The following is a 72,089-nucleotide window of genomic DNA, read 5'->3' as shown; positions in this document are numbered from 1 at the left end:
AGCGTGTTATTACATCCTCTCACGCCTTCTTGAGCTTCAATCGTTCACTGCAAACTCCAAGTAAGTATTCTCAAACTTCCGATTTCCCTTTTTTCGTATCTCCTCCTTCGCCATGCTTCGAAGCCCGTCGAACAGAGTTGATACCCTACATTTATGGCTTGATTCATCGATTGAGATCCGTTTAATCGTTATAAGAATTTTTAGGTTTTCAAATTTGTGATGTTGATTTAGGGTTCGTGGTGAGGTAATGTGAGGTTTAGAGAGATTATTCGTATCCAGGGCTCTGAGACGATGAGGTTAGAGGTTCCAATCGAAGGTTTTGGCTTTCGGCCGTCGCAGCCGCCGCCGTGGAGCGATTTCCGGCCACCGAGTATGTTAAACGAGATTGGGAATGAGAGGGAGAGAGATGAAGGGTCATAATACGTTAAAATCCTAATTTCCCTTATTTTCGTTTATATCCCTTTTGATTAATTGTTTTTATTTTTGAATAAAACTGAATTGAAAACCAAAATCTGAATAAAGTTTAGAATCATGAGGGATTAATTCACAACCTCCTGGGCCTGTACACGAAGCGCTATCCACACCCCATTCTGGCCCATGCGTTTTTTGGTTGGTTGAACAAAAACTCTAAAAAAATCATCCTCGGGCCGGAGCGCCATTGTTGCTGGCCGCACCCCACTTTGGCCCATACACCCCTTTTGTGAACAAAACAAAACACCTTTGGGCTTCTTTCTGCTAGGCCTGGGCAATTTCTGGACTTTACACCCCATTGCTAGATTTTTACCCCCTCTGGGCCCTTATTTTCCTTATTAGTTTTTAACATAGTTTTCTCTTATTTTTCTTAGTGATAAAAACAATAAAATCAATAAAACTTGTTAGACTTTTAGATCATTTTTAGGAATTAATCTTGGTCCCTTTAATTGATAATTTTTCACATAAAAAACCTATAAAAAAATAGATAGTTTTTTTTGTTAATTCAAAAGTAGTTTCTAACATGAATAAAATGCAATTGTTTTGTGAATAATCTTCTTCATTTTTTGTGAATATATTTTCATGAATGGCTTAGATTTTGTTCCTATTAGAATAATTCATAACATAGATTTAGAAATTAGGAATAGTTCCCCCACTTTCAGTCTTTTTCTTTTACAACCTAAAACACTTAATAAATACTCAAATAAAATCCCTTTAAAAAATACAAAGAAAATACTTAAAACATTAATAAAAAGTGAAAATCATTAAAAAGGGAATGGAAGCTTGGATCTCCCTTGCTTTAGGGAATCATTCGAGTGCTTGGATCTCCCTTGCTTTAGGGTTCCATTCGGGCGTAAGTTCCCAAATTCTAAAAAACACAAACCATAGAGTAACTCGAGTTTCCCTTGCTTTAGGGATTCCCTCGAAACACTCAAAATCTCTCTCTCATCTCTTTTCTTAAGGGCACCGTTATTTCCGCTCCATTGCATCCTAGGTCGATCCCTTATGCAAGAGCGCGAGCGTTAACTCCGCCCAACTAAAAAAACACAAAAACAAACAGAAACTTGTGAGCCGAACTACGGCGCTCTGATTCCTGAAAAGGATACGTAGGCATCAAGTCGCGGGGCTTGAACGAGCACATTTGTAAATATTCCTTCTTTTCCCCGTATTTCTTTTGCATTCATTCGCATGTAGACATAGACATAGTACACACCCTTTAGATAGAAACAAACATAGGTGGATACCATCGAGTACGATGGGCGCGAGGGGTGCTAATACCTTCCCCTTGCGTAACCGACTCCCGTACCTAGATTCTCTGGTCGCAAGACCCTGTTCCTTACTTTGTTTGGTTTTCTGATATTCCTTTCCCTTATGGGATAAATATATTGGTGGCGACTCTGTTCATTTTTCGCGAGCGTGCGACACCATTATTCAAGATGATTTCGAATCATCTGATGTTCTTGTGGTTTCAAGCAGTGACTCTAAGAAGGAGTGGATTATGGATTCAGGTTGCACTTGGCACATGACTCCAAACAAAGACTTGTTCGAGGAATTATGTGATCAAGATGGTGGATCAGTATTGCTGGGAAACAACAAGGCTTGCAAGATTGCAGGTGTTGGATCTGTGAGATTCAAGTTCCATGATGAGTCAATAAGGTTGTTGACTGAAGTCAGGTATGTTCCTGATTTGAAGAGAAATCTGCTTTCTCTTGGTGAATTCGACAAGAAAGGATATGTTTTCCAAGGAGAGAAAAGTATCCTAAGAGTCATGAAGGGTTCGAAGGAAGTCTTGAGAGGCGTGAAGAAACAAGGCTTGTATACCCTTGAGGCTGAAGTTGTAAGTGGTTCGACAAATGTTGCATCCACGAAACCTTTGTCGAAAACAGAAATCTGGCACATGAGATTGGGCCATGTCAGTGAAAGGGGTCTGGTCGAATTAGGGAAACAAAATCTGCTTGGTGGAGACAAAGTCGAAAAGCTGAAGTTTTGTGAACCCTGTATACTTGGAAAATCTTGCAGAGTGAAGTTCAACAAAGGCAAACAAAGAACACATGGATCCCTTGATTACATCTATGCTGATCTTTGGGGGCCTGCAAGGTGTCCATCACATTCAGGAGCAAGGTATTTTCTATCCATAGTAGATGATTATTCCAGAAAATTATGGGTATTCATCCAGAAGACTAAGGATGAAACTTTTGAGAATTTCAAAAGTTGGAAGACTCTGGTTGAAAATCAGACTGGCAGAAAGGTCAAGAGGTTGAGAACCGACAATGGCCTTGAATTTTGCAATGAGGCATTCGACAGTTTTTGTGCTGCCTCTGGTATTGCAAGGCATAGAACTACTGCAGGTACTCCACAGCAAAATGGTTTGGCTGAAAGGTTTTATCGAACTATTTTGGAGAGAGTCGGATGCATGTTGACTAGTGTGGGGTTAACGAAGGTGTTCTGGGCTGAGGCTGTTTCGATAGCAACATATCTGATAAACAGATGTCCTTCGACAGCGTTAGATATGAAGACACCTGAAGAAGTTTGGCCGGGACATCCACCAGATCTCGACAAACTGAGAGTATTTGGCTGTGTAGCCTATGCTCACATTAGGCAAGACAAGGTCGAACCTAGAGCTCTGAAATGCATGTTCATGGGATACCCAGAAGGAGCCAAAGCTTATAGGCTATGGTGCCTAGAGCCAGGTCACAGGAGGTGTATCACCAGTCGAGATGTAGTTTTCAATGAAACTGAAATGGCTTTTAAGAAAACTGATGATGTTGGTCGAAGTACAGAAACATCTGACGAAGAGCTGGAACAGGTAGAGATTCCTGTTGAGGTGGAGCATGTTGATGCTGAATTGCATATCCCTGATGAAGTCAAAGAAGAAGCAGAAGATGCTGAGAAAGTTGAGGAAACTGACGATGACTACCTATTGTCGAGAGATAGGTCGAGAAGAGTCATAAAGGCACCTCAGAGGCTTGGGTATGCAGATCTTATAGCTTATGCCTTAATCTCTCCAAGTGAGGTTCTAGACGAAGAACCTAGAGACTACAAGGAAGTTACGAGGAGTCGCAATAAGACTGAATGGCTGAAGGCCATGGATGATGAGATGAAATCTCTTCATGATAATCATACTTGGGAACTGATCAAGAAACCTGCTGGGGCAAGGTTAGTCATCTGTAAATGGATTTTCAAAGTTAAGGAAGGAATTGAAGGAGTGATGTCGAAAAGATACAAGGTAAGGTTAGTTGCAAGAGGTTTCACTCAGAAAGAAGGTGTCGACTTCAATGATGTGTTTTCTCCTGTTGTGAAGCATAGGTCCATTCGAATGTTGTTTGCCATGGTGGCACAGTTCGATCTTGAACTGTAACAGATGGATGTGAAGATTGCGTTCTTGTATGGTGATCTAGATGAAACGATCCTGATGAGGCAACCTGAAGGGTATGTCGAAAAGGGGAAGGAAGATTATGTGTGCAAGTTAAAGAGATCTTTGTATGGGCTGAAACAATCTCCTCGACAGTGGAATAGGAGATTCGACAAGTTCATGGCACGCATAAGTTTCATTAGAAGTCAGTTCGACCACTGCGTTTACTTCAAATTTCGACCTGGTAATTCATTTGTTATTTTGTTGCTTTATGTGGATGATATTCTCATAGCAAGCAACAATGTTGAAGATGTGATGAGGGTGAAGGCTGAACTAAATAAGGAGTTCGATATGAAGGATCTGGGAGCTGCTTCCAGGATTCTTGGAATTGACATTCGAAGAGATAGAAAGAAGTCGAAGTTATGCTTATCTCAAGAGGCATATCTACGGAAGATTCTCGAAAAATTTGGTATGTCGAATTCGAAGCCAGTTGTGACTCCAACAAACCCTCAATTCAAGTTGAGTATTGATCAGTGTCCCTGTACTGATGTCGAAAGAGCCTATATGAATAGCATCCCATATGCTAATATAGTTGGTTCTTTGATGTATGCTATGGTCTGTACTAGACCCAACATAGCATATGCAGTAAGTCTTGTAAGCAGGTACATGGCGAATCCTGGAAAGGCTCACTGGCAAGCATTGAAGTGGATTTTAAGGTACATAAATGGGTCTCTAAAAAGAGTCCTAATTTATGGTGGAGCCTTGGGTGAAGATGGTAAAGCAGCAATTGGAGGATATGTCGACTCTGATTATGCATGTTGTATGGATTCCAGAAAATCTATTTCTGGATATGTTTTCACTATGTTTGGCACTGCAATTAGTTGGAAAGCAACACTTCAGAAGGTTGTTGCTCTATCAACCACTGAAGCGGAGTATATTGCATTAACTGAAGCTGTGAAAGAAGCATTGTGGCTTGAAGGTTTTGCTAAGGAGCTGAAACTTCAAGGTCGAGGTATCAATGTTAAATGTGATAGTCAAAGTGCAATACACCTGTCGAAGAATTCAGCCTATCATGAGCGAACTAAGCGCATTGATGTGAGGCTGCATTTCGTCAGAGGAGTAATCGAGCATGGAGAAGTCCAAGTGCTGAAGGTTTCGACTGAAGACAATGATGCTGATATGATCACCAAGACATTGCCGAGTTGCAAGTTTTTCCACTGTATGCAGTTGATAAAGCTGAAGGATAGAAAAACACTTAGAAAGGGGGGGGGTTTGAATAAGTGTAGCTTTAAAAACTTGACAGATAAAAATAAATTGCACAGTTATTTTTATCCTGGTTCGTTGTTAACTAAACTACTCCAGTCCACCCCCGCAGAGATGATTTACCTCAACTGAGGATTTAATCCACTAATCGCACGGATTACAATGGTTTTCCACTTAGTCCGCAACTAAGTCTTCCAGAGTCTTCTGATCACACACTGATCACTCCAGGAACAACTGCTTAGATACCCTCTAAGACTTTTCTAGAGTCTACTGATCAACACGATCACTCTAGTTACAACTTGCTTAGTTCACTCCTAAGACTTCCTAGAGTATTCTGATCAACACGATCACTCTAGTTCCTTACAACTTAATGTAATCAATTCTAAGAGTTTACAAGTGCTTCTTAAAAGCGATAATCACAACTGTGATATTTCTCTTAATCGTTTAAGCTTAATCTCACTAATATATTACAAAAGCAATGTAGTGAGCTTTGATGAAGATGAAGATTCTGAGTTTAGATTTGAACAGAGTTTCAGCAAGTTAATTTGAATTATATTGTTCAGGATCGTTAACCTTGCTTCTCATCAGAACTTCATATTTATAGGCGTTGGAGAAGATGACCGTTGAATGCATTTAATGCTTTGCGTGTTCCGTACAGCATCGCATTTAATGTTATACGCTTTTGTCAACTACCTCGAGCCTTGTTCACGCTGTGTCTACTGACGTAGCCTTTAATAGCTTTTAACGTTCCTTTTGTCAGTCAGCGTAGCTTGCCACTTGTACTTTCTTCTGATCTGATGTTTGTGAATACAACATTTGAATATCATCAGAGTCAAACAGCTTGGTGCATAGCATCTTCTGATCTTCTGACCGTGAAGTGCTTCTGTTGCGTGATACCATCTTCTGAGCTTCAGTGCTTCTGATCTCTTGTTCTTCTGATGTTTTCATAGACCCATGTTCTGATTCTGCTTCGACCATCTTCTGATGTCTTGCCAGACCATGTTCTGATGTTGCATGCTGAACCCTTTGAGATAAAGCTTCTGAGCGCTGAATTATGCGTACTCTTTATATATTTCCTGAAAGGGAAATTGCATTGGATTAGAGTACCATATTATCTTAAGCAAAATTCATATTATTGTTATCATCAAAACTAAGATAATTGATCAGAACAAATCTTGTTCTAACAATCTCCCCCTTTTTGATGATGACAAAAACATATATAAATGATATGAATTTGCGATCAGAAAGAATAGAAGGCAAAAGACAAATTACACAGCTATAGCATAAGCATATGAATATGTCTCCCCCTGAGATTAACAATCTCCCCCTGAGATAAATAATCTCCCCCTGAAATAAATACTCGAAGAACTTTAATAAAAGACTTCCCTGATTATTTCGGTAGAGACGATCATATAAGCTTCTGTCTTTAGAAAATTCCTAGCTTCTGACTTCTGCTTCCATTGGACAGCTTCAGAACTAGAATTTCTTTAGATCCTTAGAACACTCACAGCTTCTGATTCCTGCTTCCATCTAGGACAGCTTCAGAACTTGAATTTCTTTGATCTTCTGAACATTCACAGCTTCTGATTTCTGCTTCCATTCAGGACAGCTTCAGAACTTGAGTTTTCTGGATCTTTAGAACATTCGCAGCTTCTGATTTCTGCTTCCCTCGGATAGCTTCAGAGCTTTGAATTTCTACCAACATCACTTCATGCTAGATTTGTATCAGAACATTGTTGAATGTACCAGAGCATCATCTGAGCATCTCTACATCCTGAAATGTTACAGAACAAAAACTAAACGACAAAAGTCAGCATGAACGAGTTAGAACATAAAATGTATGTTTGAACACATTATATGAATCAGAGCCATATAGGCTGAAATAATATATCAGAGCAAATAATGTATCAGAGCCATAACATTATATGTATCAGAGCAAATAGAATTTTGTCAGTATAAATAGACAAATATAGATCAAATTCTATTATCAGTGCTTCTGATTCATTCTTCTTTCTTGCTTCTGATTTCTGAAGCTTGACAGCACTCAGCTTGCTTCAGTTTCCATGGTTTTGCTTCTTGTGTTTGCTTTGAAGATTCTCTTCGGTATACCTGCAAAACACTTAAACCATATAGAACTTGCAGTTCTTGTTAGTGAATGTGTGGGAGCTTTACCCAGCAACAGATAGATTTAATCAAATCATTTATCATTTATCTTCTCCCCCTTTTTGTCATAACATCAAAAAGCAATATTTCAAAAGAATTAGATGCATAAGACAAATAGAATCACTGGAATGTAAAACAAAGAAAGTTTTTCATTGATAATAAAAACAAGGATTACAAGAAAGGAATGCAGGAAAACAGATGCAACAAGGAGAGGAAACCACAAAGACCAAAAGACTAAGATCCTAGCCTACGCAAAATCCGCGCCAGAACATCATGAATCCCGTCAGTGCTTGTAGCTTGCCTTGTCATGAAGGAACGAAACTCAGCATTGGCTGCTTCTTGCGCGTCTAAACGAGAAGCCAGCATAGCTTGATTCTGATGAAGAGTTTCCAAGGTCTCCATCAGGGCTGAGGTTTCACCAGAAGAAGAAGCACCAGTATTTCTGCCCAGAGGGACAGCAATCTCAGCAGGGTGATCTTCTGGAAGATCTTCAGCTTGTGCATCTTCCATTTCCTCATCTGAGTCTGACTCAGAAGTAGCCTTAGCATATTCTGGTTCAGGCAGCTCAGAAGTTCCATCTTCCAATGCTTGAAGAATAGCTGCTAGGTTTGTTGGAGGAGTAGGACCAGCAACTTCAGCACGATAAACCACTACTGGAAAGACCATGTGAGGTGCTTTTTCAGAAGGGTTCATTCTGAACCAGTTGAACAGCCACTGAAAATCTCCAGTCAGCACAGGAAACCATGGTCTCCACACCACGATGTCTCTGCAGAGATTTTCTTCTTCCAACTCATCTGCTGGTATCTTCCTTTCAAGAACATTTCTGTTCCTGATGAGATGGTGATGGCTGCTCTTACCAACTTCCAACCGGAGACCACGAACACCAGGAGCTTCAGACATAATCCTTCTCTGAGTGTCTGTAGCCTTATCCAGAAAATCCTGACGAAAGGTATTCCAAAGGTTGTTTGTAGCATACTCATCCAGATGATTAAGGTGAGCAGCACCTAGAATCTCCAACCAGCCATTTACATCAGCATGTAAAAGCTCCAGATATGTTTGAGTGGTAGGGGTTGGAGGGTTGACAGTGAACCTTGAGTCGGGAAGAACAACACTATAGGGATTAGGTGTTCTGGTGGGAAAAGGGTATGAGAGAGATGAAGAAATATCTGATGGAAGGGTTGAAGGAGAGGAGATATCAGATGGTGAAGAAGGTGGTTCCGAGAGGATGAATGAGGAGGAAGAGGTGGTGGAGGTCTTTGAAGAGGGGGGTGATTGAGGGGAACCGTCAAGGGGTTGATACACTTTGAGAGGGTCATAGGAGATCCTAACTCTTTTAGGTTTGGTTTCTGGTTCAGCAGATGCCTTTCTCTTTTGTTTCCTATCATTGTCTTGATTCCCAGAGCTTGACGATGGATTCATGATGAATTTTCAGATAATGGAAACTGCTAGGGTTTATGATATGAAAAGAGAGAGAGACGAAAAAGAAACCGAATGCAGAGAGAGAGAAATATGAGAGGGAAAAGAAACGTTTGAAGAGTATAAAAAGAAAACTGAAAGAGAGTAAATGATGAAAAGCATTTAATGTTACGTGACATGAGGAGAGATAATAATGACAAAAGACGTGATTTGCACAGTTACCTAAGTAGACGTCCCCTCAACTGCACGCACGCTTGTCCAGGAATAGTGAACACGTGTTTACCATCTGGATAGCCAGTTACAGCTGTTTTGCTTTTATAGAGATTCTGAATCAACTTAGACACTGAAACGTTAGTAATAACTGAATCACAATTTCTAATTGATTTCTATCAGAACTTCTTAAAAAAAAATTTCATATCAAAGGATACTCATACGTAAGAATTTCTCATCTTCTCATTCTGAGCTTGTTTCTGAAGACCCAATTTGTGCCGATTATATTGAATCCATCTGGTCTAGGAACAAGATCCCAAACATCATTCCTTGTAAACTGATTCAGTTCTTCTTGCATAGCAATTATCCAGTCTGGATCTTCTAGAGCATGATCAACAGAAGTTGGCTCGATCAAAGATACAAGACCTAATTGACAATCTGCATTGTTCTTAAGGAATGCTCTTGTTCTGATTGGATCATCCTTCTTTCCAAGAATGACATCTTCTGAGTGACCAGAGATGAGTCTGGATGATCTTCTGACAGATGGTTCTTCAGAAATACTTAGATCCTCCAGAGAAGCTGATACTTGATCTTCTGGTTCTTTGCTTCTGAGGAGCTCTGCTTCTGATGCGTTGCTTCTTGGCTCAACAACTTCTGATATATCAATATCACAATCTGCAAAATTATCAACCTGCTTTGGTTTTTCAGAACCAAGCTTATCATCAAACCTGATATTGATTGATTCTTCTACAATCAATGTTTCAGTATTGTATACTCTGTAGCCTTTTGAGCGTTCAGAATATCCAAGAAGGAAACATTTCTGTGCTTTGGAATCAAACTTACCAAGATAATCTTTAGTGTTCAGAATAAAGCATACACATCCAAAAGGATGAAAATATGAAATGTTGGGCTTTCTATTCTTCCACAATTCATAGGGAGTCTTATTTAGAATAGGTCTGATAGAGATTCTATTCTGAATATAGCATGCAGTGTTTATTGCTTCTGCCCAGAAATGCTTAGCCATATTGGTTTCATTGATCATGGTTCTGGCCATTTCTTGCAGAGTCCTATTCTTTCGTTCTACAACCCCATTTTGCTGTGGAGTTCTAGGACAAGAGAAATCATGGGCAATACCATTTTCTTTGAAGAATTCTTCAAAGGATCTGTTCTCAAATTCACCACCATGATCACTTCTAACCTTTATGATTTTACACTCTTTTTCAGATTGAATCTGAATGCAGAAATCAAAGAACACTGAATGAGTCTCATCCTTGTGTTTCAAGAATTTTACCCATGTCCAGCGGCTATAATCATCTACGATGACTAATCCATATTTCTTCCCTCTGACAGATGCTGTTTTGACTGGGCCAAACAGATCAATGTGCAAGAGTTCTAATGGCCTTGAGGTAGAAACAACATTCTTGGACTTGAATGCAGGTTTGGAGAACTTGCCCTTCTGACATGCTTCACAAAGAGCATCTGATTTGAATTTCAGATTAGGGAGTCCTCTGACCAGATTCAGTTTGTTAATCTGAGAAATCTTTCTCAAACTAGCATGACCTAATCTTCTGTGCCAGACCCACTGCTCTTCAGAAACAGACATAAGACAAGTCACCTTCTGACTCATAAGATCTTGCAGATCTGTCTTATAAATGTTGTTCTTCCTCTTGCCGGTAAATAGGACTGAGCCATCCTTCTGATTTACAGCCTTGCAAGACTCTTGATTAAAGATTATATCATAACCATTGTCACTCAATTGACTGATAGATAAGAGGTTATGTGTTAATCCTTCCACAAGAAGTACATTAGAAATGGAAGGAGAGTTACCAGACTTTATAGTTCCAGAGCCAATTATCTTGCCCTTCTGATCTCCTCCAAACTTGACTTCTCCTCCAGACTTAAGCACCAGGTCTTGGAACATAGACCTTCTTCCTGTCATGTGTCGCGAGCATCCAGAGTCCAGGTACCATGACATGTTGTGCTTTGTCCTTTTTGCAGTCAAGGATATCTGCAATAGGAATAATCTTATCCTTAGGTACCCACATTTTCTTGGGTCCTTTCTTGTTAGATTTTCTCAAGTTCTGATTGAACTTGGGTTTAACATTGTAAGCAATAGGAGGAACAGCATGATAATTTTTAATGTGAGTTTCATGATATTTCCTAGGTTGTGTCACATGCTTTTTGGTGTGTGTTATGTGAAAACTTTGAGCATGTGAAGTGTGCCTAATATCATGAGAGTGGCCATACTTGAACTGATCATACAATGGCTTGTATGTGATTTTCATTTCATCAACAGGTTCAAGTTTGTATGGGGTTTCACCCTAAAAACCAATGCCTACTCTTTTGTTTCCAGACACAGCATATATCATAGAAGCTAGCTGACTTCTGCCAATACTTCTAGACAAGAACTTCCTGAAACTTAAATCATATTCTTTCAGAATATGGTTTAGACTAGGAGTGGATTTTTCTGAATCAGAAGGGGATCCAACATTATTGGATAATTTTAAAAGTTTTTCTTTTAATTCAGAATTCTCCAACTCAAGCTTCTTTGTTTCAAATTCAAATAGCTTTTTCAGCTTTTTGTATTTGAGACTAATCTTAGACTTGAGTTCCAGAAGTTCAGTTAGACCGGAAACTAACTCATCTCTAGTAAGTTCAGAAAATACCTCTTCAGAATCTGATTCTGATGTAGATTCTGATCCGTCATCTTCTGTCGCCATCAGCACACAGTTGGCCTGCTCATCTTCAGAGTCTGAATCATCTTCTGACTCATCCCAGGTTGCCATCAGACTTTTCTTCTTATGAAACTTCTTCTTGGGGTTTTCCTTCTGAAGATTTGGACATTCATTCTTGTAGTGTCCAGGCTCATTGCATTCATAGCACATGACCTTCTTCTTGTTAAATCTTCTATCATCAGAAGATTCTCCACGTTCAAATTTCTTTGAACTTCTGAAGCCTCTGAACTTCCTTTGCTTGGTCTTCCAGAGTTGATTTAGCCTTCTGGAGATCAGGGACAGTTCATCTTCTTCTTCAGATTCTGATTCTTCAGGATCTTCTTCTCTGGCCTGAAAAGCGTTAGTGCATTTCTTGATATTAGATTTTAATGCAATAGACTTACCTTTCTTTTGAGGCTCATTTGCGTCCAGCTCTATTTCATGACTTCTCAAGGCACTGATGAGCTCTTCCAGAGAAACTTCATTCAGATTCTTTGCAATCTTGAATGCAGTCACCATAGGACCCCATCTTCTGGGTAAGCTTCTGATGATCTTCTTTACGTGATCAGCCTTGGTGTATCCCTTGTCAAGAACTCTCAATCCAGCAGTAAGAGTTTGAAATCTTGAAAACATCTTTTCAATGTCTTCATCATCCTCCATCTTGAAGGCTTCATACTTCTGGATTAAAGCTAGAGCTTTAGTCTCCTTGACTTGAGCATTTCCTTCATGAGTCATTTTCAAGGACTCATATATGTCATAGGCCGTTTCCCTGTTAGATATCTTCTCATACTCAGCATGAGAGATAGCATTCAGCAAAACAGTTCTGCATTTATGATGATTCCTGAAAAGCTTTTTCTGATCATCATCCATTTCTTGCCTTGTTAGCTTTACGCCTCTGGCATTTACAGGATGTTTGTAACCATCCATCAGAAGATCCCATAGATCACCATCTAGACCCAGAAAGTAACTTTCCAGTTTATCTTTCCAGTATTCAAAGTTTTCACCATCAAATACCGGCGGTCTAGTATAACCATTGTTACCGTTGTATTGCTCAGCAGAGCCAGATGTAGATGCAGGTGTAGGTGTAGACTTTTCACTTTCATCAACCATCTTTTACTGAAGCGTTTTTCTCTTCCTGAATCTTTTCTAAACACGGTTAAGTGCTTGCACCTTAGAACCGGCGCTCTGATGCCAATTGAAGGATAGAAAAACACTTAGAAAGGGGGGGGTTTGAATAAGTGTAGCTTTAAAAACTTGACAGATAAAAATAAATTGCACAGTTATTTTTATCCTGGTTCGTTTTTAACTAAACTACTCCAGTCCACCCCCGCAGAGATGATTTACCTCAACTGAGGATTTAATCCACTAATCGCACGGATTACAATGGTTTTCCACTTAGTCCGCAACTAAGTCTTCCAGAGTCTTCTGATCACACACTGATCACTCCAGGAACAACTGCTTAGATACCCTCTAAGACTTTTCTAGAGTCTACTGATCAACACGATCACTCTAGTTACAACTTGCTTAGTTCACTCCTAAGACTTCCTAGAGTATTCTGATCAACACGATCACTCTAGTTCCTTACAACTTAATGTAATCAATTCTAAGAGTTTACAAGTGCTTCTTAAAAGCGATAATCACAACTGTGATATTTCTCTTAATCGTTTAAGCTTAATCTCACTAATATATTACAAAAGCAATGTAGTGAGCTTTGATGAAGATGAAGATTCTGAGTTTAGATTTGAACAGAGTTTCAGCAAGTTAATTTGAATTATATTGTTCAGGATCGTTAACCTTGCTTCTCATCAGAACTTCATATTTATAGGCGTTGGAGAAGATGACCGTTGAATGCATTTAATGCTTTGCGTGTTCCGTACAGCATCGCATTTAATGTTATACGCTTTTGTCAACTACCTCGAGCCTTGTTCACGCTGTGTCTACTGACGTAGCCTTTAATAGCTTTTAACGTTCCTTTTGTCAGTCAGCTTAGCTTGCCACTTGTACTTTCTTCTGATCTGATGTTTGTGAATACAACATTTGAATATCATCAGAGTCAAACAGCTTGGTGCATAGCATCTTCTGATCTTCTGACCGTGAAGTGCTTCTGTTGCGTGATACCATCTTCTGAGCTTCAGTGCTTCTGATCTCTTGTTCTTCTGATGCTTTCATAGACCCATGTTCTGATTCTGCTTCGACCATCTTCTGATGTCTTGCCAGACCATGTTCTGATGTTGCATGCTGAACCCTTTGAGATAAAGCTTCTGAGCGCTGAATTATGCGTACTCTTTATATATTTCCTGAAAGGGAAATTGCATTGGATTAGAGTACCATATTATCTTAAGCAAAATTCATATTATTGTTATCATCAAAACTAAGATAATTGATCAGAACAAATCTTGTTCTAACAAAAGCTGCATGAAGAAAGCTAGTTTGTTCCTTGACGTTGTAGAGTTAGGTCCAAGGTGGAGATTTGTGAGATATTGGATCGAACTCTAGTATGGCCGAAGGGTAGCTTCTTGGTTCAACAGGGTTAAGCATGAAGTCGAAGGTTGTTCACATGCTTGTGTCAAAGATGCTAGGGTTGTTAGCATGTTAAATTAGGTTTTAGTGTTTAAACCCTAATTTGTTAAGTTAACTTGTTTATTAAGTTGGCTTGTGTAATGGGCCTTGTGGAAAAAGCCCATTAGTTAGTATGTTAGGTTTTATTATAAATAGCATACTAGTCTCTCATCATTGCTAAGCTGCAAATCCTAATTTAGGGTGAGAGAGGTTATTTGTTATTCTTGTAAACTTGTAATCTTGTTCTAAGAGAAAGTGAAAGAATAGCAGTTATAACCAATTATTGTGTTCCTCTTCTTCCTTGTCCTTTATTCTTCCATGTTTTATACTTTGTTCTTGACATTGAATTCACAACAACTTGTTTTATCAAGTATCATCACTAATATAATCAAAATTGTGAAAATATACCTGCACTCTAATCCATGTAATATTATTGGCTCTACTCTTTGGTACTTGAATATCTCTTTGCTATAATAAAATATAAATGTCTATTTAGAACAATCTCACATAGATAAATAAATATACACACAAATATTTAGAACAATCTTACTTACGCATCAATCATTGTCTTCAAATTTGGGTATGTTGTCCAATCATTGTCTAGAAAATCCAGATAATATACAATTTATCTTACAGGATTAATCGCAACCAATAACCAGTGTCCACTGTAAGATTAAACAAAGGTTAGATGGAAAGTTTGTACAAAACATCAAAAAACAAAAAATTATAATATATGAAGTTAGGATGAAATTCTAACCGGTTGCCGATATTATATGGTAAAAAGAACAACTTTTTTGTATCTTTGATGGCCACAAATAAATCGAGTACATACGCTATGACATCGTCTGGTTTTGTTTTGATTAACCCAACATTGACAATGTTGGGAGCTAAGAAAGCGAATCTTTCTTCCAATCCACGCGGGCGCATCACTTTGTCATACATAAACCTTAAATAAAAACATCATTAACATTAGACTATATTCATTTAAATGAGTAAATAAATTGTTCATTTAATTAAACAAAGTTGATAGGAATATACCTGATGTATACCGATAACACCGAGACCTAATTCCAAATGTTTAAAAACTTAATCCATATTCTGTCTACCAATTGCTTCTTGTATTCAAAACCAAACATGTTTGTATTCATAGGTATAAGAAGAGTACCACCATCAGGAATATCTATTATTCCTAGATATGTCCGAAAGCACATCCTATACTCAGAAGTAGGTTTTTTGCTAGCCGCGGCGTTCTTAGCAACAACCTTTTTTTGTGTGGAAATGTTGCTAATTTCAGGCTCCTTACTCCTACTGACTTGTTCAATCCCTTTAGCATGAATCTAAATATCATAAAATTAGTTAGGTGAAGTATAAGATCAATAATTAACAATTTCTATGCATAAATATCATATAGTTGTGTTATACCTCTTTTTTTTGATGCAATTGACTCGGTTTTTCGCGTAATCCCCTTATCTTTTGATTTGGGTTTTGTAGGAGTTTAACATTATCATTGAAAAAAAAGTGCGTAAAATTCTCGTAAAAACTTTGAATACCCAAAGTTTCATAATAGTTTTAAGCATACCTCATCATCTACGCAAATGAGGCTTGACGACCATGCAACATATGCACCTATTGCCTCTTCCACAAATGTTGCATCAGAAACATCGTCTGGTATTGGTAATAACACACCTCCCTCTAAAGCAATATCAATTGATACTTTCAAATATCCAGCAGGGAGCGGTTGGTGGTGAAGTAGTTCTCCCAAAGTATTATGCATTTTTCCCTTGGCAACCATTGATCAGTGCATTTTGATGCATATTCCACTATGCTTGTACTTATAAATTTCCATGGTTTGCTTGGCTTATTTTTATATTTTATAATGTTTTTCTAATTTAGATTATTTTTTGTTTAATTTCATTTTCGCACTTTATTTTCAGTATTAGCAGTCTGCACTAAAACGATCATAACTGGAGCTTCGATAATTTGATCGATGCATTCTAGTAATTTTCGGAAAGCAAAGAGAAAGAGCTACAACTTTCGTATTGAAGTCAAATGCAGTTCTAGAGCGTATCTATTCCAGAAATTCGTTTGAAGTTGCAGAATTAGTTTTATTTTAGTTTTGGGCCTGAGTTATGTATTTGACCCAGTTGGGTCGTAAACCGTTTTGGCTGTTCTCTCTATTGCCTAGCAGCCGCAGTACTGTTCACAGACACAATTTACACGAGAAAAATTATACGCTTTGTTAAACTCATGGAGAACTAACACCTTCTAGACGGATTTGCTGTATTTAGGTTCAAAACTTTAAGATTGTTATAACAGTAATTAGAATCCTATTCCTTTCAATAATATTATATGATCGTTGTTTTCTTAATTCAATTTCCATGTAATACTGTTGATTAAATTTGATTGATATATGTTCTTGACTTTTGATCGCAATTCAACTCTGCTTAACCGTTAAATTGTGATATCTTTAACCGTATGCTTATTCCATCAATAGGAATATATATCTTGCAATGTTGATCACACTTGTTGAATGATATTGTGTTCAATTAGGATAGAGACTGTCGTTGTAGCAATCGATGATAAGTAGAACCCGAGGTAGTGAATCCGTTTGCGATATAATCAATTGTTTCATAACAGCTTATTTTATAATCACTTTTGTTCATCACTTAATTGCAATTTCTTTATTAAATCGATCCTAAACCAAACCCCCCCCCCCCTTAAATCTATTTTCAAATTGGTTAAAATAATCAAGAATCCTGGCGATACGACTCGGGTCATTGTCGATATACTACCGTTTTCAAAATACTCGTTTTTGATCCGTATGCGACAGCGGATCAACCATCCGATAAGTCGATGACGATAAATAGAGTTAACAGGGTGAAATACCCTAAAATCAATAATAAATATGACATTTTTATTGTGTGTGTGTATATATATATATATATTATATATATATATATATATGTCGATTAAATAAATTACACTAATTTAATTTCATAATAATATATATAATTACCTCGGGAATAATATTCGGTTGAACATTACAATTGATACTAGCTTTGTCACTAGTATCTTTAAAACCTGAAGCTTCCCTTTGTGATTGATCTCTTTCTTTTTTCTTTCTCAATTCACGAACTTCAGCTTCTAATGCTTGCAACTTTGCCTGCAGTTCTTTATTGCTAGGAGATTTTGTCTTTGTATTTTTCTTTTTCAAGGATGTTGGAGTGACCCCATGTCCCATACCCCTCAACCGACCAGAATACTCACGAACTAATGCTTGACTAAGTATGCTCCTGCAATCATTGCATTCATCTAGAGATATAGATTGAGACTGAAATTCATATGAATATCAAAAAAGCATGAATATTATATGTTAATAAAATTTTGATTTAATTAATCAATTAATGTTATACTTACACATTTCTCAAAAATTTGTTGAACATTTTCTTTAACAACTCCATCCCTACCCACACAGGCAGCCTTTCATAAAACATGTGTCAGGAACAGATGTTTCAGAACAATTCTCCTCTTTTAACTACACATTAAGACAAAAAATAAGATCAATTATAACTCATGATGAACAAGTATATCATTGCAATTTATAGATACTTACTATTTTTTGTTGTAAGCGTGCATATTCCATATGCCCTTTGCCCTTTTTTGTATGGATACGCAGGACTTGATGCTCGTTGGCGATTTACGGAACTCACACTGTGAAATTTTGGGTTTCTTTGTTTGGCTTTAAAAGTTTCCCATTCTTCCGGTGAAATCAAGTTTGCATACATCACTAGACGATATGCGTTAACAAAATTGTTATTGGCATCCCTAAGAAACCCGTTTTTGAATACAATAATCTCTTCTGGTATCATCAATGTTGAAAGACCTCTACGAAAAACATATGCAGAGTGTGTTAGTATAAGTAACTTAAAGACATAATCATAATAGAAAACAAATAACATCACATATGGTACCTCTATCTCACTCCAGATTTTGTCTTTAGCGTCATCCAAATACTTGTTTCTCCAATTATCAAAAGTAATTGGAACTTCGCTTCTTACAACTGAACCAATGTAACTTGTCAATTGAGAACCGTTAGGCTCAACTAGTTAGTCATTTTAATTCCAATGCACATCATATTTTATTCCTCTATCTCTTTCCCGAATGATTCTCTTTATAATAGTTATTCCTCGTCTAATTTCCCTTTCCGCTGCATTAACAGATTCACCTCCATCATTAGTAGAATCATCATGTGGGTGATCCTCGTTACTAGCCATCTAACCTGTAATAAAGAAAAACATAAGTATCTAATGACAAATATATAATTCAAAATATCTAATTCCATAATCAATTGAGTATATAAAATGATAAATATATTCTCACTAGAATCCGTATATAACATTTTAATATATTACCTCTTTCACTAGAATCTCTTTCTTTTCTTGATTGGATTGTGAATTACTTGTCTCTTAAGAACGCGAATGGATGAATTGATCCAAATTCGCTCATTATGATCCTTTTTGATATATAATTCATCGGCTATAATATTCTCATCTCAATTGTTTCCAATATACGACTCATTCCCTCTAATACATGACTCATTCTCAACTTCAATATCACCTTGATCTACACTTTTATCATCAATCACTTTGTTAGATAAAAGCACTATAGATCATTTCGTACTCTTTGATTCAATGACGTAGAACACTTGTTTAACTTGAGAGGCTAGAATAAAAGGCTCATCTTTGTACCCCTCCCAATTAAGATCCACTTGCAAAAATCATGACTTATTCATTCGTATGCCTTTATTATGTACCCACTTGCAACCAAAGATAGGAATCTGAAACTTCTTGTAATCAAACACCCAAATGTGATCGATCACCCCAAAATATGACATATTTTCATATTTGGGTTTTAAGTCCTTCATACTTGAAATGTGCATTGCTTCAGCTACCACGGTGACATCACTATTTTGCCTAGTACTTTTATCATATTGTTCTTTGGTATAAAATGTGTATCCATTAATTGCATGTGCTATGACAAAAAATATGCAAACTTGGACCATACGCCAAACATCTCAACTTTTCTGTTATTGAAGCGGGATCTGAATGAAATTTTGAGTAAATATGATCTTTAAACCACTTTATAAAACTTTGATTATGCTCTCGTACTATCCAATTTTAATTTCTATTCTAATTCTCACCTCGGAGTACATCCTTGTGCATTTCAACATATGGCTCAACCTCATTGTCATTGTGCAGAACATACAAATGTACTTGATTCCATTCATCCATTGATACTGTCACAATTTTATTCCCAATTAATCTTTTACCTCCCTTTATTTCGAAAATATGAGTTTTGAGGAGTCCAATGGATTGAACATTGGACAAATATTTAGTACAAAACTCAACCGCTTCTTTAACAATGTATCGTTCAACAATACAACCCTCTGGGCGACTTCGGTTTTTCACGTACCTTTTTAATTTTTTTATATAACGTTCAGCAGGGTACGTCCATCTCATATAAGCTGGTCCACACAATTGTGTTTCTTTCACAAGATGGACAACTAGATGTACCATTATGTTAAAAAATGAGGGAGGAAAAAACATTTCAAGTTCACACAAAGTAATAACTATTTATTTTTGCAATGTTGGTAAGATCTCAGAATCCATCACCTTACTACAAATTGACCTAAAGAAAAATCACAATTTAGTTATGGAGCTTCTTACTTTTTCTCGTAAAATAGAACGTACACTTATTGGTAGAAAATGTTCCATTATAACATGGAAATCATGTGTCTTTAAACTCTTTAACTTGAGGTCTTTCATAGACACAAGTCTTCTAATATCTGAAGAGTATCCTTCTGGAACTTTAACTTCACTTAGAAACTTACACAATATTTTTTCTCCTTTCTAGATAGAGTAAAAGCAACAGGTGGTAGATATGTTCGTCTTCCTTTCTTCACGGGTCCTAATTTAGTTCTTATTCCCATATTTAACATGTACTTTCTTGCATTAAGGTCATCCTTAGACTTTCCTTTTTTATTGAGTAACTTACCAATAACACTTTCAAATACATTTTTTTCAATATGCATAACATCGAGAAAATGTCTCACATACAAATATTTCCAATATGGCAATTAAAAAATCTACCTCTTCTTCCCACCCACCTTTGACAATTGTATGTGCAAAAGGCTTACCAAACTGAGTACTCACATCTTTCACCTTTTCAAAAATTTGTTCACCTGACAATGCGGGTGGAGCTCTAGGTTGTTCAATGTCTCCATTGAATGATTTTCTCCACCCACGGCAGTGATGTTAAGAATTTAAGAATCTACGATGACTGAGAAAGACATTTTACTAACAAGATTCCAATCGCGTCGTATCAGTTCCATCTTCATAAATAGGACACACACATTGACCTTTAATGCTATATCTAGATAGATTCTCGTATGCTGGAAAATCATTAATTGTACCAAACAACATTGCCCTCAAATTGAAACTTTGTTTCCTATATCCATCATAAACCTCCACACCGTTCTCCCGTAAAATCTTTAAATCTTCGATCAAAGGTATCAAGTATACGTCTATGTCATTCCCTGGTTGTTTAGGACCGATAATTAACATATATAACATCACGTACTTACGCTTCATACATAGCCATGGAGGTAGGTTATAAATCATAAGAATCACAGGTTTTTTGCTTCTCCTCCAAAATCAAGATATTCATTATCAAATTTCGACCACTGTGGTGAATTTGTCGGATGTCGAAACTTTCCATCAATAATTCTTTCATTTTCATGCCAATTCAAGTGTCATGCATCGATTTCACTACGAAACATTCGTCTATATCTCGGAATTATAGGAAAATACCATAAGACTTTTGATGGACACAATTTTTTCATATATCGTGATAAACCGCATTTGGGGCACTCATTTAACGATGCATATTCATTTCAAAACAAAACACAATCGTTTGGACAAACATGTATCTTATCATAACTCATGCCAATAGAGCACAACACCTTTTTGGCCTCATAGGTTCGATTCGGAAGAACATTATCCTCCAGAAGCATATCTCTCATATGGGCTAATAACTATGTGAAACTTTTATCTGACCATCCATTGCCCTCCTTTAAGTTGTACAACTTTAATACCGCATACACTCTTGTGAATTTAGTACAACCTTTATACAACGATTTCTCTGCATCGCTTACCAACCTCTCAAACATTTCAGGACAATCTTGAAGATATTCTTCAATTACTTCTGCAATCTCTTCGACTCGATCACAATCGTATGTATTTATGTCATTGTCGTATGAAGCATATAGATTGTATTACTTTTCTCCCCCGGTTCAACATTATCGTTACTTTTCTCACCATGGAATATCCAACACGTAAAACTTCGATCAATTCCATGCCTCATTAAATGCGATTTCAACCCATATGCGTCAACCTGGCCCACAAAATAGCAACCCAAGCAAGGACATTTCATTCGGCTGGGGTCTTTGACGTGTTCAACAGTAAACTTAACGAATTCCAATACCCCATTCTCGTACTCTTTTGACAATAAATTGGAATACATCCATTTTTTATCCACGGTTTTACTACTAAGTAAGCTAAACAAAAACACTAATTAGTCACACAACTATAACAAAAGAACAACTAATTACCTGTAGAGAAATTCAGCAACTTCTGGAACCACACTATAAGATTCTTGGAAACGATCCGAACTTCACTCTTCAAAAGAGAAATCAGAGATGCAGCAACAACGATGAAATCGGGCAACAACTATACATAAACAATTAGGTTCATTAATTCCATTTCAAATATGTTTAATTTAGATATAAATAACATAAATATAATATCTCAATTTAGATATTCAAAGTCAAGTAAACATAACGACAAACATGATTATCAATTCACAAACAAAATCGGGAATCCAAAACTCATGCCATTTTTTTTTCAAATTTGAAACATGTTAAACCAAGTTCACAACAAGACATAATCACACAAACCAAAACCCGGGAAGCCACTACACTAACCTATTAACACTCGATAGAATTACTTTCAAACAATCAAACACAAACGCAGAAACAAAGAAACGTGCAATTTCAATCACATATATTCAAATAGCATGGTATACTTTAACAACATTATATATATATATATATATATATATATATATATATATATATATATATATATATATATATATATATATATATATATATATATATATATATATATATATATATATATATATATATATATATATATATATATATATATATATATATATATATATATATATATATTCGTTATCTTCAACCTTAACAATTAACAATTAAAATCACCAATTTTAAAGAGTAAATAAATGGAAATCGATTTCGATTTTAGAGATGAAAGTCGGAGCATTTTAGAATATATTATCCTATCATGAAGACAAACAAATACTACTTATTTGTATTTATCTTAAAACCAATTCCACCTTGCCACATAACATTATCGAATACAAAATGATATCTACTAGAAAATCTACCAACAATAAGCAAATAAACCATGGGGAATTTCAGAAAGCAGATAATCAAAATCAACTTCCAGCACGAGAGAAGAGAAACTGTTATGAGAATAGAAAGAGTGAATACAATCTATTTTTTAATTTTAATTTTAAATGACTTTAGGCAGCGTTTTTGTGAAGCATTGTTTAATGTGGACCTTTAGCAGCGCTTTCACTTTCTTTAGCAGCGCTTTCTAATATAGGCCTTTAGCAGCGCTTCATACGTGGGCCTATAGCAACGCTTTTGAGAAGCATTGTCTAAGGTGGCCTTGTAGCAGCGCATTGGTGAAGTGCTTTTTAAAGTGGGCCTTTTAGCAGCGCTTTTGATAAGCGTTGTCTAAGATGGGCCTTTTAGCAGCGCTTTTACCCAATTTCATACATACTTTCCGTGTTTTATTTTTTATTTAACTTATAGTAGTAATTTTGAAAATAAGCGCGGCCTAAAGTTATTTTTTCCGTAGTGCATGTAGTCATGTCAAAAATTAAAGTAAAATTAAGGTAATCATCATTAAATGTGAAGCATGTGTCTTCCATCCTTAATTCCATGTTAATTGAAGGTTTTGCTTGTGTACATTTCTATAGAAATTATATAAGAATTGAAGCTATTATTAGACATACTGTGTTGTCTGATCTATTTGGAAAATATAAAATGATGGGATTTTCAAGTTGTTTCATATCAACTTTGAAAGTAGCGGAAGATTTTTTTTACTTGAAAATAGTTTTTATTAGTTAGAATAAAGATGAACTCATGTACTATATTTTACTAGCTTCATAACTCTATCATATATCTTAATTAATAGTGAATTGATTGTTTATCTTGATTCTAAGATTGTTTTAGTTTGTGGTTTTTGATGCTTTATTAGTGGATCCTGATCTATTGATTGTGATTTTGATCTATTAATTGTTTTTGTTTGGGTATTTTGATTTTTCGTATTTCTTTGGTTATTAGTATTTTGTTTTTCTTTTTATGGGTAATTTTGACTTATTTAATATTTTATCTATTATACTTTAGTGAATTTTCACCTTTTTATTAATATATTACTTTTGGATTAAAAGTTTTTTCTTAACAACCTAAAAGTTAACTCAAGCATTAAAAATTTTGTATTATTATTGATAAAATGTGAAGCATGTATCCTCCATACTTAATTCCATATAGGTTGAAGTCCCGCTTAAAATTAAAGTCTTCGGGTGGAGATGTTTTAAGTATAGGATTCTGACGAAGGATTTGCTTCATCATCGAGGTATTATCTCTTACACTTCTAATTTTGGATGTGTTTTATGTGATGATCCCGTAGACTCTCCTCTCCATCTTTTCTTGAATTGTTGTAAGACGAATGAGGTTTGGAAGGAAATGGCGTGTTGGATCGGTTTGACTAATTTTAAAGATGTGGATTTTAAAGAGAGTTTTTGGAGATGGAGTTCTTTTTGTATGTTAAAGAATGTGAGAAAAAGTAAAGCGGAGTGTGTTTGGTTGACTATCATTTGGAGCTTGTGGCTAGTTAGGAATGGTATTATTTTTAGGAACACTGTTTGGAATATCCGAGACGTGGTGTGGAATTTTAAAGCGGTCTTATGACGGTGGTCTTTTATAGGGAATATTTCTCATACCAATTGTAACTTTTATGAGTTTGACAAAAACCATTTGTTCTACTTAAGTTAGGTCTCAATTGGAGGGTAATTTTCCTTTCGAGGTTTCTTTCGCCTCGACTTTTGTAATCTTGTTTGGTGAACTTTTTTTAAGGCTATGTACAACGGGGGTGTTGAAAAACAAATTCAATAGTTGAATCCTTGCAATGAGGGTGTTGAATAGAGTGTTTAAAGTGAGGTGTATTAATTGGTATTGAAAGTTTTCAACATGTTGAATGTGAAAAGAGTGGGGTCCACAAAATACTTTGTAAAATTTTATTGGTTGTTTTGAATGTTTAAATTTTTTAGTGTGTTGTGAATGGTGGTGGAATAGGATGTTGAATTTTATTAAACAAAATCATTGTAGTGAGTATAAATTGAATGCGTGTTGAATTATTAGGTGGAAAAAAGAGAAGACATAAAAAATGAAAAAGAAGAGTGTTGAATATAATGAAAACTTATTTAAAAAAAAAAACTTAATTCCATATTAATTGGAGGCTTTGCTTGTGTAAATTCCAATAAAAGTCTTATAGGAATTTGAGAGGGAAAATGTGGCAAGTAAAATGAAGGTAACCACCGTCCACAACACAAGCACATGGTATGAAATAGAAGAAGACACTGTGACAGCTAGAATAGACTGAGCCCTTTCTGAAAGTCTCAATGAAATACATATATATGGCCATACATAAATTCCCTATCTTATAGGGCACCTCATTTTTACTCAACCACGTAACAACAGTGACAAAAATCATAACTATAACTTTTGTCAACTTAGGCATATTTGGTTTAGCCGTGAAAAGCTGAGGGATTCACCCCTCAATAATTTCAAAAATATTCTAATTTCTCACTAATTTCTCACTAAATGCGATAACTATGCTAATAATTTAATAAATGTATATCTAATAGTTGAGACAAAAATACTAACCCATGAAATGGGTCCTGTGGTGATTTTTGTATCATGACTTTAATAAGATGGATCATCCTCTGTACTATTCTGTCATATAGCATCTCTTTCAGTGATTGTCGCTCACTATTGGTCCCAACCTATGCATGATAGCTATAGCTCCCTTTTCGTACGTTTGAATTTGATTGGTTGCTCAAAATGCAGCAAAGGATAAGTTTGTCGTTGGCCAATCATCACCGTCTAATGGCCACTTATTCCATATCACAGCCAATAACAGTGTAGTTTGTTGATCTTTATATGGAATGGATTTGGTCTGTATACGAAAAAAGTCTTGTATTAAGTCTTGTTAACAATTGTGACATTAGTCTTCTCATTTACGAGAAGAGTCTAGAGCCACACCCGTTGCAATTGCTTGACTTTTGGATTATGAGATTAATTAACATTTTAAAAATTAATTGGTAGGGTTAGTTAGTTCCTTGACTAATTATAAATATTTATTTAATTATTTTTTATTAATTATTTAGTAAAAATTAAGAAAATTTCTTTGGCCACCTCCCTATGGGGGTCACCCCCAGCGAAAATTCCAAAATACCCCTGCTTCGGAAGTTCATTTCCGAAAGCGTCTTTTTTTTGAAAAAATTTACATACTTCGGAAGTGCACTTCCGAAATACTGCGATTTCTGCAGATTTATCAAAACACTCCCCCTCCCCCAATCATTTACCCTAAATTAAAACAAAAAGTGGCAAAGGCGAAAATTTGTGCAAACAGAATTCCAAAGCTGCATCAAGGCTCCAATCACACTGCTAAACAACATTCAAAAGCCCTCAATCCTAACACTTTGTAAGTTTTGAAATTTTTAGATCTATTATTGAAATGCATGTTATTTTGGGTTTTAATTGCATAAATGATATATGGTTAGGTTGTTAGTAGTATTTAGGTTGTTTAGAAGCATTTTGATTTGGTTTGAAGTTTGGTTTAGGGGTCTGTCATGGAAACTCCATCGCAGGGGTGTTTCGGAAGTTCATTTCCGAAAACACCTCCATCCTAGTTTTCGGAAATGAATTTCCGAAATGTATCAGAAGTTCAAATTTTTTTGTTTTTTATTTTGTCTATGCATATTAATCGTTTTCAATTGTTTACAGGAACATGTCAGGCAACCAACCAGCACGCAGGACTGCGTCTTCTAAAGAGGGCGCTAAGGGAAGAAAGGGTTCTTCAAAGAAGGAGGTGAAAGAGGTGAAGGAGGTGAAGGAGGTGAAGGAGGTGAAGGAGAAGAAGAAGCTTTTGACTGGTTCTGCTTCTCGTCCCCTGGGGGTCCATGGCTCGGACGTGCAGGCTCAGCCTTCAGGCGTGATCAACGCTGATGGTTCTGATACTGAGTGGGATGAGGATTGGTATACTTATATTCATTCGGAGGAGTTCGCTCGTCGGGAAGAATAACGTGTTTTTATTTTGTTTGATGTGTATTTTGTAACGCTCGTCGGGCAGAATAACATGTTTTTGTTTTGTTTGACGTGTTTTGTTTTGTTTTGTTCTGATTTCGGATTGTATCGCACAGTGTTTTTGTATTGGATTTATCATGTTAGTTTTTGGAAGTGGTAACCGGGGTCGGAACATATGACGGAGGAGGTGGATGTTCGGAGGAAGAAGTGTTAGAACAAGATTTGTTCTTATCAATTATCTTAGTTTTGATGATAACAATAATATGAATTTTGCTTTAAGATAATATGGTACTCTAATCCAATGCAATTTTCCTTTCAGGAAATATATATAAAGAGTACGCATAATTCAGCGCTCAGAAGATGTGTCTCAAATGGTTCAGCATGCAACATCAGAACATGGTCTGGCAAGACATCAGAAGATGGTCGAAGCAGAATCAGAACATGGGTCTATGGAAGCATCAGAAGAACATGAGATCAGAAGCACTGAAAATCAGAAGATGGTATCACGCTCAGAAGCACTTCAAGGTCAGAAGATCAGAAGATGCTGTGCACCAAGCTGTTTGACTCTGATGATATTCAAACGTCGTATTCACAAACATCAGATCAGAAGGAAGTACACGTGGCAGACTACGCTGACTGACAAAAGGAACGTTAAAGCTACTAAAGGCTACGTCAGTAGACACAGCGTGAACAAGGCTCGAGGTAGTTGACAAAAGCGTATAACATTAAATGCAAAGCTGTACGGAACACGCAAAGCATTAAATGCATTCAACGGTCATCTTCTCAACGCCTATAAATATGAAGTTCTGATGAGAAGCAAGGTTAACGATTTCGCACCAATACAATTCAAATTAACTTGCTGAAACTCTGTTCAAATCTAAACTCAGAATCTTCATCTTCATCAAAGCTCACTACATTGCTGTTGTAATATCTTAGTGAGATTAAGCTTAAATTGTAAGAGAAATATCACAGTTGTGATTATCGCTTTTAAGAAGCATTTGTAAACTCTTGAATAGATTACATTAAGTTGTAAGGAACTAGAGTGATCAGTTGATCAGTATACTCTAGGAAGTCTTAGCAGTTGGCTGAGCAGGAAGTCTTAGCAGTTGGCTGAGCAGGAAGTCTTGGCAGTTGGCTGAGCAGGAAGTCTTGGCAGTTGGCTGAGCAGAAAGTCTTAGGAGTGAACTAAGCCTAGAGTGATCGTGTTGATCAGTAGACTCTAGAAAAGTCTTAGGAGTGAACTAAGCAGTTGTTCCTGGAGTGATCAGGTTGTGATCAGAAGACTCTGGAAGACTTAGTTGCGGCTAAGTGGAAAACCATTGTAATCCGTGCGATTAGTGGATTAAATCCTCAGTTGAGGTAAATCATCTCTGCGGGGGTGGACTGGAGTAGCTTCGTTAACAGCGAACCAGGATAAAAATATTTGTGCATTTATTTTTATCGTCCAAGATTTAAAGTCACACTTATTCAATCCCCCCCTTTCTAAGTGTTTTTCTATCCTTCAATTGGCATCAGAGCGCCGGTTCTAAGGTGCAAGCACTTAACCGTGTTTAGAAAAGATTCAGGAAGAGAAAAACGCTTCATTTAAAAGATGGTTGATGAAAGTGAAAGGACTATACCTACACCTGCATCTACATCTGGCTCTGCTGAGCAATACAACGGTAACAATGGTTATACTAGACCGCCGGTATTTGATGGTGAAAACTTTGAATACTGGAAAGATAAACTGGAAAGTTACTTTCTGGGTCTAGATGGTGATCTATGGGATCTTCTGATGGATGGTTACAAACATCCTGTAAATGCCAGAGGCGTAAAGCTGTCAAGGCAAGAAATGAATGATGATCAAAAGAAGCTTTTCAGGAATCATCATAAATGTAGAACTGTTTTGCTGAATGCTATCTCTCATGCTGAGTATGAGAAGATATCTAACAGGGAAACGGCCTATGACATATATGAGTCCTTGAAAATGACTCATGAAGGAAATGCTCAAGTCAAGGAGACAAAAGCTCTTGCCTTAATCCAGAAGTATGAAGCCTTCAAGATGGAGGATGATGAAGACATTGAAAAGATGTTTTCGAGATTTCAAACTCTTACTGCTGGATTGAGAGTTCTTGACAAAGGATACACCAAGGCTGATCATGTGAAGAAGATCATCAGAAGCTTACCCAGAAGATGGGGTCCTATGGTGACTGCATTCAAGATTGCAAAGAATCTGAATGAAGTTTCTCTGGAAGAGCTTATCAGCGCCTTGAGAAGTCATGAAATAGAGCTGGACGCAAATGAGCCTCAAAAGAAAGGTAAGTCTATTGCATTAAAATCAAATATCAAGAAATGCACTAACGCTTTTCAGGCCAGAGAAGAAGATCCTGAAGAATCAGAATCTGAAGAAGAAGATGAACTGTCCATGATTTCCAGAAGGCTAAATCAACTCTGGAAGACCAAGCAAAGGAAGTTCAGAGGCTTCAGAAGTTCAAGGAAATTTGAACGTGGAGAATCTTCTGATGAAAGAAGATTTGACAAGAAGAAGGTCATGTGCTATGAATGCAATGAGCCTGGACACTACAAGAATGAATGTCCAAATCTTCAGAAGGAAAGTCCCAAGAAAAAGTTTCATAAGAAGAAAGGTCTTATGGCAACCTGGGATGAGTCAGAAGATGATTCAGAAGATGAGCAGGCCAACTGTGCGCTGATGGCGACAGAAGATGACGGATCAGAATCTACATCAGAATCAGATTCTGAAGAGGTATTTTCTGAACTTACTAGAGATGAGTTAGTTTCCGGTCTAACTGAACTTCTGGAACTCAAGTCTCAGATTAGTCTCAAATACAAAAAGCTGAAAAAGCAATTTGAATTTGAAACAAAGAAGCTTGAGTTGGAGAATTCTGAATTAAAAGAAAAACTTTTAAAATTATCCAATAATGTTGGATCTCCTTCTGATTCAGAAAAATCCACTCCTAGTCTGAACCATATTCTGAAAGAATATGATTTAAGTTTCAGAAAGTTCTTATCTAGAAGTATTGGCAGAAGTCAGCTAGCTTCTATGATATATGCTGTGTCTGGAAACAAAAGAGTTGGCATTGGTTATGAGGGTGAAACCCCATACAAACTTGAACCTGTTGATGAAATGAAAATTACATACAAGCCATTGTATGATCAGTTCAAGTATGGCCACTCCCATGATATTAGGCACACCTCACATGCACAAAGTTTTCACATAACACACACTAAGAAGCATGTGACACAACCTAGGAAATATCATGAAACTCACATTAAGAATTATCATGCTGTTCCTCCTATTGCTTACAATGTTAAACCCAAGTTCAATCAGAACTTGAGAAAATCTAACAAGAAAGGACCCAAAAAGATGTGGGTACCTAAGGATAAGATTATTCCTATTGCAGATATCCTTGGCTGCAAGAAGGACAAAGCACAACATGTCATGGTACCTGGACTCTGGATGCTCGCGACACATGACAGGAAGAAGGTCTATGTTCCAAGACCTGGTGCTTAAGTCTGGAGGAGAAGTCAAGTTCGGAGGAGATCAGAAGGGCAAGATAATTGGCTTTGGAACTATAAAGTCTGGTAACTCTCCTTCCATTTCTAATGTACTTCTTGTAGAAGGATTAACACATAACCTTTTATCTATCAGTCAATTAAGTGACAATGGTTATGATATAATCTTTAATCAAGAGTCTTGCAAGGCTGTAAATCAGAAGGATGGCTCAATCCTATTTACAGGCAAGAGGAAGAACAACATTTATAAGACAGATCTGCAAGATCTTATGAGTCAGAAGGTGACTTGTCTTATGTCTGTTTCTGAAGAGCAGTGGGTCTGGCACAGGAGATTAGGTCATGCTAGTTTGAGAAAGATCTCTCAAATTAACAAACTGAATCTTGTCAGAGGACTCCCTAATTTGAAATTCCAATCAGATGCTCTTTGTGAAGCATGTCAGAAGGGCAAGTTCTCCAAACCTGCATTCAAGTCTAAGAATGTTGTCTCTACCTCAAGGCCATTAGAACTCTTGCACATTGATCTGTTTGGCCCAGTCAAAACAGCATCTGTCAGAGGAAAGAAATATGGATTAGTCATTGTAGATGATTATAGCCGCTGGACATGGGTAAAATTCTTGAAACACAAGGATGAGACTCATTCAGTGTTCTTTGATTTCTGCATTCAGATTCAATCTGAAAAAGAGTGTAAAATCATAAAGGTCAGAAGTGATCATGGTGGTGAATTTGAGAACAGATCCTTTGAAGAATTCTTCAAAGAAAATGGTATTGCCCATGATTTCTCTTGTCCTAGAACTCCACAGCAAAATGGGGTTGTAGAACGAAAGAATAGGACTCTTCAAGAAATGGCCAGAACCATGATCAATGAAACCAATATGGCTAAGCATTTCTGGGCAGAAGCAATAAACACTGCATGTTATATTCAGAATAGAATCTCTATCAGACCTATTCTTAATAAGACTCCCTATGAATTGTGGAAGAATAAAAAGCCCAACATTTCTTATTTCCATCCTTTTGGATGTGTGTGCTTTATTCTGAACACTAAAGATCATCTTGGTAAGTTTGATTCCAAAGCTCAAAAGTGTTTCCTTCTTGGATATTCTGAACGCTCAAAAGGCTACAGAGTATACAATACTGAAACATTGGTTGTAGAAGAATCAATCAATATCAGGTTTGATGATAAGCTTGGTTCTGAAAAACCAAAGCAAGTTGATAATTTTGCAGGTTGTGATATTGACATCTCAGAAGTTGTTGAGCCAAGAAGCAACGCATCAGAAGCAGAGCTTCTCAGAAGCAAGGAATCAGAAGATCAAGTATCAGCTTCTCTGGAGGATCTAAGTATTTCTGAAGAACCATCTGTCAGAAGATCATCCAGACTCATCTCTGGTCATTCAGAAGATGTCATTCTTGGAAAGAAGGATGATCCAATCAGAACAAGAGCATTCCTTAGAAACAATGCAGACTGTCAATTAGGTCTTGTATCTTTGATCGAGCCAACTTCTGTTGATCATGCTCTAGAAGATCCAGACTGGATAATTGCTATGCAAGAAGAACTAAATCAGTTTACAAGGAATGATGTTTGGGATCTTGTTCCTAGACCAGATGGATTCAATATAATTGGTACAAATTGGGTCTTCAGAAACAAGCTCAGTGAGAAAGGCGAAGTGGTAAGGAACAAAGCCAGACTTGTGGCTCAGGGTTATAGTCAGCAAGAAGGGATTGACTACACAGAAACCTTTGCGCCAGTGGCCAGGTTAGAATCTATTCGTCTATTAATTTCTTTTGCCACTCAACATAACATCACTCTCTATCAGATGGATGTTAAGAGTGCCTTCTTAAATGGTTATATAGATGAAGAAGTTTATGTCCATCAACCTCCTGGTTTTGAAGACTCTATGTCTCCTAATCATGTTTTTAAACTTAAGAAATCATTGTATGGATTGAAACAGGCTCCCAGAGCTTGGTACGAACGCTTAGGTTCTTTCCTTCTGGATAATGGTTTCACTAGAGGAAAAGTGGACACTACTCTCTTTTGTAAAACCTTTGAAAAGGATATTTTAATTTGTCAAATATATGTAGATGATATTATTTTTGGAACATCTAATGCTACACTTGGAAAGGAGTTTGCTAAGTCTATGCAGGCTGAGTTTGAAATGAGCATGATGGGAGAACTCAAGTATTTCCTTGGAATACAAATAAATCAAACATCAGAAGGAACGTATGTTCACCAAACCAAGTATGTGAAGGAACTTCTGAAGAAGTTTAATCTTCTAGACTGCAAAGAAGCCAAAACTCCTATGCATCCAACATGCATCCTAGGTAAGGATGAGGTAAGTAAGAAGGTAGATCAGAAGTTATACAGAGGTATGATTGGATCTCTTCTATATCTGACTGCTTCTAGACCTGACATTCTGTTTAGTGTTTGTTTGTGTGCTAGATTCCAATCAGATCCTAGAGAATCTCATTTAACTGCTGTTAAGAGGATTCTAAGGTATCTGAAAGGTACTACTAATGTTGGTTTAGTTTACAGAAAATCTAAAGAATACAACTTAGTAGGATTCTGCGATGCTGACTATGCTGGAGACAGAATTGAAAGAAAAAGTACTTCAGGAAGTTGCCAATTTCTTGGAAGTCACTTAATCTCCTGGTACAGCAAGAAGCAAGCAACCATTGCTCTATCAACCACAGAAGCAGAATATGTCGCAGCTGCTGGTTGTAGTACACAGATGCTCTGGATGAAGAGTCAGTTAGAAGATTATCAGATATTTGAGAGTAACATTCCTATATTCTGTGATAATACTTCTGCTATATGTTTATCTAAGAATCCTATTCTTCATTCAAAAGCTAAACATATTGAGATAAAACATCATTTCATAAGGGACTATGTTCAGAAGGGTGTTATTTCTTTAAACTTTGTTGATACAGACCATCAATGGGCTGATATCTTTACCAAACCCCTGGCTGAAGATAGGTTTAAGTTCATTCTGAAGAACATCAGTATGGATTTATGCCCAGAATGAGAAGATGAGAAGTTCTCATGTATGAGTATCTTCTGAAATGAATGTGGAACATTTTTTTATCAGAAGTTCTGATTGAATTCTTTTAGAAATTATGATTCGGTTATTACTAACGTTTCATTGTCTAAGTTGATTCAGAACCTCTTTTAAAGCAAAACAGCTGTTACGTTTTATCTCGGGATGGTAAACCTGTCGTTACTATTCATGGATAAGCGCGCGTGCAGTTGAAGGGACGCCGACCATAGGTAACTGTGCCAGTCACTTCATTTGTCTTTATTATCTCTCCTCACGTCACGTAACATTAAATGCTAGTCATCATTCGTTTCACTTTATTTTCTTTTAAATACTCTTCAAAATGGTTTTTGGTTTCCTATCTTTTTGTTTTCCTCTTAAAAGTTTTCTCTCTCTCTCTCTCTCGGTTTTCATTTCTTCTTTCAAAACCTAGCGTTCACCCTAAGCCTGTTGAAGCTCCATGACTCAAAGGCGACAGATCTCTGTGCATCTCGGGATGGCTCTTCTAATACCTCTTAAGTCAGATCCTTCTTTGATGTTGTTATCAACTTTCATCCAAAGACAGAAGACTTTCTTGAGTTGTGGGAAGATATACTCAACTTCTATGTTGAGTTTCTTGACCGAATGTTGTATTTTTTTAATTTTTTGTAGTCATTTCCTCTTTGGAAATTCTACTTTGTAGTTTTCTTTTCCTTGCTGCTTCTGCTTGTTTTGTATTTGCTAGGAATGTTTTTCATCTTGTTAAACATAGGAACTTCTTGTAATATCTTTTGATTATCAATGAAAAAGTTTCTTTGTGTTTTACATTCCAGTAAATGTTTTCTTTTGTCGTTTTATACATCTGAATCTTTTTATATATTCTTTTTGATGTTATGACAAAAAGGGGGAGAAATACTGTGATAAATGATTTGATTTAATCAGTTGCATTTACTAACAAGAACTGCAAGTTCTATATGGTTTAAGTGTTTTGCAGGTACAGAGAAGTGAAGTGAATCTTCAAAGCAAACACTAGAAGCAAAACCATGGAAACTGAAGCAAGCTGAGTGCTGTCAAGCTTCAGAGATCAGAAGCAAGAAAGAAGAATGAATCAGAAGCACTGATAATAGAATTTGAATATCATTGTCTATCCTGTTATGACAAAATTCTATTTGCCCTGATACATATAATGTTATGGCTCTGATACATTATTTGCTCTGATACACGTTTTTAGCCTAAAATGCTCTGATACATTTGGCTCTGATACATATCATGTATTTGAATATACATTTTATGTTCTAACTCGTTCATGCTGACTTTTGTCGTTTAGTTTTTGTTCTGTAACATTTCAGGATGTAGAGATGCTCAGATGATGCTCTGGTACATTCAACAATGTTCTGATACAAATCTAGCATGAAGTGATGTTGGTAGACATTCAAAGTTCTGAAGCTATCCGAGGGAAGCAGAAATCAGAAGATGTGAATGTTCTAAAAGATCCAGTAATTCAAGTTCTGAAGCTGTCCTGAATGGAAGCAGAAGTCAGAAGCTGTGAATGTTCTGAAGATCAAAGAAATTCAAGTTCTGAAGCTGTCCAATGGAAGCAGAAGTCAGAAGCTATGAATTCTCTGAAGGCAGAAGCTCATATGATCGTCTCTACCGAAATAATCAGGGAAGCCTTTTATTAAAGTTCTTCGAGTATTTATTTCAGGGGGAGATTATTTATCTCAGGGGGAGATTGTTAATCTCAGGGGGAGACATATTCATATGCTTATGCTATAGCTGTGTAATTTGTCTTTTGCCGTCTACTCTTTCTGATCGCAAATTCATATCATTTATATATGTTTTTGTCATCATCAAAAAGGGGGAGATTGTTAGAACAAGATTTGTTCTTATCAATTATCTTAGTTTTGATGATAACAATAATATGAATTTTGCTTTAAGATAATATGGTACTCTAATCCAATGCAATTTTCCTTTCAGGAAATATATATAAAGAGTACGCATAATTCAGCGCTCAGAAGATGTGTCTCAAATGGTTCAGCATGCAACATCAGAACATGGTCTGGCAAGACATCAGAAGATGGTCGAAGCAGAATCAGAACATGGGTCTATGGAAGCATCAGAAGAACATGAGATCAGAAGCACTGAAAATCAGAAGATGGTATCACGCTCAGAAGCACTTCAAGGTCAGAAGATCAGAAGATGCTGTGCACCAAGCTGTTTGACTCTGATGATATTCAAACGTCGTATTCACAAACATCAGATCAGAAGGAAGTACACGTGGCAGACTACGCTGACTGACAAAAGGAACGTTAAAGCTACTAAAGGCTACGTCAGTAGACACAGCGTGAACAAGGCTCGAGGTAGTTGACAAAAGCGTATAACATTAAATGCAAAGCTGTACGGAACACGCAAAGCATTAAATGCATTCAACGGTCATCTTCTCAACGCCTATAAATATGAAGTTCTGATGAGAAGCAAGGTTAACGATTTCGCACCAATACAATTCAAATTAACTTGCTGAAACTCTGTTCAAATCTAAACTCAGAATCTTCATCTTCATCAAAGCTCACTACATTGCTGTTGTAATATCTTAGTGAGATTAAGCTTAAATTGTAAGAGAAATATCACAGTTGTGATTATCGCTTTTAAGAAGCATTTGTAAACTCTTGAATAGATTACATTAAGTTGTAAGGAACTAGAGTGATCAGTTGATCAGTATACTCTAGGAAGTCTTAGCAGTTGGCTGAGCAGGAAGTCTTAGCAGTTGGCTGAGCAGGAAGTCTTGGCAGTTGGCTGAGCAGGAAGTCTTGGCAGTTGGCTGAGCAGAAAGTCTTAGGAGTGAACTAAGCCTAGAGTGATCGTGTTGATCAGTAGACTCTAGAAAAGTCTTAGGAGTGAACTAAGCAGTTGTTCCTGGAGTGATCAGGTTGTGATCAGAAGACTCTGGAAGACTTAGTTGCGGCTAAGTGGAAAACCATTGTAATCCGTGCGATTAGTGGATTAAATCCTCAGTTGAGGTAAATCATCTCTGCGGGGGTGGACTGGAGTAGCTTCGTTAACAGCGAACCAGGATAAAAATATTTGTGCATTTATTTTTATCGTCCAAGATTTAAAGTCACACTTATTCAATCCCCCCCTTTCTAAGTGTTTTTCTATCCTTCAAGAAGAACCGGAGGTACGTCCACCGCGAGACAAAGGAGCCAATCAATGTAAGCTATAGTTTATCATTATCATCTGGGGACGTCATTTCTAAAAAATCAAGATTAAAAATAATAAGATTTTTTTCCCAATTTTTTGTAATGACGTCCCCTGATGATAATGATAAATTTTAGCTTACATTGATTGGCTCCTTTGTCTCGCGGTGGACGTACCTCCGGTTCTTCTTCCTCCGGACATCCACCTCCTCCGTCATATGTTCCGGCCCCGGTTACACCTCCTCCGTCATTTGTTACTTACAGTAGTACGTATTTTTATTAAAATAATAAAAAAACCTTTTGAAATTTGGAAGCCTTTTTTTCTCCCCACCACTCTCTCATCCCCACCTACCCGTGTTCAACAATATGTAACTTTAATTTTATGTAATATTATCGTTGTAATCTTCACCCGATTAAATAAAGCGAATTGTTGTTGTTTTTCATTTTATTCTGTCCAGACATATTTTCGGAGGTTCATTTCCGAATTCTCCAAGGGGGGTGCGTTCGGAGATGAACTTCCGAAACACCACATTTTCTGAAAAGTAACTTTATTTCGGAGATGCATCTCGAAATCAATATTTTATATTAAAAAAAACACGTTTTCGGAGATACATTTTCGAAAACACCTTTTTTAAGAAAAAAAGTACAGTTTCGAAAATGAACTTCCGAAACAAGGGGTATTGTGGTAAATTCACCAGGGGTGGGCAAGAAGGTTAGGAGGTGGGTGAAGAAATTTTCAAAATTAATCTTTCAAGAATTAGTAAGGGTGTTTGTGGTGCATTTTGAGGCAAAAAAATTTTATCTTTAAATTTTTTTGCGGTTCGGTTCGGTTTTGGATGGTTGGTTAAAAAAATTCAATTCAATTCAACTTCATTCGATTTAATTTGGATCAATTTTTTGAATATCAAAATTATAAATTATATTTTTTTATTAATATACTTGCTATAAATTAAAATAGTTGAGAGTGAGTCTACCCACGTATGGATTATGAGAGAGAATTTGAGTATTTTCTCTCTGAAATTAGTGAATTTCCCTATTTCTCTAATTTTGAGATTGAGATATATAGAGGATCCCTGAGTCGGATCCTAAGAGAAACAATCTCTTCCACTTCCCTATCAAAAATGTGAAGGTAGGGTAGATGATCCCTTTATGGTTATTCCTTTCATGATATTTGAATTTGGTCCTAGTTTGTTTATTACTTTTGAAGTTCATATTGTCTTGGCCGCATTAGTTTACTTTTCAAAGCGAATCCCTCAAGCATTTCATGGGGAAGTCCCTCATGCATGTTGGAGGTGAATCCCTCAAGCGTTGAATATATTCCCCCTTGGCTAGGATCCTTTAGTGGCGGTCCTACAATGATATGCCTCATAGGGAAATAAAAATCCTTCCATGAAGGTATAGCGTATAATTCCTTTATAGACGACAATGATCCTTCCGTGAGGATCCATCGTATAATTGACTCATAGGCAACAAGGATCCTTTTGTGAACGTCCGACGTATAATTGTTTTATAGGAGGCAAAGATCTTTCCATGAAGGTCCAACGTATAATTGCCTTATAGGTGGGAACATATAATTGTCTTGTAGGTGGCAAGGATCCTTCCATTAGGGCATGTTTAGGAGTTTGGAGAGAAATGGAGGGGATGGATTGATCGCAACTTTATGAGTCGATCGGGTTTACTGACTGTAAGTGCATAGTCTAATCACGTAGTTTTAAAAGGTATCGAACTCGCATGGACTGATAATCAAACTAATGATATCTAATGCTACTTTGTAAATCTAAGGATAATGATTAATCTAGGGTTTTGCAAAAAACGGGAAATAAATTCAGTTTTAATAGAAATATTAAATGGCGGGACACCGGTATACAACACGTCAGACCTTGGGTGATTCAATAAACCATAGGCATAGTTTTCCTTTAATTGTTTAAAATACTTTTCAATAGATACTATTAATTTGAAATCATTTATCTCACACTCTCGTGTTTATTGACTTGGACTATATTCTTGAATCAAAATTCTCGCTCTCGCTGTCTCATTCGAATCTAAAAATACTTTTTGGAAACCAATAAAATCTAATTAATTCTAAAGTGCTCTCGCTGTATTTAAAATTAATGTTTAGTTACCACTATCTAGTTAAGATCTCAAACTTTCGTTTTGTTTATTTTAATTTTTGTTCGTCTTTTACTCTCGTAACAAAATTGTTTCAATATTGTAATTAGAAACCAAAAGCATAAAAGTAATTTGTAAACATTTATGCCAATTGGTTCCCGAATCCCTTCGGTTCGATGACTCTTACATACCGATATTAAAAGAATTATTCGGACATGCTTACAAACATAGACACACAGTAACAGTAGTATAATATATATCCAAGCATGATTATTAATAACAGAGACAATAAAATAAACTTAAACAAAAATATGGAGTTAAAACGGAAAACTGGAAATAGTATTCAGGCTTAAAAAGTATGTAATCATCCATACATGTCGGCAGGATTTACTTCTTCTCGAATGCAATCAAGTGCAAAATAATAAATCTAAAAACTAATTCAGTAAAGTTTTCTGCTTACAAACCTAAAGCAAAAGCTCCGAACGAAGAAAAATTGAGGAACCCCTTTCAAGTTTGCAGTCCTTCCTTTTTATAGCCTTGGTGTAACTTCCCTCCAGAGAAATCTGGAGTTGTGGCTTTATGGAGAATAAGTCGGGAAGAGTCATCTGACTGGAGAGAATTTAGGGGGACTGGGCTTGTGGACTTTAACGTGGATGAAGTGGCTGGTGTAAAAATAGGATCTTGAAACCAAAGTTTGGTGGTTGCCACAGCATGTTTGACGAGGGTCACACTTGTTATATCTGTGACGAGGGCCACAGAAGGTGTGGCGAGGGCCACAACCTTCTGTGTGCAAATTTTCCTTTTCTTTTCTGCCAGTATCATTTCTTCTCATTTCTTTGCCAGTTCCTCTTCTTTTCTCACGCAGGCTTTGTGGATTAGAAGTATCTGAAATACACTAGAAATACCAACATAATATGACATAAATAACTAAAAACGGTAACATAATTTATGCGAGTCGAGTCGAATATGCAATGTAATTTCGTGTTACCAGGGATTTGAAAAAGAGAAGGATTGAGTGGAAAGAATTGAAGAATTTTGGTTGATAGGATTTTGTAGGGTTTGTTTTTATTCATAACACCAAAAAACCCTAATTTGGGAGAATTTAAAATTTGTATTGGAAGAGGGTTTTTGGAAGGTTTCAGAGGGCTTACATAAATTTTCCAAATATCTTTTATGTCGCCAGCGGTGTATACCGTTGTAAACGGTGTTTTCTTGATGGTGGAATGAGGATAGTGTGATAAGACCATTAAATCTCATAAAGCTGCTCGGCTCGTAGGCCCTTGACATCATCAAACTTTTAAATATAAATATATATAAACTCTGGTTCCTTTAGTAAGACATCATCAAATTACATTAGGAACCAGAGTTTTGTTGATGACCAGTGTGTAGCGATCGTCGGGTTGTGGTGACACCAGATGTGAATCACGGCAGTATGTAAGATCCAGGAGCTGTGCTGGCATCAAGTATTGAGCGAGCGAGCGAAAGAATTTCATCAGTGAGGCCTAACGAGTGGGATAAGGTGGTTATTATACCTCCAAAACAGAAAGGATTTGTTGCGGTGGAGTTGACGCATCCTTGGATATGTTGAAGCAAGAAAGGGGTGGCATTGGTTCGTTGGTTATTAAGCGAACAAAATAAAAAGAATACTTCATTCTGGTTCACCTTATGGTTGTTGGTTCTCGCAAACATAGTGTTTCCCAAAATACGTTGAAAATAGCGTATGGCGGGATTTTGGATATGAGAAGCAAAAAGGGACCTCCAACCAGTAATATGTTCACCAGTTAATTCATGCCACAGGCGGAAACCTATAACTTCCTAGGGTATGTTGTCGAGCATATCAAAAATACTGTGATGAGCGTTTGGACCTCGAGGGAAATGCAAAATGTCAGCCACCTCGTCTTGATCTAAATTGAAATCAAGATTAAACATCCGGAATTGGACGTTGCCTGTCAAGAAAGGTGTATCCGTGGGGGTGTCGTAGTTAAACAAGCTCAGAAACTCCAAGACTAGTGGTTCAAAGGTTAGAGTAGATTGGGTACAGAGGTGGTGTAGGTTCGATTTCGTCAAGAGACGATTCACACTATCTATTAAACCCAAGGTTTCTAAGCAGTCAGTGTCCACATATTTTGTAGGGACAACTGAACATTCATAGAAAGCTAAATATTTCCTATTTTGATTGCCACCATCATTTTCTCTGAAGACAATTCTAGATAAGTCTGTGGATAGGTTATGGAAAAGGGAGTAGAATTTGTAGAAGGAGAAAAATAAAGTAGAAGAAAATGATAAGAGTGTAGAGAAGAGAGTGATGGTGGAATGAATTTATATGGGAGTGTGTAGAAGTTGAATGGTGGGAGACATAAATAATATTAATGGTAGTGGAGGAAGTTTGAAAGAATAGAAATGGTGAGAATGTAGTGTTTTTATGGTAGTATAATGTAGGAATTAAATGAGAGAGGGAAATTTTTAATTTGAATTTGAAGCATGGGGAACAATGGTTGATGCGTGAGACAGAGGAGAAAAATAGAGACTGTCTGCAAAGCTGAGACAGGTGTCTCATGCATGTAAGACAAAAGTCTGAGACGGGGGTCTCAAAGTGTGTGACATTTTGTCACGATACCAAGGAAAATGAGACGGGCGTCTCATGGTGTCTAGAGAAAGGGAGACAGGCGTCTCCAATGTTTAGGAAATGGGACATGGTCCCCAAAAAGGCGAGACGGGCGTCTCAGCCTTCAAGCATGTGTTTTTGTCATTTTTGCGTTGTGTATTCCACTGACAATAGGTGCTCAAGCAAAGAAACAGCATATATAAGTGTGTGTCATATGTGACCAGTATTTGACAGTTAGGAGTAGACAACACAGTATCAATAATAAAGCAGTCAACTAAAATATAAATTGGAAATAGCAGAACAGATACTAAAAATGAATTGCATTATATGAAAAATAGAGTACTGACTGCATAAAAAAATAGTAAGAAAATAGTGCAGAATAATAAAATTCTAAGAGTACTAAACTGAGATAAGAGGATGCTAATAAATCCTAAAAACTAAAAACTTAAAGAAAATAATATAATCTTCATCTTCAACCACGGTTCTGGTTTCTATTAAATGGTGCATTTGAGTAGAGGTGTTGGAACACATCATCAAATTGTGCTGTCACGATATCCATAAATCCAAGAAAATCCAATTGCAAAGTTTGAAGTTCTTCTCGTACATGCTGGAGTTCATGTTGCAATGCATCAATAGCTTGACCGTGGCTTATCGGGTGATACACATGGTCAATTGGGTGCGGAGCATTTCTCGTAGCAGCTGATTCAGCAGATGCAACAGGACGCGCTAGAGGAGCAGGTGGAGGATTTTCTGGCTCGGGCTCAACTTCGGTCATATCATCAGAGGCGGCTTCATGGTAACCAAGAGGTGTTTCAAGTTCATATTCAGGTACATGTTCATCCTCAGGTTCAGGTTCATATTCAGGTATAGGTTCATCCTCAGGTACGACCATATCATGATAACTGGGAGGAGTTTCAGCCTCAGATTCTGCTTCAGTCATGTCATCATCGAAGTGTTCATAAGCTTGTGGAGTCTCAGGAGACGAGTGTCTTTCAGGAATATGACCATAATAAAGCCAATTTTCAGTGTTATGCACACTTGTTCTCGAATTTGGCAAAGTGAACTGATTCATGACTTGCTGATCAATTAAAGTTCGAACTGATTAGGACCCAGGTTTCCAATAATACCTCTGTTAAAGCAGAAACTGATGCCCATGGATTGATAGGTACCAAGAGGTGTTAGTCCAAGGAGCGATTTTAGAAGACCTATAGCATTAGCTATCATAGTGACTAAACCTCCGATCAAAATAGGTGAAACTTCGTCTTGCATGATACACTCGAAGTTTGCTAGCATGAAAGTAATAGCATTGATGAAGAGTGCTTCTCTTGAAACAGTAGTAATGTTTTCAGCTTTTCCAAAGATGTAGTGAGCAAGGATCTTATGGAAGTACCTGAAGGCAGGATTATGAATGTTATCAGAATGTAATCCATGCTCTTCAGGCTCGTCATTACCGGTAATACGGCCCCAGAAGTGCTCCAGCTCACGGTATGCAAAAATTTCCTCTTGAACTACCGTGAATGCATCCATTCCATTGGGGAGTCCCAATAAAGCAGGAAAATCATGAATATTGAAATTATACTCAAGTCCAAAAAGCCAGAAATGAATTACTCCTCTGTTCATTCCCAATCCACAATTAGGCAGGTAAGTCAGGGAACCCAAGAACTCCAGAGTGAGCTTACGGTAAGTACTGAATCTTCTCATCAGGTGCGAACCATACCATCCTACTTGGTTCATCAGTTACATCACACTCTCCTCAATTCCTAAAGCGGTCATAGTGGGGCTATGAGGATACCGAGACAAATTCATCCTTCTTTCAGCCAACTTTGCATAGCGTCCTACTTGACCTCTACCTCTAAACACAACTTCCATATTATCAACTTCTTGCATCGTGAGTAAGTTAGTTAACTAAGTTAGCCTGTAAAGTAAGTTGATAAAAATGAAAATAAAGTCAGAATTTTGCCAGATGCCGAAAAGAAGAAAATAAAAATAAGAAAATATGAGGAGAAATAAAAATAAATAAAATAAATAATATAAAAAAAAGTATAAAATTTTTATAATAATAATTATTATTATTATTATAATGATAAAAATCAAAATCAAAAGATGAAATAATAAAATGAAAATAGAATAACAAAATAGAAATTTGAGAAAATAAAATGAAAAATAGATAAAAAGAAAAATGAGAAAAATAAAGAAAATAGAAAATATGTGGGTTGTCTCCCACAAAGCGCTTTGTTTAATGTCGTAAGCTCGACAATTAAAACAAACGTTAGTTGTTAAATTGAGCGGTTAGCTCGTCGAGTTTTAAAATTTGCGTCTGTTCATCATTTTCGAGACGATGATAATGTTTAATACATTGCCCATTTACGATAAAAGGTTCAATCAATTTTCCTCTAATTTCTATCGCTCCACTCGGAAAAATTCTAGTAACTTCGAGAGGACCGGACCATCTATAGCATAATTTTTCAGGAAACAATTTAAGCGTAGAGTTAAATTATAACACTTTATCGTCTTTACTAAAAATTTTCCTAGATAATCGCTTGTTATGCCATTTTTTCGTTCTTTCCTTATAATTTTTTGCGTTTTCGTAAGCATCTTGTCGAAGTTCTTCTAATTCATTTATGTCAAGAATTCATTTTTCACCGGCGGCTGTATAATCTAAATTTAGCGTTTTAATGGCCCAATAGGCTTTATGTTCTAATTCTACCGGGAGGTGAAAATATTTACCATAAACAAGCTTAAAGGGAGTGGTTCCTATGGGAGTTTTGAAAGCGGTTCGATATTGCCCATAGAGCTTCGTTCAGCTTGGAGGACCAGTCTTTCCTAGATATTGCGACGGTCTTTTCCAATATTTCTTTTATTTCTCTGTTAGACACTTCCACTTGTCCACTTGTTTGTGGATGGTACGGTGTTGCTACTCGATGTTTAACTCCATATTTAAGAAGTTTCTCAAGGATTCTCGAGATGAAATGGGATCCTCCATCACTAATTACTAGTCTTGGTACACCAAACCTTGGAAAAATCACATTCATAAAAAGTTTAATTACTACTCGTGTTTCATTTGTAGGAGAGGCTATAGCCTCAATCCATTTTGAAACATAATCGACAGCTACGAGGATACACTTATTTCCAAACGATGAAGGAAATGGACTCATAAAATCTACTCCCCACACGTCAAATAATTCGACTTCTAGAATACCCTTTTAAGGCATTTCGTCTCGTCTTGAAATGTTTCCAGTGCGTTGACATCGATCGCATTTTATAATGGCCGCATGTACATCTTTCCACAGGTTAGGCCAATAGAGTCCAGATTGTATAATTTTTGCACAAGTTTTGGATGTACTTGCATGTCCTCCATATGGGGATGAATGGCAATGTGTTATTATGCTTTCTAATTCTTCCTCGGGTATGCAACGAAAAAGATTTCGTCGGCGCCTCTCTTAAAGAGTAGAGGGTCGTCCCAATAATAGCATTTTAGATCATGGAAAAATTTCTTCTTCAGTTGGTAGCTTAAATCATGAGGGAATACACCAGCGGCTAAATAATTTACGAAATCTGCATACCAGGGTGTAATGGTAATGGCTAGAGCGGTTTCAACTGGTTCGTCAGAAGTGTTTCCTTCCAGTTGAGTGATAAGTGTATCGTAAGGAAAGTCATCATTAATCGGTACGGTTTCAGGTTCTAAATTTTCTAGACGAGAAAGGTGGTCTGCTACGACTTTTTCTGTTCCTTTTTTATCTTTAATTTCTAAGTCAAATTCTTGCAATAGCATAATCCATCTTAGGAGTCTAGGTTTAGCGTCTTTCTTAGTTAATAGATACCTAATTGCAGCGTGGTCGGTGTATATGATTATTTTGGCTCCTACTAAATAGGAGCGGAACTTGTCTAAAGCAACACTACAAAAAATCACGTCTGTAGCGACGTGGAAACCATGCCACAACATGTAAAATCACGTTAGAACCTAAAATTAGCGACATGAACCTATACGTCGCCTGGGAGTGCGTGGGAACTTTATTGTGTTGTGTTTATCACGTCACAACTTTGTGACATGGAAGGCATGTCGCTAATGCTGCATAATTACCAAGCCTCCATCTGCAACTGGGACAGATAATGTCTGCAAAAAGCAGGATGGCACAGTACACGAAGAAAAGTTGTGGCGTGTTTTCCATGTCACTGATTTGTGACATGTAAAACACGTCGCTAATTTTGAAATTATTTTTGAAAGTTGCGACGTGTTATACATGTCACAAATCAGTGACATGGAAAACACGCCACAAATATTAAAATGTTTTTAAAAAAAAATCTGATTTTTATTATTATAAAAAAAGTTTTATTATTAATATTATTTGTTGAAAATTAATAAATATTAATAAAAATATTTATTTAGTTAAATTAATAATAATAATAATAAACTAAATACAAAAATATATTAAACTACTAAAATAAATTATATTTATAATATAATATCCAAAATACTACCATATAATAAATAAAATGTTGTTATCTCACACAATTTTAATTTAAAATAAAAATAAAATTCATCCTAAAAAATCATCATCGGGATTGGGATAATTATCAAGGTTGAAATCATCATCATTCTCTTGCTCAGTGTCAGCTACTCCCTCGTTTCCTCTAGACGGTTGACCACCACTTTGTTGAGACTGCATAAATAACCGCATTTGTTGTTGCATCTCTGCTTGCATCTTCGCCATTGCCTCTATTTGTTGTTGTTGCATCTCTGCTTGCATCTTCGCCATTGCCTCTATTTGCCGTTGTTGCCCCTCCACTTGTGCTTTTAGCGCCGCCTCACGTTCATCCATTTGGGCCTTTAGCTCCGCCTCACGTTGCGCTAACTCGCGTCTCGCCTCAGTTAGAGCCAACTGTCTTATTGTTTCCATTACTTGCGGTGCTAATTGTGTTGGACGTGACGATCCTTCCCCATCTCTAACTCTTTGAAATAAATTTCGATCACCACTTCTCAAGCTTCCCGCCAAATTTCCCGCACCAAAAAAACATCCATTAGGCCCTTTTCTGTCAACGACTTCACTCCAAATATAAAAATCAACATCTGGATGAAGCGGCTCTCCTTCTCTAGGAGTATATTTGGGATTAGCGACCAAAAAATCCACAAGCTTTGTTTGATAATCCTCCTACACATAAAATAGAATAATAATTATGTATATATAACTTAAATTAAATTATATTAAATAATAAATTAAAAATTAGTTGCCACGTGATTTACATGACACAACATCAGAGTTGCCACATGAAAATCACGCCGGAACTTTTTAGTTGCCACGTGAAAATAACATCACAAAACTGCCATTAAATATAAAAAAAATACTTTATTCTCACATAATCTATCACCTATAACAAGAATATTCTCACATAATATATAAACTTTATTCTTTTAAAATATACAAAATCTATAACATATAACAAGAATATTCTCACATAATATATAAACTTTATTCTTTTAAAAAAAATAGAATTTGTATAAATAAAATGTAAAAAAATATATATAATATAAAATGTCTTTATACCCTAATATAATAAAACTTATATATATATATATATATATATATATATATATATATATATATATATATATATATATATATATATATATATATATATATATATATATATATATATATATATATATATATATATATATATATATATATATATATATATATATATATATTACCATTTTTTAACATAATAACATACTATATATACATATTAAATTTTCTTTTTACCTTTTTAACATATACACATTTATAATAAATTTTATTTTTACCATTTTAAAAAATATTCTATTTCCCAATATATATTAATATAATATTATATTCTTTTTACCAATAATATTTTTTTTTACGATTTTTTAACATAATAATAACATACTATATACATATTAAAATTTCTTTTTACCATTTTAAAATATATTATATTTTCCAATACATATTAAACCTCTATTTTTCATTAAATAATATATATTAAACTTAAAAAAAAAATTGTATACTATAAATGTTGTCTATATAATTTACATATGTAGATTATGTTTAATTAGATATCATAACTTACATTTATAAATCATGTTTAATAATATATAAAAATTACATATATAAATTATGTTTAATAATATTATACCTATTTACAAAAAATATAACATATCTAAATATTATAAATTTTAAAATATATAATTTCGATTTACTAAATTATATTCTTTTTTACTAAATTATATTTCGATTAAAAATATATATATTACCATGAACTAAACAAATTATCTCTATTAACCAAAATCTATTTTAATAAAAAACATAATATGTTTTATTAAAAAACATAAATATTTCTATTTACCATAAATTACTACATAACCTACAATTTATATCACAAATTTTTTATAAAAACACATACAATTTATCTATTATCACAAATATTACATACTACATTAATATATCACAAAAATTCCAGAAAAAACATATAATTAATCACAAATATTACATACTACATAACCTAACAATATTCAATAATCTAATTAATATATCCAAATATTACAGAAAAAATATAATATTTACCTATTAACACAAATATAACACAAAAATATACTTCAAAATATTAGATTTAAAATTATAAAAATACCTCAATCTTCTAATCTCCTCCAATCTTCAAGTTCATTTCTTATAATATATATCTCCTCCAATCTTCAAAATCTTGAATAAAAAAAATTAAAATAAGTTAGAATTTTAATCAATACAAATTATAAATAAACAAAATATAAAATATAAATAAACTAAATAAGTTACCTTCAACAATGGTGTGAGAATGGAATTAATGAAAAGAGGAAGAGAATGAGAGAATAGCAATGGAGAAAATACAGAGAAGAGAGGAAGAATATGAGAAATGAGGAAGAGAGGAAGAATGAGAAGAGAGGAGGAGAAGGGGAAGCGTGCAGATCTAGAATATATAAAAGACTTGCGACGTGAAAGCCCAGCCGGAACACACTGACGTACATGCCACGTCGCAAGCTGCCAACGGTCCAGTTGGCAACGTCATAAATTTCACGTCGCTATTTAGTGACTCAACTGCCACGTCGCAAATTTCAACGGTAACAAAATTTTGAAATTTGAATCTGTCTTCACCTGCCAAAGCCTGCGCAGGTCAGTTCAGTGTCAGCATTAAATTGTTCCGACGTGAATACCACGTCACAACTGAAAAGTTCAAAATTTTTATTTCCCCCAATTAGACTTTACAGATTTCAAAGTTTACAAATTTTGTTTTATTCTTTGCGACGTGTACTTCATTTCACATGTTTTTTAAAAAAATATTTTTTTCTGATCCCCCATGTGAATACGTAATTGTTAATATTATTGATTAAAATAATATTCCGACGTGTTACTCACGTCAGAACTGTCCTTTTCTTCCCACGTGAATAACACGTCACAAATATATGACGCTAGGGAACCAATTTCTTGTAGTGCAAATACTATTGCTAAAAGTTCTTTCTCGGTTGTAGCGTAATTCATCCGGGCTTCGTCCATAGTTCTACTTGCATAGTAAATGACGTGAAGTTTCTTTTCTTTTCGTTGTCCTAAGACAGCGCCTACAGCGTAATCAGTTGCGTCACACAATATTTCGAATGGTTCAGTCCAATCGGGAGGTCGCATAATGGGTGCAGAGATTAAAGCTTCCTTAAGGTTATTAAAGGATTATAAACACTTTTCGCCAAAGATGAAATCAGTATCTTTCATTAATAGCTCCGTTAAGGGTTTAGTTATCTTTGAGAAATCCTTAATGAAAGGTCGGTAAAAACCAGTGTGTCCAAAGAAACTTCATATTTCTTTGACGGTCTTTGGAGGTTGAAGGTTTTTAATGACTTCTATTTTAGCTCTATATACTTCAATTCCTTTATTTGATACGATATGTCCTAACACAATCCCTTCTTGTACCATAAAGTTACATGTCTCCCAATTTAGTACTAGGTTAACTTTCACGCAGCGTTCTAGAACTTTTTCTAAATTCGCAAGACATCCTCGAAACTTTATCCACATACATAAAAATCGTCCATAAATACTTCCATAATATTTTCAAGGAAATCGGCGAATATTGCCATGATACATCTTTGAAATGTCGCAGGAGCATTACACAATCCAAATGGCATTCTTCGGTAAGCGAAGGTCCCGAAAGGGTAGGTGAAGGTTGTTATCTCTTGGTCATCAGGATGGATTGGGATTTGAAAGAAACCGGAATAATCGTCCAAGTAACATAAATGAGAATGTCTAGCTAGGCGTTCTAACATTTGGTCAATGAATGGAAGGGGAAAATGGTCTTTTCGAGTTGCTTTGTTTAGTTTCCTATAGTCTATGCACATTCTCCAACCTGATTCAACTCGTTTGGTTATGGTTTCACCTTTCTCATATTTGATCACTGTGACACTTCCTTTCTTGGGTACTACATGAACTGGGCTAACCCATTTACTATCGGATATGGGGTATATTATTCCAGCTTCTAAAAGCTTTAATACTTCTTTCCTAACCACTTCGCTCATGATCGGGTTAAGTCTTCTCTGATGTTCTCTACAGGTTTTCGAATCTTCCTCGAGCATGATTCGGTGTATACAAATGGAGGGACTTATTCCTTTAAGATCAGCTATCTTATATCCCAAAGCTGTTGGATATTTTCTTAGGATACTTAGTAATTTTTCGGTTTCAATCGGTCCTAGGTCAACATTGACTATCACAGATCGTTCGAGTTCAGTGTCTAGGAATTCATATCTTAGATTTTTAGGAAGTGTTTTGAGTTCGACATCTAGTTTATTTGGAGAAGATGTAGGATAAGGTGTAAATGCTAAACATTCGTTCAAACTTAAGTTTTGGCTTTCATCGTGCGAGTTATCGTTAGATGTTTGAGTTATAGGGATTTCTAGGACCTCTGGATCTTCGGGTGGCTCAGTTTTTGCTTCTTTGATGCATTCGTCAGGGATGTCCATGAAACAACAGGTGTCATCTATTGCGGGTGCCACTACTACAAATTTATCATTTAATAGCACTAATTTAATAGCGCTTATTTGTAAAGTGCTATTAAAATTATTTAACAAAAACCTATAATAGCGCTTTTTTGTTGGGCGCTATTATAGAGCAACCCCCATATGTTATAATAATTTAACACGGAAGGTCAACAACGCTTCTAGTTGAAATGCTAACAAAAGAAGTGCTTCTATGATACCGCTTATCCAAAAGCGCTATCATAAAACTCTCTATCCACAAAAAACAAATATACATACTAATGGTCGCGTGCTCGATCCTTGATAGCCACAGTTATCATTTCTGTAAGCAAAAAGAATTCTCAATACTTATTTTTTACTTAAAAAATAAAATAAAAAGTGACTCACTATTATTTTTGTTTATTTTATTTTTTTAATTTTGATGTAGTTCAACTCTCTCACCTCTCACCCTCATCGAACTTCTCCCATCTTCACCCTTACCCAGTTGAAACTCAGATTCTTTCACGCTCACCCTCACCTTCACCTTCAATTTGTTTCTCAGACCTACCATCCACTCTAACTCTTAACCACCCTCAATTTTTTTCTCCAAATATAGGATTAGGGTTTCAACGACACCGTCCCCTCTTGAAATCTCTGCGGAACCCTTGAGCTTCTTCATGATAACATTATGAGACCTTTACGCCTCCACAAGTCTAACACCACAGGAGCCGATAGAAACAATCTTTGAAATACATTTTTCATCCTACTTACTTTAATCAGCGGTATGTTTTCTATCTCTCTCAAATCCCACTTGAAACTCCTAAATTATCTCTAATTAGGGATTTTCTTCCATATTTGTTTGTTGTTTTCATTTCTTGTGTATGACTCCTCTTTGATAAGTTTTTGAAGATGATTCAAATTCAAGACATTTTAAATTTTATGTTATATTTATTTCATATTATTGAATACTTTTAGGTTTTAGTAATCTAGATTCTAGCATCTAGGTTTTGTGCATTTTGCGTGATTTCGATGAGAGCGGAATCCTCGTGTTTGTTCTATACCTTCTATTGTTTTATGATTCTTGTAGTTTTGTTTTAAACTACTACTGCTATAGGTTTTAAGTGTGACAGCGTTACTCTACCGGGATGGCGAAGTTGTTTCCTTTTCTCCCCCTTTTTAGAATTTGAATCAAGTGTTATTTTTTATGTGACTCACAACATTGATGTGAGGTGATTCTCTTATGGTTTTGGGAATTCTATGCAGATTAATTAATTAAGCTGTGATCTAAGTTTTTGTGTAGTTTTGTGTTTTCTTGTTGAATGAGGTTTACCTTCTTATAAAGTTCCACATTTACCTAATGAATTATGTTTACTTGTATATGGAGAATAGATACACAAATTTGAGTGCTGTGAAGTTCTTTAGAGGAAAATAAATGAAATGTCATTGTTTAGAATTTCTAACTAGCTTTTGGTTCAGCTCATGGATTTCATATGTCAGAATTTTCTCCTTAAAAAATTGATTAAAGACGTTAATTGCTTTCTAGATTTAGCATGGTTCTTAATTAGTTTGATCAATTAAACAGATCTAAAATTACATTCATTCCTTCTCAATGTAAATACAAAAGGCGTTTTACCTTTTTCATTCAAACTACTTGAAGACTAAGTTCCAATTGTTTCTCCAGATCTTTTGGGTTTCTAATACTCAAACCACTAAGTTGTTCTTCTATCAATTGCATGTGACTGCAAAATGTTAGTGCTCTCACTCTTGGTGCTTAGTGAATGATTTATTAAAGTTTTGTTTAATGAATCTGGTACAATTGAATTTGTATTCTAATTGTATTGTTGTAATATAATGAATAAGAATGCCAACTTCATAATTTCATGTTTTTTTGGTGGGAAAGATAAAGATACGATCGAGTTTTCTTTTAATTATTTTCCATAGCTTTCTGAGCTATTGGTGTGGAGTGTGGCAATGATAATTTATTGTTTCATACTAGAATTATACTTATCATATGCCACTGTTTCTGACACATACTTTGAGACTGATTAAACATAAAAGAAAAATGTCTTACCACTAATGTCTTTAGCATACTTTCCTTTGTAAAGCATCTTTTGATGATGCCTCTTTATCTATAATAACATACAACTTTTGAATGTCTCTCTTTCTCACTATTCAGGTTTTATTCACACCAATAGAGAAAAAATTGGTAGATGAGCACTTGGGTCCGCTTTTCTTATTCTTCGTAAGTCTGAGAGAAAAGAAGGTGAGAATAAGATAACAATATTTTTTTCATTTTTCCTTCATTGTTTGAAACCTGTGATGTTTGTTGGTTGTTAACATTTTAACTTCAAATGAGTATCAATGTTGAAAGTTAATGCAGAAATATTGAAGGATGTGAATAAAACTATACTGAATTTTATTGACTTGTAGAAACTTGTAACTAGCATACGTTGACATTTCAAAGAGCCCTAAAGATGTAATAACCAAAACCAAAATTGTAGAGCTGCCAATATACTATAATAACAACAAATCTTCCTGATTTTTCTCGTATGAGCATTCTGGTAGAATAGTGTCCTGAAACCTATAACCTTGAAAAGTTGAGCAACATTCAGACTGTGCTCTCCATTTTATTCTAAAGCATTTCCACCATGTCGTATTGATGTCAGACATTATCTTTACTAAGTTTATCCCACTCAGAGGACCAGTTCTGATATAGGGCCTAAACATCCCATTTCCTTGAATATACGAAAAAGTACGTTTGAACCTTTTGTCCACTTAAGCATGTGCAAAAAAGAATTGAGTGTTGTTAATTACACGCTTGCTTAGTCGAATATCTCCAGTGGCCTATGAAAAACCTGAACCGAACCACTTTATCGCTGCAAATTCATCATTAGTTTTAGAACTACGCCATGTTATCATCACTTGGAATGGATTCTTTGAGATCATACTATGGACAAGGGCATGTTAGCGTGAATTTGTTAACTAGTTTAGTTAGTGTTACACTTTATTATTCTAGGTTTTCATTCTATTTTAATATGCTACTGAAGTAAGGTTTTACTATAGCTATTATGGTTTCCCATGAATAGATTTATTGGAACAATATGTGTATGCCTATATGTATATACTTGAGATTCATGATTCATGGCGGAACTATTTTTTGCACATCATTGGTGAAAGGTCTCTAATTAAGAACTGTGATATGATTCAAATTTATAATGTTCAAAACTCAAATTTATTAAAACATCTCTTATGTCCACATAGACTCATTACCAGTACATAATAGAGTTACAAGATGTTAAGTATTATTATATTATTGTTACCAATTTTTTAAAGTTCGTGTCTATATTAGTGTGCCTAAGTATTATATACAAGCATGCCTAGGTAATGAAATGTAAGTAAGAAAATTTATCAGTTTTCCTGTAAATTATTAAGTACCAACTATTAAAATTTGTTTTTGACTGTTTTGAACTCTTTGTTTGAGGCTAATTGATTGTGTAGAATGAAATATGATAAAAGTGTTGTCATGGTAATGGCTTATAGATATTTAAAAATGAACTTGATGGTTGTGATGATATATTAACTAAAATGATAGGCAATAGACCATACACTGTGTCTTATCTTGATTATTTCTATGTTAGTTTTTGCTTAACTAGACTAAACTATTAAAGAGTTTATTTTTTCTCAAATTATTTTATTTGACATTAACTTTTCTTCTCATTTAGGCAGTAACCTTGGATCTACAAGTCATGCCTAAGCACAAAGTATTATAAAGATTTCTCTAACAAACTCCACAAAGGGTCCTCCAAAAGATGCTTGTAAGGCTAGGAACTCTTGAATTCTGTCTCTAAATTGTAAATTTTCGGTCGATACTAATTAATTGTTCATGTAGTTTCTACTTATCTTCTATTAATATTTGTATTTTGTAAGTACTTAAATTTTGAGAAGAATTGATATTTTATTTTAGTAGAAATGTTGTAAAATCAGTATCGGTCATTAATGCACAAAATGAAAACAAGGGCATTTAATAGCGCTTCCTTGAAAAGTGCTATTAAATATTAGGTCTATAATAGCGCTTTTCATTAAAGTGCTATTAAATCCAATTTTGAAACCGTATAAACCAACACAAACAGGATGTGATACCGCTTTAATGGGAAACGCTATTAAAGCATTTTCTTTTAATAGCGCTTAAAAAGTGCTATCATTAGTATATGACATATAATAGCGGAGGATTTAATAGCGCTTTGAAGGAGATTTATCAAAATGAAGTAACGTCTTTACAGAAGACTACCTGGAGAGGTTCCTGAATAGAATAGATCATTGACTGATGTAAAAGAGATTAGGCTTTAAACAAAGCTCGGGAAAAAGTGTCTTGCAGAAGATTAACTAAGAAACTTCTTGAAAGGGCAGTAGATGTCTTAGAAAAGATTGGATAAATATTTTAAAGAAGATTACCTAAAGAGGTTGAGATATGTCTTAAATAAGAATAACCTTGAAAGGATATGACACGTCTTAAACAAGACTACCTAGAAAGGCTATGACACGTCTTAAACAAGACTACCTAGAAAGGCTCCTAGAAAGGATATGATACGTCTTAAACAAGACTACCTAGAGAGGCTCCTAGAAAGGATATGAAAAGTCTTAAACAAGACTCACCTAGAAAGGCTCCTAGAAAGGATATGATACGTCTTAAACAAAACCACCTAAAGAGGCTCCTAGAAAGGATATGAAACATCTTAGAAAAGATTACCTAGAAAGGTTCCTAGAAAGGATATGACAAGACTACCTAGAAAGGCTCATAGAAAGGATATGAATCATCTTAGAAAAGATTACCTAGAAAGGTTCCTAGAAAGGATGAGAAGTTCTTTGATTGTTTTTGAATTATTTTTGAAGAAAGACCCGGAATGAAGTATCAGAATTGTATTTTTCTTGAATGAGTTTTGAGATGGAATCGTTGATACGATTGTATTTGCACCGCACTTGGATGATAATATTCTCTTGATTATGAAATGACCTGAAAAGGAAAGATTAGTTTTATGCAATGTCATGATGCATATATTGAGATTCTCGAAATAAACGAGAGTTCTGTATGTTATGCATGTATTTATGAATGATGCAGGGATGGATTATATAGTCGAAGCATATTGATAGCTCTTGTATAGCAAATGCTGATTGAGAAAATAAATCTCTGTATGTTGCTGGAGATAATGACAAGAGGATTGAGAATTCCTGTCTTTCGTTCGATGATATCCAACTGGGGATTTTTGATCTTCGCTTGGGGATGAGAGTAATTTAAATGATCTGATCCTGATGTATCCTGGGGATAATAGAGGTGAATAGTCTTTTGATATACTATATGACAAGTTTCAGCTGTGAGCGTCAACTTTAATGGAGATAGCAAGTTTGAATAAACCATGCTGGAGAAGAAGGTTGTGTCGGAGAACCGGCAATGCCGGAGGTATAAACTCCGTTGGGGCACCAAGTCTCTGCTGGGAAGAGATTGCTTGAAGATAACTTCTTAAAGTTTGCTATGTGGGGATATATTATGAAAACTGCTCTGTGGGGAAGGTTCCCAGAGATTTTCAATTTTCATTGCCCCTTGTCTTTGAGTACTTACTGTTGAAAAACATTTGCGAGAGTATACTTGCCCCTGGAATCAATAGCTTGGTATGCTTGATACTTGAATTTGGAATTAGAACTTCAAAGAAGGGACATATACAGACATCTTCTGATGCTAGTAGATGAATAGCATTTGTTGAGATTTGTGACTGATGTGACATGCCCCCAATGATGGACTAACTTCTCTGGTTTTTCAGTGCCTCTGAGAGATTATATGAATTGTTACCAGATTTCCCCCAGAAGGTGGGATAATAATATGTCGTGCCCCTTATGTAAACAAGCTTTTAGCTGATCGAGTCATGCATACGAGACGTCTCTGCAAATTTATTTGTCGGGAGGACTTTTAGTCAGTAATTATGCCCCATGCAGATTCTTCCTGATGTCAAACATTTGAAATTACGTAGACAAAATTGTTGTATAATGACACTCATAAAAATGCAATGCATATGTCTGTCTTGGAGTTTAAGGATTTTTGGCAAACTTTAAGGAGTCGGGATACCCTTTTTTTGTGACAGTATGCTTTCGAACTAACCATGCTTCAGTTAGGACTTTCAAGGATTGTAACGTGGCTTAGTTCACGGTTTAAGAAACAAAGGATAAAGGCTCAAAGTTTATTTGTACCTATCCCAATCTTCGTGATGTTCTTCGATCTTATGGTTAGTTAACTTTGCATTTAAGTTCTAGCAGGTCTTGAAGTCGTAATATTGACATTTGATGATGGTTGAAGCACCGAAAGTTTATTTGAAAAGGCAATCATCCTTTTTGTAATTTTTCTTTTATCGAGGATTTGTAGTGACCTCTTTTTTGACTTTATTATCCCTAACTTTTGCCTGAACTGTTTATTTTGAGATTACAGTTAGCGGGATGTTTTAGTTCTTGATAAGTCTCCTTCATAGGTTTTAACTTAACATTTTTTCTTCTTTTATCTTTTATGGATATTGACTGCCTAACTTGAGAATTACGGGAATCCATCACTTGTGTAAAACACTTGGTATAATTGAGTTAACTAAGTAACTATCATGCCCCAGGTTATGATTAAGGGTTTTAATCTGTATGAGAATGAAAACTTCTACTTCTTAGGCTCAAAGGGGTTGACGAGGGATTAATATCCTTATATCTCCACTGTTTAGGAATTGAAATAATGCCTGTATGTCGTTAGCATAGTCCGTTCAAAAGCATACTATATGAGGTTGGGGTATCGTTTTCATCATCCTCCCTTAAAAGGCTTACAGCTTTAGCGAGAGTTAAATATCATAAAGAAAACCAAGTAAAAACAAAGTTTAATATAGCAATAGGAAGAGAAATAAATCAAGACAGACATATGCAATGCATTAATGATTATGATAAAATAAATAGAGTCTGACATAAGATGAATGTTTAAACAAACAGGAAAGAAATTGAGAATGCGAGTAAATTAATGATCTAAATAGCCATCCTTTAGACTTTGTGTGGCTCCTCTAGTTGGCCAAATTCAATGATCCCCTCTTCAATCAAGTCTTGAATTTTATGTTTCAATGGCCCACAATCGTCTGTGTCATGACCAGGACTATTTGAATGGTAAGCACATCTTGCATGATGCTTGTACCCAGGGACGGGATTAGCAGGAGCTGAGTATGGAGGCAGTAGAGTTATCAGACTCCGATCGAGCAAGTGTTGCAAAGCTTGAGCCAATGGCATGTGTAATGGGGTAAACGACCTTTTGGGTTTGGACTTCCAAGTACGTCGGCCACCTTGTTGCTTACGTTGATCTTTCTGTTGCTGTTGTGTTGGGGCCTGAGGACTGCCCCAACAGTGGTGGATTCATTCTTCCCATTGTATAGCTTTTTTACAGTACCAGAAGAAGTAGCCGCCTGAATTTTTCCGCTTCGGATACCACTTTCAACATGTTCTCCAATCAGTATGAGGTAAGTGAAACTAGACGAGGAGCTACCAAGTAAATGGCTGTAGAAAGGACCAGTCAGTGTATTCATGAACATGTCAACTAACTCTCAGTCAGCCATGGGAGGTTGGACTCTTCCAGCCAAGTCTCTCCATTTCTGAGCATATTCTTTGAAGCTTTCATTAGGTCCCATGGACATGCTTTGTAGTTGCATGCGGGTTGGCGCGAGATCAGCATTGTATTGGTATTGCTTGTAGAAATCACCGGCCAAATCTTCCCATGTATGAATGTTGGCACCATCCAGTTGATAGTACCATTCGAGTTGAGTTCCAGATAAGCTCTCTTGGAAAAAGTGGATCCATAGCATCTTGTCAGAAGTATGAGGCTGAATCTTCCTCACATAGGACCTTAAGTGCAATTTAGGACATGAGACTCCATCGTATTTTGCAAAAGTTGAAATCTTGAATTTCGGAGGGATAACAACTCCAGAGATGAGTCCTAGCTCCTCAAAATCCACACCGGGTACCTTCTGAATTTCCATAGCTTTCATACGTTCCTCCAGCAGCTTGTATATATCATCAGGATGTTCATCCTCATGGTAGTAGTCCTCTTCTTCCTCAGAGGGGTTGGCAGAATCGTGGTTACTTTTCGCATCAATTTTGACACTAGCATCGTCCTTTTGTTCATCGTCGTCCTCTTTAGAAACCTTGACTTCTTCAGCCCTCTTGAGTGGACTTCGGAATCTTCTTCCCATGTTAAGGACACCCACAGATCTTCTAGGCTTTTTCTCTTTCTTGGTCAGGAGTGCTTTCAGTTCATCTTGCCCCTCGGATAAGTTCAGGATCAGATCTTGAAACTGGGCATTCTGAGCTTGAAGGTCTTTGACTGATTGCTCGAGATTCATGGTGCTGAAATAAACAGCGAGGAGGTGAGAAACCTGCGGTAGCAACCTGTGATGCGATGTTTATGAATGCATATGCAATGTTTTCAAGGATCTTTAGCAACATTGGAAAATGATTTGGTCGCATCTTTTTCTGAAGAATTCTGACTTTTGTTTTTTAACGTCCTTCTTTGAGAATCAAGCTCTCCATATCGAGTGGGTCATCGCCTCTGATTCGGGCTACCTGTACTTCTGAATTTGAAGGCATATGGCTAGAGGAAAATAACTCCTGTTGCCCCTTGATAGGTGTTGTGTCTTTGAATTGGAAGACGTGTGGCCAGAGGAAAATAAATCCTCTTGCCCCTTGATTAGGAATTCGGTCCTTGATAAGAGCACCTGAAATTGTGCGCCCTAAATCCCTAAGATCCTTGAAAGGGTTAGTTAAATCATGTTTTGCTTATGATGTCATGATGTTATGCAATGCATCAGGAAAAGCGTAAGATAGTAAGGACGAGTGAGTCCCACAAGAAAACCAAAGGGTTAGTAGCAAGCACAGACCAGTCACATAAGTGTCCTTAGGTTTAAAGGCTTGCATGAAGTTTGTAGATAAGTACCCTCCCCACTGAAGTTAAGTTGGTTCAACCTGTCCTATATAAAGACCGGGTTCTAGGGAGCTCATATCATTGACCTTTCTCGAAGGCGCTTATCTCAGTTCGGCAATCGAATCACCAACCGAGAAGGTCCTGAAAGTCCAGTCCATATGAGTGTAGCTTCGAGTATCAACCAACTTCAGTCGGAACCAAAGCCAGCTATCTCGCCACTTTCTAATAGGCCAAAGTCAAGTTCAACTAGGGTTCTAAGGGCAAATTAGTGCTTAATGACACCATGTGGCAGCCAAGTGTTTCCTCAAGTCGGATCCCAAGGAACACCAGGACAAACCAATGTGTCACACTAACGACGGCCACCATATCAACCACATCAGTATACGCTGTGCAGTCTCCTTGGTCACATGCCATTTACCTAAGGTACTCAGATCCGGGTTAGGATCTTCCACACAAGTAATATTCCCAAAACAGCCTTTAAAAATAAAGCAAACAAATCAAACAATTTTAAAGTGAATCCTAAGCTTTAAGGTAACCCCTCTTTTAATTCGAAAGCTTCCCCAGCAGAGTCTCCAGTTCTTTAATACGGTGAACTGACTTTTTGAAATGTGCGGTTAAGCAAGAGTCGCCACCGACTTTTATTTTATCCAATTTGGAAAGGCTAAAAGAACAGGAAAAGACCTTTGAAAGATTTTGAGTTTGGGGGGTAAGTTATACAAAGGGAAGGTGTAAAGCACCCTTTGCATCCATGGTTATCCATGGGCTCTTAATTGCTTAGCTCACTTGTTTGTTTGAAAAGATTTTGAATAAGAAAAGATTTCGAAGAAGAACTTTAGCTTGTAAATAAGCGTAGTCTTTTTGAATTTGATTTTTGGAAAAGAGTGGGAAAAGGATTTTTGAATTTAGAGCAAGCAATTAGTAGCAACTACCCTAAGTTAGAAAAATTGTTCTTTTAGCTTTTCAGGGTGAACGGTTCTATCCATACCATGAGAGGGCAGGAAGTCTTTCAATTGGATATTGAAGGGTCATCGAAAAAGTATCGTTCGCCATAAGACTGTCCCTTGCCATAAAGAGGGCAGGTAGTCTAAGGGAAGGATAGAATAGTCATTTAATAGTTTAGGCATCATGCGAGGATACCTTAGCAATTGGGACAATCATTCTTTATAAGGAAACTTCGAGGGACTAGATCTCATATGATGATTTCAATGATTAAGGCAACATTTGCTTTAGGTGTCCTCGGAATTGAGGGACTTGACTATTTAGTACACTTAGAGGCAACAAAATTATAAGGCAACAGGCAACAAGAGGGATTACCCTAAAGGTGTGTGGGTGCAACAATCACGTGATTAACTTCGATGATATTTATCTTATAAGTTAGTGACATATATTCAGTTAATAGTCTTGCACTCCCTAGGGTTACTAACCACGCAGTTTAAAATTGCAGAAATTAAAGGCAGAAAAATAAAAGTTCCTACGCTATTACAATAAACACCTGTGGGGATGGGGGAATTAAAGCAGAAAATAAGAAATATGAATAATTAATTTAATTATCTTTATCTTGAACCTTGATCTTCCTCGAACCTTCGATTGACTCTGAACATCTGAGAATTAAACAGAAAACAATAGGGGTGAGTGTAAGAGGAATTCTTTGGCATTGAAAATAAAACCTAATTTAATCTATAAGGCAAAAATTAAAAGGTAAAATAGCATTTAAATAAGAAAGGATTAGAACTTAGCTTTTTGATTGGCATGGCGCGTGGCTGAAAAATCCTGATTAATCCTGAAAATTAGCCACGAGGAAGAGAAATGTTAGTGCATTAGTGATCTCAACAATTATAACGTGGCAGATAAAAAATTAAAACAGTAATAATTTAGGCAAAAAATGGCAAGGTAAAAGGCTTTTGGGACAGAAATTAACTATGGTTAATAGAAGGAACGGATAAAAATCTAGACTAAGGTTAATGGACAACACCTACCAATGACAGTGATTAGTTATCATGCTAAAATCAGGGTTTAAGGCATAAAAATAATTTTAATTAGCCCAAAATTAAATTGTTGCCCCAAAATAGTTATTAGCTTAAAAAACTAAAAATAATTATGTTTATAAGAAAAATCGTGTTTTCGATTAAATAAATAAGTATAAAATTATTTTAAAAAAACTAATTTGTTAAAAACTAAATAAAAAAAGGAGTTATAGTAAAAGAAAAAGGAAAGAAATAAAGAAAATATTAAAAATAAAAATATAAAAAAATAGAAATAAAAACTTAGCTGGGCGTTTGATTCAATGGATGAGGTCCCTGAGGGTGCATGATGTGCCTTCGCGTCCTAGGGCGTTGGATCTGGCTTTATGATCATCTTGTGGCTGAGATTTGCAGGTGCACCATGGGTGAATAGTCCTTGAGCGTACCTGATCTGTAAACCAAAGAACTTAAAAATAAATTGTTAAAAGTCTGGGTATCGAACCCAGGTGCCTATGCTTCACCACCAATGCTCTTTGCCAATAGTGATGTTCTTATTTGCTGTAAACAAAACCATTTGAAAATAATAAATATTAAAATCAAAACGTTAATGGAGCTGGTCAAACAATGGGGCCCAGCGCCCACGCAGTGGCCAATCGGAGTGGAGAGAGAGGTCCTTAAATTTTTGACCAACCAATTGCAATTGGAGAGAGGGAAGAATCTTTGGACCGACCAGTAAAAGCATCCCACGCGTGCCACTAGGATCCAAGACACTATTCATTGTCTTCTTCCTTGGATTTGCTATGAATTAGCTGCGATTTAACTACAAAAACAACTACAACATATCGTAGCTATCACTGCAACACACAAAAACTCAGAAACACGTTAAATAAAGATCAAAGAGTACCCAGGCCACCAAAATCGAACCCCCTGAGTTTGATGGTGGCATTATTTTTGCCTAAAAGTTGATGTATGTGGAGATTCGAGAGCGACACGAGCTTATGCCCTAATCATGGCAAGTCATGATTCAAACGTTGAAGCTCTGATTTAAGGGTTCAAATACTTTCTAATACATGTCATAGGCTCATTCAAATCATCAAATCACATTAAAAAACGTTGAATTATAAAATACCAAATTCAAGAAGCATGCATGAATATGAACAATAAAACAGATGTCTTAGGCATCATGGCATGTTATTAATCATACAGACTTACTATGTGATACCTTGAGAATCGAATGGAATGAGCAGAAAGCCCTGAGAATGCTTGCAACAACAAACCTGACTCTTTGCACTTTCTTTGAACTTTTCTCTGGAAACCCTAGCCCTTGTTCCCTTATTTTCGTCCTCAACCCTTGTGTATAGTATGTAATATATATAATGAGCTAACTAGGGTTGAAAATTTGGAGAATAATCAAATCTTTGATTGGAGAAAAATTGAGAAAATAATTTGATTGAATTTTGCATGAAATCATACTATATTTGGTTCAATCTCTTTCCAATCAATATATTTGATTTGCTTGAGCCCCAAGAATGATCTTGTGATTGGAAAAATTAAATCATGCATTAACTTGATTTTATTTTATTTTTTCTTTGATTTAAATTGAATAAAAATAAAAAAATAAAAAAATAAAAATCCAAACCAAGTGCCAACGAAATTCCATGGTCTTCAAGGTGTTTCTTGGGCCTTAATATGATCCAAAACAAAGCCTCATGATTTAATTCAATATTTTTGACATTTTACTTAATTTATTTATATTTTAAATGAATAAAATCCAAATAAAATACATAAATGTTATAAAAATATATGAATGACATTATGGGTCCTTATTTAAGTCATATTCATGTTTGAAACCCAAAACTTAAGCCCATTAGCTTAAAAAAACAAGATTCTCCATTTTGCATTAAGTGCATTTTCTCAAAATCGACCAACTTTGACAAGACATATCTCCCTCAATTTTTAAGATATGAGAGAGTTCTAGTACTTTATGGAAAGCCCAAGATGTCCTCTACAGGCCACTTTGGAACATATTTTCATTTGGAGATTTTATCTTGAAGATATGGCTCCTGACAAAGAACAGCTTTTTGCGATATTCTAGAAGGACCTGTAATGTTTTGATTTATATCTCTTATGCGGAAGCATTTCTTGACCTTGGGCCCAACATCAAAGTTGTAGAGAATTGAATTTCATTAAGAATGAGATTTAGTTGAGAAATTTTTGATAAAGTATGAGAGAGATACGATCAGTCAAAGTGCAGCTGACTTTTGTTTAGAAACCCTAGATTAGCAACTTGGACTTTTGTTTATGAACTTTTCTTGATGAATTATGATCAAACCTTGATCAAATAATGAATTTTACTTAAAAATAAGGATGTTGACCAAAAATCAGGAGTTTTGACTGTAATTTGACCACAATTTGACTTTTGGGTCAACTAGTCGATTGTTGATTATTTGGGTCATTGAGTGAGAAATCTTTCGAATCAGGGCTTGAAACTTGTCATGAGGATACTTTGAATCATATGAGAGATCATGGAATCCACTTGAGGTATCAGAAGTTCAAATTCCTTGATTAAATCAGAAACCCTAATTTAGAGGTTGTTTTTTAGGAGAGAGACTACATGCTTCCTTCTTGTGTATCTTTGAGCATTTGAAAGTCAGATGGGCTGAAATATGAATAAATATGTTGGGAAAATTTTGGAGTATGACATGTGTCTATTAATCTGATGCTTGCAAGTGTACAATCGTGTCGTGTAGTTTTAAATGATATCGAATCCACAGGGACTATGAATCGATCTACCATTATCTAAGGTTACTATGTAAAGATAAGGCTAGTGATATTTCTAATTGTTTGTGAAAGGGGGATACTGAAATCTTAAATCTAGATAAAATTATTAATGCGCATATCGGTATGTAGTTCTTCTAACTTAGGTGATCCGAAGTTTTATTGGCCAAGTTCTTTATCAAATTAAATATTTATTAAATACGTTCGTTTAAAAGTCTTCCTCTCAAACTCTCGCTCTATTGATTTAGACTACGATATTAAGTGATTTAGCCAAACATATTAATTGGATTAAGCATGCAATAATAGATTCGGTTTATAAATTCAGGCATATTAATTTCTGGGTATTCTAGTGTTCAATCCTCTTCCACCATCCGATATCGATTGGCATACAAACCACTCTACATCCTCAGGCTTAAGAAGATTGAACAAGGGCAACTGTCATACCCCAAAAATTTGCCCATCATATTTTTACTGTTAAGCTCATTCAAGTATCAAAGGCTCAAGGTTAGACTAAGTGCACACTCTCCTAATCAAAGGCCTGCGAATTAGGATTTTGGATCTCTTAAGGAAGATGAGTGAATCAAGGTCTCAAGTAGGATCCATATGACCTCTTATGATTCAAATTAACCTCATGAAAAGTTTCAAGCCTCGGTTCCCAAGATTGCTCTGTCAAAAGCTCAAAAAGTCAACAGTCGACTAGTTTGACCTAAAAGTCAATTGTGGTCAAAATACAGTCAAAATTCCCGATTTTTGGTCAACATCAGCATTTTGAAGTCACATTCATCATTTGATCAAGGTTATATCATTATTCATCAAGTAAAGCTCATAAATCATCAAAACTTGAAGTTGCTAAATTAGGGTTTCTAAGAGAAAGTCAACCCAACTTTGACTGATCATATCTCTCTCACAATTTATCATAAATTCCCCAACCAAAGCTCATTCACAAGGAAATTCAATTCTCTACAACTTTTAAGATGGGCCCAAAGTCAAGAAATGCACCATTGGAGAGATATGAGCTAATACATTACAGGTTCTTCTAGAAGCTCACAAAAAGCTGTTTTTTGTCAGGAGCTATATCATCAAGATAAAATATCCAAATGGAAAAAAGGTTCCAAAGTTACTTGTAGAGGACATATTGGGCTTTCCAAAAAGTCCTAGATCATCTCCATATGATAAATATTGAATGAGATATGGCTTGCACAAGTTGGGCGATTTGGAGAAAAAGCACAAAAAGCAAAATAGACCAATTTTAGACTTTTAAGCTAATGGGCCGAAGTTTTGGATTTTAAACATGATCTTGATCTAAATGAGGACCAATAAATCAATTCCTACATTTTTTGATATTTTATTTATATTTATTTGGATTTTTTTTAATTGAAAAAGCAAATAAATTAAATAAAAATATAAAATTATTGAATCAATTCATATGGCTTTGGTGTTAATCATCGGGAGGCCCAAATAATCACCATTGAAAGTCCAAAAAACGTGCAGCCCTTGTCATGAGAGTTATTATCCAATTTTAGAAAGAAATTCACATCTTTTTATCAAATTTCTAACTCATGAAATAACCAAAAGATCCAAGCCCATTCATGACCTAATTCTCTCCCATATAAACACTCCACAAAATCAGAACAAGGGGTGGACAAAAAAGAGGGGAGAGAGCAGCCAAGAACACTAGGGTTTCAAAGGGAAAAATACAAGGAAGGTGCAATCTTCGTATTCCTGGTTCAAGGGATTTTCAAGGCCTCCCGGCCACATAATATTCTTCTTAAGGTATCATATGGTGAGTTTACATGGTTTATAACGTACCATAATGCACAAAATCCATGATCCACGATACACATATTCATTCATACTTCTAAAATTCGTATTATATTTATCTGTGAGTTTTAACGAAATTGGATCGTATGTATGAGTTCCTGGAGACCCATAGGAGAGTTCTGGATCGGTTTCGTGGAGCTTTGAGGCCTATACCGGAGTATACCATTGTTAGGGCTTCAAGAGTTTGTTCTTCGAACCTCCATGTACAAGCGTTTTCAGGACAAAATAACCACACCATAGAATCTGCAACACCTGTTTTAGCATATATGGGTTGTATTGGTGTTGTTTCCTCTTGATTTTTGTAGGCTTCAAAGGACCACCATGGCTGGTTATGGATTCGCGGAAAAATCCGCAGGAAATTCCGTGGAAAGAAGCGCAAGTAATTCCGCAGGTTAGGAGGTTGAAGACGACAATGTGGAACGTCGCGAATGGCTGGATTTGAATTCTTTTGGCGCCAGGTGTGCTGTGCGTTCCCGTGTACGTACGCCATGCTAATACGATACACTCGCTTCTTGCCAGCCGTACGATCGTTCTCCAGAATGATCCAACACACAGAAAGATGCGAGTACACCATGGACTCTCATGCCTCCGCCACACTGGATTATACGCCAGGTTTTTTCTAATTTTTTTTATTTTTATTTATATAATCTTTTTCTTTTCTCTTTTCAATTAAACCAATATATTTTTGAACATAGCTTTTTCTTTTTAGTTTTTTAACACAAAACTCTTATAACCCTTTTTTATTTTTTTATTTTATCATAAAATTACCAAAACTTTTATAACCTTTTTATTTTATTTTATATTAGTTTTTTTTAGGTTAAATAAATTAATAATTAAGTTAATTTCGTTAATAAAAATTAATTAGAACTAGGATAAATGTTTAGGTTAATTTTAATATTTATAATTTAGGGTTTGTTTAATCAATTAATTTTTTTTCTTCGAAATCTTAATTTAGTTTAGCTCATCTTGTGCAGTTAGGCTTAGTAATCAATTCCCCTATAAAAATATGCCCATTAACCTAGGCATAGGTATTTTAACCTTGTAGGTTTATTTTACCCATTAGTTTTTTTAGCCATTAACCTTCAAGGTTTAGGTTCGCATTTTGTAATCAAATCTTAAATTTCTCCAAAGGCAATTCTCTTTTCACCTCATGCTCCATTGATTGTCGCATGTTTTTTATTTTTATTTTTTATTTTATTTTAATTTCGCTTTTTATTATTTATTTTAAATACTAGAAAATGTGTATAGGCTTGCAAGGTTTTTGTAATAGTTTAGGATTTTTAATTTCTGCCTTTATTTTCTGTCCACGGGTTTTTGACTATGTAATCCCCCACCCGAAGCCTTGTAATAGCGTAGGACTTTACTTTCCGCAATTATATTTCTGCCTTTATTTTAATTGCGTGGTTAGTAATTTAGGGACTGATAAGCCTGTTAATTAATTTAAATCACTAATTACAAGATAAAATAACTGAATTGAATCACGTGATTGATGCACCCACACACCTTTATGGCAATCCTTCTTATGCTACCTTTCGATTAAAAATAGTCAAGTCCCTCGAATACGAGGATGCCTTAGCAAATGTTGCCCTCAGTTCATAATCATCATCAAAAGATCATAAGTCCCTTCGATGTTGCCTACAAATATATGATCTTGTCCCTTGAGGTTGCCTACGATTAATGATGATAGTCCCTTTCAATTGCTAAGGTATCCTCACTGGTTGCCTAAAAAGACTATTATATCCTTCCCGAAAGACTACCTGCCCTCTTTATGGTAGGGATAGTCTTATGGAGAAAAATAATCCTCGACCCTTTTTAAATCCAATGAAAGGACTACCTACCCTCTTTATGGTATGGATAACCCTTTTAAACAAAAGTCTTAAAGAACAGAAAAATTAAACTTAGGGTAGGTGCTCTTAAATGCATACTCCTCATTCAATTTCAAATATCTTTTTCCACTTCTTTTCAAAGAATATTTTCAAAAAGACTACGCGTATTCACAAGCTAAAGTTCTTATTCAAATCCTTTTCCTATTCACACACTACACTTCAAACATTTTGAAAACAAAAAGTGAGCTAAGCAATTAAGAGCCCGTGGATAACCATGGATACAAAGGATGCTTACACCTTCCCTTTGTATAACCTACCCCCCGAACTCAAAGTCTTTTTTAAAAAGGTCTTTTCCTGTTCTTTTAGCCTTTCCAATTGGATAAAATAAAAGTCGATGGCGACTTTTGCTATCCGCAACATTTTAAAAAAAGTCAGTTCTCCCACTGTATAACAAATCCAAATAGTGGATTTTTAGTTGTTCCTAAGGAATGATCTAGTTCTTATGGGGTCATCTTTATTTCCATGTATAACATCTTCTGGATGATGTGAAGTGAGTCTAGAAGATCTTCTTAGAGAGGGTTCTTCAGAAATTCTTAAGTTCTTCATAGTTGATGTGATTGGAGGCTCTTCTTTCGCATTTCTAGCTTCTGAATCTTCAGAATTTTTGAGTTGTACTTCCATATCTGCAAAATTTTCAATTTGTTTTGGCTTTTGATGGCCAAGCTTATCATCAAATCTAATATTGATTGATTCTTCAATAATCAAAGTTTCTGTATTGTATACTCTATAGCCTTTTGATTGTTCAGAGTATCCCAGCAGGATACATTTTTGTGCTTTAAAATCAAACTTGTTCAGATGTTCTTTAGTATTTAGAAAATAACAAGTACATCCAAATGGATGAAAATAAGACATGTTGGGTTTTCTATTATTCCATAATTCATACGGAGTCTTTTCTAGAATAGGTCTTATGGAGATCCTATTTTGAATATAGCATGTTGTGTTTATTACTTCAGCCCATAAATGTTTAGCCATATTGGACAGGAGAAATCATGAGAGATTCCATTTTCTTTAAAGAACTTCTCAAAGAGATGGTTCTCAAATTCTCCTTCATGATCACTTCTAACCTTTATGATCTTAAACACCTTTTCATTTTGGACTTGGTTACAAAAGTCAAAGAACACATAATGTGACTCATCTTTGTGTTTTAAGAATTTTACCTATGTCCATCTACTGTAGTCATCAACAATAAGAAATATGTACTTCTTGCCTCTTATTGATGCAATTTTCACCTGACCGAATAGATCAATATGCAGAAGTTCTAATGGTCTAGAGGAAGAAACAACATTTTTAGATTTAAAAGAGGTTTTTGAAGACTTTCCCTTCTAACATGCTTCACAAAGAGCATCTGAGTTGAACTTTAGATTTGGGAGTCCTCTTACCAAATTGAGTTTGTTAAGTTGAGATAATCTCCTCACGCTAACATGTCCCAATCTTCTGTGCCAAACTCATTGCTCATTGTTAACAGACAGAAGAAAAGTTACTTTCTGAGATTTCAGTTCAGAAAGATCAATCTTATAGATGTTGTTCTTTCTCTTACCACTAAAGAGGATTGATCCATCTTTTTGACTAACAGCTTTACAAGACTTTTGATTAAAGATTATGTCATAACCGTTGTCACTTAATTGACTTATGGATAATAAGTTATGAGCTAATCCTTCGACTAATAAAACATTAGTTATAGAGGGAGAGTTACTGTTACCGATAGTTCTTGAACCAATAATCTTTCCTTTTTGGTTCCATCCAAATCTAATGTCTCCGCCAAATTTAAGTTCCAAGCTTTGGAACATAGACTTTCTTCCCGTCATGTGACGTGAGCATCAAGAGTCCAGGTACCATGACTGGTGTTTTAACTTTACTGCTAAGGACATCTGCAACATATATCATTTTCTCCTAAGGTACTCATATCTTTTTTGGTCCTTTGGTGTTAGTGTGCCTTAAGTTATGTTTGAACTTAGGTTTAGCATAGGAGTTATCAGAATAGGATGTATATTTTATGTCATGAGTGTGACCAAAATTAAATTGTGTGTGCAAGGGTTTATATGTAATGTTCATTTCATCAACAATTTTCGGTTGATATGGTTCTTTTCCCTTAGGTGTCTCATAACCAATTCCTATTCTATTATTTCTAATTACACCATATATCATAGAAGCCATCTTGCTTCTGTTTATACTTTTAGCAAGAAATTTTTGAAAACCAGAGTCATATTCTTCCAGAATATCTTTAGAACTTGAAGTAATATCTGACTTAGAAATCTTTTGAATTTTCAATTCTTCTATGAGTTTCACTGCTTTAAGTTTATGTATTTCAACTACAAGATTATTTTTAAGTTTGTTGTATTTGATTCTTAATTTACTATGGTTTTCTAAAAGTTCTGACAAGCTTTCTGCAAGCTCATCTCTAGTGAGTTCAAAAAATACCTCGTTCGTTTCTGAATATGAGCCTGAGTCATTTTCTGTAGTGGCCACGAATGCTAGGTTTGCATGTTCATCCTCAGAGTTAGCTTCTTCTTTAGAAGATTCTAAATCATCCCACGTGGCCATCAGACTTTTCTTCTTTTCAAATCTTTTCTTTGGCCTTTCTCTTTGCAGCTTGGGACATTCATTCTTGAAGTGTCCTGGTTATTTACATTCATAGCATACAATACCTTTTCTACTAGACTTCTTGTAACCAGACGATCCTACTTTAAAATCTTGTCTTCTAAAGTTTCTGAACTTCCTTTGCTTATGCTTCAAGAGTTGGTTGACTATTTTGGAGAGAAGAGATAGCTCATCTTCTTCTTCCGATCCAGATTCACTCGAGTATTCTTCTTCAGCCTGAAAAAGCATTAGTTTCAAATTTTCTAATAGATTTAAGAGCAACAGTCTTACTTTTCTTTTGTGGTTCTTTTCCATCTAGTTCAATCTCATGACTTCTTAATGCACTGATGAGTTCTTCAAGGGATGCATCATCAAGATTCTTTGCGACTTTGAATGATATAACCATTGGTCCCCATCTTCTTGGTAGACTTCTAATTATTTTCTTGACATGATCTGCTTTCGCGTATCCTATGTTCAGAACTCTCAAGCCAACAGTTAGAGTCTGAAATCTTGAGAGCATGGCTTCAATGGACTCGTCTTCTTTCATTTTGAAGGCTTCATACTTCTGGATAAGAGCCAGATCTTTTGTCTCTTTGACTTGAGCATTACCTTCATGAGTCATTTTGAGTGACTCAAACATATCATGTGTTGTATCTCTGTTTGTGATTTTCTCGTATTCTGCATGTGAGATAGTACTTAGCAGGATAGTTCTAGCTATGTGATGACTTTTGAGTTCTTTCTTTTGTTTATCAGTCATGTTTTTCCTATCTATCTTTTTACCCGAATCTTGAGGATGATTGTAGCCATCTACCACAATATCCCATAGGTCAGGATCTTGTCCTAGAAAGAAACTTTCTAGTATATCTTTCCAGTATTCAAAATTTTCTCCATCAAACACTGGAGGTCTTGTATAACCATTGTTGTTTAGTTCATTTGCCATAGAGTTTTCCTTCTGGATCTTTTTCTGACACGGTTAAGTGTTTGCACCCAGAACCAAGTGCTCTGATGCCAATTGAAGGGTATGAAAACACTTAGAAAAGGGGGGGGGGGTTGAATAAGTGGTTTCTTTTTGCAATATAAAATGGACACAATATTTTTATCCTGGTTCGTTATAACTCAACTACTTCAGTTCACCAGCCAAGGTGATTTTGTCTCTCTCCATCAAGGACTTAATCCACTAATCAAAAGCTGATTACAACAATCCGCGAAGTCAACAACCAACGTCTTCTTGAGAATCTTAAGCACAACTTGGTTACTCAAGGAATACAAACTTTGACTTCTTGAGAAATCTAACCACAACTTGGTTACTAAAGAAACAATTACAAACAGAATTTCTTACAAGTGATTTCAAATGCTTCTTAGTTTATGTAACACTCTTCTAATACCCTGCATAAATAATAATTAATAAATAATAATCAGAGTAAACATGAAAAAGGGCATTACAACTTCCAAATAATTAAACAATAATACTCATGTCATGCCATAAAAGAGAACGTCAACCAAATTTATTCAGATCATCATGTTTAACACAGCGGAATTATCTTTAACATCTGAATAACAAACAGCCAAGTCACAGACTTAAGACGTTTACATAAAATCCATCCAAAATAAAAAGTTTAACAAGTAACTCTAAACGACGCCCCCAGTGTTACACGACCAGAGCATGACACGGACCCAACTGACTCTAACGAACTACTTGACGAGCTAATCCTCACCAAGTACGAGAGCTACTCCTCAATCTGAAAAATAACAACAGTAAGGGTGAGTCTCATTCACATTTAACTAATGTTATAAGATATAGATAATAAGATATCATTTCACATGCCATTCACCCAATCACAGTTATGATCAGATTCAACCCATACCATCAGCAAGCAAACAACCAAATTAACACATATTATAACATTGGACAATCTTCCATTCATGTTATAATAGCAAAACAGCCTAATGCAATGCAACTACATGCATGTGGTACCAAAATCTGGGATAACCCAACTCAC

The 72,089-nt window shown here is 35.8% G+C and overlaps 1 long non-coding RNA gene across 1 annotated transcript; it reads left to right on the top strand.

The window, feature by feature from the left end:
• Positions 1-50,537: 50,537 nt before the first annotated feature.
• LOC131640429 (uncharacterized) lies at positions 50,538-54,781 on the top strand. Its single transcript, XR_009295254.1, has 3 exons — positions 50,538-50,871; positions 52,266-52,352; positions 53,812-54,781. It is a non-coding gene; the product is annotated as an uncharacterized LOC131640429 (long non-coding RNA).
• Positions 54,782-72,089: the final 17,308 nt, after the last annotated feature.

This window comes from Vicia villosa, unplaced genomic scaffold (genome assembly GCF_029867415.1).
Source record: "Vicia villosa cultivar HV-30 ecotype Madison, WI unplaced genomic scaffold, Vvil1.0 ctg.003122F_1_1, whole genome shotgun sequence".
NCBI lineage: Eukaryota > Viridiplantae > Streptophyta > Magnoliopsida > Fabales > Fabaceae > Vicia > Vicia villosa.
Note: the sequence above shows the minus strand (reverse complement) of the source record. Positions and strands in the feature narration are given on the sequence as shown.